The sequence below is a fragment of the Melanostigma gelatinosum genome (genome assembly GCF_949748355.1).
Source record: "Melanostigma gelatinosum genome assembly, contig: SUPER_10_unloc_1, whole genome shotgun sequence".
Lineage (NCBI taxonomy): Eukaryota > Metazoa > Chordata > Actinopteri > Perciformes > Zoarcidae > Melanostigma > Melanostigma gelatinosum.
This window is the reverse complement of record NW_027635324.1, coordinates 190,475-262,563: the sequence shown is the minus strand read 5'-3', so window position 1 is coordinate 262,563 and position 72,089 is coordinate 190,475. Positions and strand designations below refer to the sequence as shown.

General features: G+C 46.0%; 4 protein-coding genes across 4 annotated transcripts; all 4 read left to right on the top strand.

Moving 5' to 3' along the window:
- Nucleotides 1-17,659: 17,659 nt before the first annotated feature.
- Nucleotides 17,660-24,428, top strand: LOC306783936 (septin-7-like; the record flags this gene model as incomplete). Its single annotated transcript, XM_079297328.1, has 2 exons — nt 17,660-17,761; nt 23,790-24,428. Coding segments are annotated over 2 exons (741 nt in total), but the record flags the coding sequence as incomplete, so codon positions are not given.
- A 594-nt stretch (nt 24,429-25,022) lies between these two features.
- LOC306783935 (septin-7-like) lies at nt 25,023-41,875 on the top strand (the record flags this gene model as incomplete). The annotated part of the gene is made up of 2 exons (XM_079297327.1): nt 25,023-25,290; nt 41,391-41,875. Coding segments are annotated over 2 exons (753 nt in total), but the record flags the coding sequence as incomplete, so codon positions are not given.
- Nucleotides 41,876-42,469: 594 nt separating this feature from the next.
- On the top strand, nt 42,470-43,210 carry LOC306783934 (septin-7-like; the record flags this gene model as incomplete). The annotated part of the gene is made up of 1 exon (XM_079297326.1): nt 42,470-43,210. A coding segment is annotated over one exon (741 nt), but the record flags the coding sequence as incomplete, so codon positions are not given.
- Nucleotides 43,211-49,701: 6,491 nt separating this feature from the next.
- LOC306783933 (septin-7-like) lies at nt 49,702-66,355 on the top strand (the record flags this gene model as incomplete). The annotated part of the gene is made up of 2 exons (XM_079297325.1): nt 49,702-49,969; nt 65,871-66,355. Coding segments are annotated over 2 exons (753 nt in total), but the record flags the coding sequence as incomplete, so codon positions are not given.
- Nucleotides 66,356-72,089: the final 5,734 nt, after the last annotated feature.

Genomic DNA, 72,089 nt, shown 5'->3' with positions numbered 1-72,089 from the left:
ATGAATCTTAATCCGGTTGTTTCAGGTGAGTCCTCGTAATAGGCTGCTAATTTCAGTCTCCGAAACGTTAATGTTAAGGCTCAGACCATGCAGTCTGCTCGGAGAGCAGGGGTCAGACCATACAGTCTGCTATTAATTTTTATTTAAGACAAAACAGTCTAAATTTTTAAGCGTGTGTGTACGCAGGTGTGCTTGTGGAACATCGGGGGTTACGTCGGTGGGAGAATGGACGGACAAATTTGGTTAAGGCCAGGACACCGGGGGGTGGTGGTTGCCTTGCTGGCAACTCAGAGTCGGTTTATGGACAGTGCACTTCTCTCGGACGTTGTCATGACGTTCGGGAGGCAAAAACCCTCACCTAACTTAGCCCGTGCCTTTACCGTACTCGCTGCGTGGAATGTTGTCAGTGAGGTGGCTATCGCCCTCCGACCCAGCCTCCATTTTTTTATCCAGTCCCTGTACTGTTGCCCTAAACTCAACCTCACTGGGGGAGACGGCAATTAGACACAGTTTTACAAGTTACAATGAAACGGTCACGAAATTCGCGTGACCGACAATTAAGCCATGTGCCTGAAGAAGGAGTGATTTCTCCGAAACGTTAATGTCATCCCGCTGATCGCCAAAGCAGACACCCTCACCCCAGAGGAATGCCAACAGTTCAAGAAACAGGTCATGCGAGAAATCCAAGAGCATAAAATCAAGATCTACGAGTTCCCAGAGACCGATGACGAAGAAGAGAACCGGCTGGTGAAGAAGATAAAGGACAAGTTGCCGCTGGCTGTAGTAGGAAGCAACACCATCATCGAGGTGAACAGCAAAAGAGTCAGAGGGAGACAATACCCCTGGGGGGTTGCAGAAGTTGAAAACAGTGACCACTGTGACTTCACCATCCTGAGAGATATGCTCATCAGAACACACATGCAGGACCTGAAGGACGTGACGAACAACGTCCACTACGAAAACTACCGCAGCAGGAAGCTGGCTGCGGTCACCTACAACGGAGTGGACAACAACAGGGTTAAAGGTCAACTGTCCACCAAGAGTCCTTCTTGTACCAAGAGTCAATCTGTACCAAGAGTACAGATGTTGTCCTTCCGGACAACATCTGTAACCTCATCTTGATTCATGTCAAGCACCAGCTTCCAAAATCGTGCATTCACGCTGTCTGGAACTGGCTGAGCATTCGAACAAAGGGCCTGCACTCTAGTTTTCCCTGGCTTTAAACCTTTGACTTTCTTGTGTAGATGACATCTCTGCATGTGCCTCCATAGTGATCTCCTCTTCAGGTAGGCGTCACAGTTTATACAGTGCATGTAATCACTGGCGTTTACAGGTCCACTTGATTGTTGACGGGGTATCACCATTCCCTTTCCTTCTTTAATAACCTGATTATTATGGAAACGGTTCCCTCTATTTCTCAATACACTGAACTGTATTCTTCGTTCTTTAGAACCCTTTGGGAATGTTATTGCTCTTGCCACTTCAGGTTTGTCCTTGTGTTTTGATTCTAAATGGCGTGCCATTTTGTTGAAAGGCTTAGAGCAAAACACACAGTAAAACTTTTTGTTGTACAGTCTGCCTCCATTGTCTTTCTTCTTCAAGGTCATGACCGTCACGTCGCAACCATTAGATGAGGATTTGTCGGTGTCAGGTTCAGCCAGGGAAGTAAAACGTGTCTTATGTGTTTTCTTGCGTGGTTGGTCATCTCCTTCCTGAGAGTTGGTTGAAGTTCTCTGTACCTTTCTCTTCTTTGCCGTGTGCTGTTTGACCTCTTCTTCTGAACAGTCACTTTCTGTTTCTTCATCATATTGAGGAACATACTCATCCTCATCACTGTACTCAGAACTTGATAGAGGTTCTCTTTCGTGTCTGTTGAGCTTAAAAAAAGAAAGAGAAAAAGAAAGGATTAGACTTGGATATTCTTCATTGTAAAATCACAAGCATTTAACAATGCCGTGGAACAGCACGCATATTAACGTAGATTGTTGTGTTGTTTCGGGTAGTTTTAAACATCTATGACCGGGGTATTCAATTAAAGTTCAACAAGGTCCATTCAGAGAGAATTTCCTCATTAAATCTCCAGAACATCATAATAATGTCTAACTTGCACTCTGATTTAGTTCCATATACTGTATATTGAAGTAGCCAACAGTTGTATTAAAGTCTGTATGTAGAAAACAACTGATTATCAAATATAGAAAGATCAATTGAATAATACATAAACAATATTTATTGTCAGATTTAAAATTGAGATTAAGATTAAATTACATAACCGAAAGCTTTTGAAAAATGTGCATCTTAAAACAAAGAAATGAAGTACCCTGCAGCTTTAAATTAATTAAATTCAGGTGTGAAGTGATGTCACCCAAGAAAACCAAGATATCCATATTATTCTCATCTTCTAATAAGATGAATTAGCGAGCAGGACTTTATCTGTGGTTATTAATCCACTTGTTTCAGCTCTATTCCTCTCTGTTAACGTCATTGTTGGTCAGTGAATTCATGCGTTAGGATTCTGATCATACTGGGCTCTTAGGTTTATTTTCCTGTGCCTTTATTTGAGATGCGAGACGTTAGCTCAAAAGAGTTGTGCTTTGTCTCGTAGTGGCACTTCACATTACCGCTTTCAATAATCATCACAGCCTCTGAACATATTACCCTGATTCCTGTAAACTGACAGATGTCATGGCCCTTTTCATGTTAGAATGTGAAGTTTTGCAAATAAACTTACAACTCCACTGTCGGTTCTCATGAGCTCTGGAACACTTGTGTCCTCATCGACATCAGCTGGAGTGGGGTCAAGAATATCGGTATTGTCACTGGACCGCTGGTGTTCTTCCTGAAAAACAAATCATTTTTTTGTAATGTTTAGACAGGCTCCCAACCTACCAGTCTGCCTACCTATCAGTCTACCCACCTACCTACCTACCAGTCTACACTGTTTTACATCAATAAAATAATACACAACCAAACAACAAATACTACAACTTATATTTCATCAGACATTATGAATAAGTGGCTGCAGTGCAAACTATTTAATATCTCCCTGTGGGAAACACTGTCGTAATAATGGAAGTCTAATATGTGTGATTAACTAGCTGTAGTCTGTAAGAAATGAATTACTCTAGCATTGTTTTGATTTCTGTTCGACATTCACAGTCGAGCAGGTTAACTGTCAATTAAGAACCCAAAGAAGATGACATATCCTACCTCGTTGGTCTGTTCAGGGTTAAAGCCATCTGTCACATCAGCGCCTGCAAATATATTAGAGGATAGAAATGTTAATATGGTTTACGATGAACTAATAACTTCAACATCATCTTTGATGGGTCAAAATGTGTTTCATTTGCGTCTAGACTATTTTTAAATAGTTATATGATTTAAACCCTGAGAGTATGATCAGTTTGGGATTGAAACCAATAGACTCCCTGAAGTATTCAGTATAATATTCTCCACGATTACAAAAGACTTTCTACAAACCTCAACATAAAACCATCTCATGGTCTCTCCCCTCTCTCACCTGTGCATTCAGAGCTGCCACCAGTGGATGAAAAACATGCTCCATCCTCCTGAAAGCACAAGGGACACATTCAGTCATGTTACAGTACTCTGTATTTCAAGCTGCAGTGGTAGAATTTGGTGGAATTAAAATTGTTGCCTGAGCTGCTATTATTACATTTTGACTGAAATTAAAAGTAATTTGTTCTGGTCTTATAGGCTGCATTATAGTAAGGTGATCTACTTATTTCTGAAAGTACGAGGCTAAATATTCTACTTCAATACCCATGGTTATTTGAATTACAATATCTGCTTACATGTGAAGAAATACTTTTTTTAAAGTTAACCTTGACTCAATATGTCAAATATGTCACTTTGTTGAGCATAATATTCACGTTCTGTGGGAAAAGATAATGATGATAAAATATAAATTCTAAAAAATATCTAAATATCATTTTGTGACTGTAAAAAAGCCCCACGATGTGTAAATTATCCATTTGTAGTTAACTGTAATTAGTTGTCCAGCCTTCCGTTAACGGTAGGCTGGTCTCAGATCGCATACCTGCAAACTCATGAGTGAAAAAGGTGACAAGCCCGAAACAGTGAACAGTGTGATGAGAGGACATGTGAGCCCTTGTTGCTGTAGTTCATCTCCTTGGAGCAGAGGCTACATTTAGCATACCCTGCCTTATCAATGTGTTAAAACACTGTGACAGCAGGAAGCTGCACTCATGTCTGTTCAGACCTCCACCTTTATCCAGACCCAGCTCCACTCACAGCTCTGTTAGCTGCACATGCTAGCTGCACATGTTAGCTTAGTGTTAGCTAACATTAGCTGTCCATCTCGGTTAACTTCCAGCACATTGCAACAGCTCTTTTTATATGGCAGTACATGTACCAACATTCGGAGCTCGGACAATAATTAAAAACTTACCATTTCCATCCAGGTTCCACAGCTAGCCCGTCAAGTTACATGTGTGTGGAGCCGCTCGACAGTCTGAGGCAGTGAGTCACCTCTCCACGGGCGCATGCACTGATGGGGGAGGGGCCACGCCATGGTCCCCATGATGATGGTAAACGTCAGGTTTTGTGTAATGTCAGCAATGAAACTTAAGGTACTTTACACAGAACATGACATTGACTGTCCCCACCGTAACCTCACCCATCCCCCACTCCTTCGGTCACGATCAGCATGAGGGAGCTCTGAGGCTCGGCCTGCAGCCTTTGTTAATAACTTAGACAGGTAATAGTAATTACTAAAATGGAAGGATTACATAAAATACCTGCTTAAGTTGAGACTTTATTACTCAACTAGAATTTTGTATAAAGTATGTAAAAAAAATTTTTTTTTATTAAAAAAGGACATTGAAATGAAACAAGCATTTCTAATGAAGTTAAGTAATAGAAGCATTTTTGAACGATTAAAAAATTATACAAACATTGATATTCATAAAATAGAAACTACAACTATTTACAAGCCATTGTATTCAACATAAGTATTTATATGTGTATTTAACTAACATATTATGAATTTACGATGCAAAATAGTATTCAAAAGTATAGTACTCACACAAGAATACAAAAAATAGATTTCTTAAGAGCTCTCATCATTATTATTTCATAGTGAAGAATAAAGGTAACGAGACTACCAGTGCTAACACTTCTATCCAGTAACAATCAGTCCTCCACTATGACCTCTTTTTCTTCCTGGTGTGACGCTGTTAACTGGAATTGGGGCCTGTCTACAACATATTAAAAAAACAGGGCTCTGACATCTTCAGAAGTAAAAGATGGTCTGATCTCATCAAGAGTACGACAGGGTGTACAGCTTAGGGACATGTACCCCATGCTGAAGTCTGAGTTTGATACAGGCAAAAATCTGTTCTAGATAATCTAGAGGGATTTTTTCCAGGTGGTCCTATTGTAGGCCTTGTCCACAATGTGTGTGCACAATCTGGGGGTTCTAGGACCCATATTTGAGAAATTATGGCCATTCTTGCATATGCCAAAATATAAGTGAATAAGGCCCCAATTAAGCCCTTTGTGGCTGTTTTTGGGGACCTTAATTTGCAGCTATGAGGCCCAGATTATAGGTGTGTAATGGTGACGAGCCCCTCTTTCAGGCAGAAAAGGATTTAAAACCCTACCCCTTTTTAAAGTATAAAACGTTTGAGAAAAGACTGGTAAAATCTGGATTTTGACCACTTTTTAATATTGATCAATTTTAAAACACTTGTCAATGGCCTTCTTTGATGAAATTCACATATGATGGACAAAACAGGACCCTCTTCAAGGTTCAATTGGATTCAAGTCGTTAGCATGCTGCTACCGGAAGTTAGCTTTCCCAAGGTTCTACAGATATCTCGCTTTAGATCCTGCATCACCTTATCATAGGCGACTGATTTATGCAAAAATCAGGCAGTTCCAACCTTTCACTACGATTTAATGGCCCGTTTCTCACTTGCCAAAACAGGCCGAAAGATGAGGTCATATGCCTCAATTTTGACCTTTGGGGCTGTTTTTGGGGACCTTAACTTGCAGCTACGAGGCCCAGATTATAGGTGTGTAATGGTGACGAGCCCCTCTTTGAAGGAGAAAATGAATCAAATCTCTACTTTAAATTAAAGTGGACATTTTGAGAGAAAAGACTGTTGAAGGCCATGTCGGAACATAAGTGTCATCTGGGTAGAGATATCCATAGTTCACTATGGGAAAAGTGTTTGGAATGTGCCATTGAGTTTCATACGATTTAACGATGGGGCAAAGATGGAATGACTGTGAAAATTTCACGGTCCTAGCCCATTGTTTTATGGGGTAATTAGGCCAAATAACTTTAAAATGAAGAAAAATGCCATATATTACTACGGGAAAAGTGTACCGAACTTCCTATTGATTTTCATACCACGTGGTTTGTGGCCAAGGGCCAACTGACCGTGAAAATTTCAGCGTGCTAGCCCATTGCTTTCTAGGGGTATTAACTGAACGTCTATTTAAGCCAAATAAATGCTAAATGCCATGAATCACTATGGGAAAACTGTACAGAATTTCCCGTTGATATTCAGACCATTTCATCTTGGGGCAGAGGGTGACTTAATGTGAAAATTTCAGCCTCCTAGCCCATTGTTTTCTAGGTGTCTAGGCAGAATTGAGTCAAAAGGCCGTAATTTCTACGTGTACGGAGTTTACCATAGCAGAAAGTGTACCATCGCAGAAAGTGTATGGAATTTCCCATTGATTTTCATACCACATGGTCTTTCGCCAAAGGTCGACTGACTGTTAAACTGTCAGGGTCCTAGCCCATTGCTTTCTATGGGAATTTTGGCCGAGTTCGGTGAGAAATCCATAATTCACTATGGGAAAAGTGTTTGGAATTTCCCCTTGATTTTCATACCACATGGTCATTGGCCAAAGGTCGACTGACCGTTCAATTTTCAGGGTCCTAGCCCATTGCTTTCTATGGGAATTTGGGCCGAGCTCGTGAGAAATCCATAATTCACTATAGGAAAAGTGTTTGGAATTTCCCCTTGATTTTCATACCACATGGTCATCGGCCAAAGGTCGACTGACCGTTCAATTTTAAGGGTCCTAGCCCATTGCTTTCTATGGGAATTTGGGCCGAGTTCGGTGACAAATCCATGGTTCACCCATCTCATCCAGTTCACCCAGTTCACCCATCTCACCCAGTTCACCCATCTCACCCAGTTCACCCAGTTCATAATATCCCATCAAATTCAACCATGTTGTGAGAAGTTATGACTAGTTGAAGGATGGGCCGTTTGGGTAATCACTTTCCATTCATTTTATCGTTCAAAATGCCCCATTCAAATATAGGCCAACTGCCCCTCTTCCCGCGCAGGCATGCTAAGTGCTAGGGAGTCCCATCCAACTTGAATGTGCCTCATTGGGGCCTGTCTACAACATATTAAAAAAGCAGGGCTCTGACATCTTCAGAAGTAAAAGTTGGTCTAATCTCACCAAGAGTACGACAGGGTGTACAGTTTAAGGACGTGTACCCCATGCTGAAGTCTGAGTTTTATACAGGCAAAAATCTTTTCTAGATAATCTAGAGGGATTTTATTCAGGTGATCCTATTGTAGGCCTAGTCCACAATGTGTGTCCACAATATGTGGGTTCTGGGATCCATATTTGAGAAGTTATGGCCATTCTTGTGTTGTGAAAAAATGTGTAGCTGTCTTTCACACTTAGAGCAGGTTTAAGAATGAAACAGAAAGCTCTCAGAGGCGTATAGTTGTATCAAAGCAATATATTTATTTATCAACAGAGTTATTCAGCCCAACACAATTAAACATGCATGGGCAATCTAATGGATTCACTTCACAGAGCTCCACCATCAGAACACGCTTGAACACATCAGCATGAACCTTAATATAGGGGTCCGCCCCTTGATACACATTAGTCAAAGTCAAAGATGCAAACGTAGCACGTTTATTACGTGTATTACGCTTGGTTGGAAGCCGTGAATGTCCATTCACCTTTGGCCCCTCCCAATAGGCGTTGGTTTCCGTCAGTGTGAGTGAGTTGTTGAATGCGAGAGGTCCTAGAGAAAGAGTGTGTGGAGAAAGCCGGGCTCAGCTGGGCGTAGTCCCTCGCTTGAATCTGAGTGTCTTATCTATTTAAAGATGGCTGCCTGTTCCTTGTGACGCAGTTAACCTCAGTAACCTTCCTCCTGCTTCTCTCAGGCCCTGTGTATGCTGTGAGCACTGTATAAGTGGTTAATAGAGCTGCATAAGCTAATGGTTATTAAAACTACAAATATGCTAGTGATTAATTAAACTGTATATATAAGCTAGCTGCTGATTAAGCTGTATATAAGCTAGCTGTTAATTAAACTGTATATAAGCTAGTTGCTACTTAAAGCTGCATATAAACTAGCTGCTGATTAAGCTGTATATGAGCTAATTGCTGATTAAAGCTGTATATGAGCTAATTTTATCAACAAATCCCTCTCTTGATGTCTGAAGGACGTCACTTTCTTTACCTTTCTGCCCTGTTCACACGCTGGTGTCTTCCTCTGCCTCTCCTGACCCTACCAGGCTGTTCTGCTCTTCCCATACTGGGTAAGCTCCATAAGGAGGGGGTGGTAATGGTTCCTTGGAGAGGGCAGTGGTGATAAGACGGCCAACCAAAGAACGAATACAGGGTATTATACAACATCCACATGAGACCAATATTGCAATGAACACACCCACTGACACTGCTATTGACAAGATCAGGTGCTTCCATTTTCCAAACATGTTTTCCATCCAATCTCCAAATGGATTGTTCACACCTGATGCTTCCTGCATTTCGTTTGACAGTGCCCTCAGACTATTCAGTGCTTTTGTGACTGAACCGTCCGGCGCAGTATTGTTGGGGATGACAGTGCAACACAGGTCTCCAAACATTGAGCAAACACCTCCTTTTTCAGCAAGCAACATGTCCAAAGCCATTCTGTTTTGTACAGTAATCAAAGAAGTAGGGGCCAGCTGCTCAGCCAGATCCTCTATTGCATCCCTAGTATGATTAGCCAAACGAAGAACATTGTAATGCACATAATTGATACGATCAACATTTTTATTCACAGTTATCCATGGAATAATACTTGCGACACTCTCAAAACCTGCTGCAATTTGGTCTACCAATTTGTATTCATTAGGCACTCGTCTGGGCACTCCGATAGCATCTATGTAGGTTGGACCTCTGTCCAGGCTGAACTCAGCTCCAGCTGCTCTTTTAGCTAAGATATGTCTGCGTCTGCGTTGGGTCAGGCTTTGTACTTTGTTTTGCTCCTGTAGTATTTTGTCTCCCACTAAGGTAAGTGGCATTGCTAGCCTCACCATAGCACACATTCCCATTGTAGATGTTGGTATGTTAGTGAATAAGCGCAGACCCCCACAGTAGTAAAATAGCCCTCCCCTAGCCCAAGAACCTATCTCTGAGCCTGGTCGTGTCACGTTGCACCAGTCTTCTGGCACACTACCTAAGTTGGTTTGAGCTCTATCGTTGGTGAAATGGTAACAGACATATCTGGATCCTAGTCCTTTGTAAGCTTTGAAATAACCTACTGTAGTTTGGTTGTTAATTGGTGGAAATATGGATGCCAGAGTAGTGCAATTTGGTGGAGTAGCCATTTTAGTCATATTTGTCATGCACGCGTATCCTGTTGGGTCAGATTCAGGATATAGTGGTGCTGGTTCGGTGAACATAGCTGGTCTAGCTGCAGCACAAGCTACACAGCCACTCATTTTGTTTTTTATAGCATTATCAACAATCCAATTTAACCAAACATTGTCGCTTCCTTGTCCTGTAGCTAATTGGATCACCTGTTGGGGAGTCCATTTAGAAAAGTCTTCTGATAAGACAGTTGGTGGGTCCGGTGGTGGCGGTTGTCTGTGCGGAATTATATTTATCTGAATTCCTACTCTCGGGTCTTTGCCGGGGACGTCCACTAATAGGGCGAACCATATTATGTTTTTTCCTGTGCTGCTTTTGGTGACGTTGTTCAGAGACAGAGATAAGGGATTGGCTGTTGCTGAAAAGTCTCGTTGGAAGTCTATTTTGTCCCATAAGGTCCTTCTCGGACTTTCCCCTCGCATTCTCGGCTTCCACCGCCCTGTGTATTTTGTTACCGCCCCCCAGGAATGACAAAACGCTGTGTTCGCGACGTTCACGTAATTCTCACATCTGTTGACTATGGCATTGTCAGCACACAAATACACAGCATGACCTCTCCATGCTTTTGGTCGTCTTCCACAGTTAATCACATCACACAAATCAAAAGTAAAAACGGTTTTGCTCCCCTTGGTATAGTTTAAGGTCAGATATGCACGACACGCTTTTGGTGGTGGCTTGTATGCCGGTTCTGAGGCATCTCTTTTTTGCCTAACCTTCCCTCTCTTGAGGTCGTTTTGAGTTTTGTTCACATCCTCGCCGCTTGTTGTCAGATTGAAGCTTGGATGACTCTCAAACCTAGTCAGATTTTGCATGTTCACATCCTTGCCACTTGCTGTCAGATTGCAGCTTGGATGACTCTCAAACCTAGTCAGATTTTGCATGTTCACATCCTTGCCACTTGCTGTCAGATTGCAGCTTGGATGACTCTCAAACCCTGTCAGATTTTGCACTGCCTCTGGCAGACAGCCATAGTTTCCGCTAGTTGGTTTGTTCACTGTTTTGTCCCCCATTTTCAATCCCCAAGTCAAGAATATCACAAATGCCACACCCAAACCCATTAGAATCCACCCAGTTCTTTTACCTATACCCATGTCTTTCCAGGTGACTGGGGGATGAATCCCCAGTGGCTGGATGTCCGTTCTCCCAAACAGATAAACCGGCATTTTGTGTCAGATTACCTCGGACCTCTGCTAAGGGTCTGGAACGCTCAGATGCTGGGGCACAATGTGTCAGGTGGTGCCAAGGTGCTCCTGATTTACCTATGACCTGGACCGAGTGTGAAGTAACCTCCTTCACTTCGTACGGCCCTGTCCACCTGGGGTCAGTCCACTTTCTCTTGTGAACTTTGACCCTGACCCAGTCACCCACTCGGATGAGATTTTTTACTTCCTCCTGGTCAGCTGGACTGGTCCGCTGGACCTGTTTGGAGAGAGCCTCCGTGAGAGTGATTAAAGCAGTCATATATGCCTTCATTTCAACTTGCTGCACATCTAAGGCTGGTATATGACTACCGTCTCTTGGAGGACCAGGCATTTGCCTCCCTGTCATTAACTCATGTGGTGAAAGATGCGTCTCATTTCCTTTTGCACTCCTCATTGCCATTAGAGCTAATGGTAAAGCTTCAACCCATGTCAGCTTTGATGCCGCACATGTCTTTGCTATTTTTGATTTTAGCGTCTGATTTGCCCTCTCTACCAGTCCTTGTGACTGTGGATGATACACTGATCCATATCTATGTCTGATTCCTAGTCTGGCTTCCACTTCCTGCAAATGCTTATTACTGAAATGTGAACCATTATCGGACCTTATGCATCTAGGAACACCATAGCGAGGTATTAGTTCTGTTTGCAGCCACTTTATTACTGTCTGTGCGTCTTCTTTTTTAGTTGGGATTGCCTCCACCCACTTTGAGAATCTGTCAACCATTACCAAGATGTACCTTTTTCCTTGTACTCTGTTATCATGTCCCATGTCAGTAAAGTCTATGCTGATGTCTTGGAAGCAGGCTGATGGTACAGGATAAGAGCCCATAGGTGTTTTGTACGGTTTCTTCACATTGTGATCCCCACAGGTGGTGCATTCGTCGCAGAAGAGGGACACCATACTTTCCATGCGTGGGTGCCACCACAGTGCTTCCACCCTTTGTAATGTTCCTTTCTTTCCTTCGTGCGTTGGTCCATGTGCCTCTGGTATCAGTGAGACATACAATTCTGCTGGTGCTACCACTCTGCCATCATGGGATCTCCAAAGTCCACTTTCTCCTTTTGTTGCTCCTTTCCTTTGCCATTCAGACCATTCGTATGGTCCAGCCTTCTTCTGTATCTCAATCAGTGTTTCTTCAGTGATTTCGGGTTCTTGTATGGCCATTTTCAGAATCATCTGTTTTGGTCTGTATCCTCCTACTTCTTTAGCAGCTTCATCTGCCCTGTCGTTTCCCACACTTATTCTGGTCCTTGCCTTGCCATCATGTCCTTTGCATTTCATGATTGCCACTCTTTTTGGTAGCTTCATAGCTTCCACCAGTGCCATGATTTCCTTCTTGTGTTTGATGGGTGCGTCCATTGATGTTGTGTATCCTCTTCTTCGCCACATGGGCCCATCAACGTGAGCTGCTCCATGTGCGTAAGCAGAATCTGTGAAGATGTTTACTGATTTTCCTTCTGCTATTTTCAAGGCTTGTATGAGCGCTTCGACTTCTGCCAGTTGTGCTGATGCTGGTTGAGGTAGGATACCTGATGCTACTATTGTGTGTTCCATGTCTTCGAATTGTCTCACCACAGCATAGGATGCTGTGTTTCCTTCATCTCCTTTGTAGCAACATCCGTCCGTGTATAACCACATTTCTGCTCCTGAGATTGGTGTATTTCCTAAGTCTGGCCTTAGTTTGTTTTCAATGATTGCTCTTGCTTCGCAGCTGTGTGGTTGATCTCCTTGTCCTTGTTGTAGTGATGACGCCATATTGATTCCTCCTGTTTCATAGACAATATGTGGTCTTGTGCATTCTTTTTGAATTTTCGATTTTCTTGCAGCTCCGAACGTGAATTCTTTGCTGAGGAGGAATGCAGCCACACCATGATGTGTGTGGATTTTCAGAGAGTGGCACATGACAATGTGGGATGTTTTCTCGATCGCCTTTGCAATTGCCGCCATGTGTCTTGTACAGGTGGATTGGCCAACTTCAACTGGGTCCAGTTTTGATGAGTGATACATGAGTACCTCTCTTCCTCCCCCTTTTTTCTGATACAAAACTGCATTTACCATCCCTCCTTTTTGTTCAGAAACATCTAGGTGGAAAGGGAGTGGCCAACGCTCCTGTCCACTGTTCCTGTTGCAGTTCTTGAAGAGGCCACAGAAAAGCCAACATGCATGACAAATGTTTTTTTTAATTTTTTTTTATCATGAAGCACCAGCAGAGGGAGCCAATGCTTCTCCCAAGTTTTCTGGTGTCTGTTTGAACTCAGAGCGATGTCATTTACACTGGCGCATGTCTTAAAACCTGCTTTTCTCTGGAACATATGTGTGTGAAATGATGATCTATTTTATTATTAACACTTAGGGTGAAGAAGACGAAAACAGTATAGTCATAAGTTATTTTAAAGTGTCTGTGTGAATAGACAAAAGCTCGTCCATTATACTAAGTTGGCAATTTTCAGCCCTAATCTGATGGTTAGCAAGCGTTACTGTTCAGGGGTCACTGATCTTTTTTCTGTTGTACGAAAGAATGACGGAGTGCTTCTTTCGGCGTTTTTGACCTTCATACAGTGACCTCACAACTCCGCAATATAAGCTTTACAAGTATAACGCATATTATTTAACAGTGTATGAATATATGTTATTTACAAATCTCCCTATATACCCCTGCTAGGTGTGAAATGCTATGTTTTAATTACTCAGCAATGGCTGTAACTAATATTTTTTATAAGGCAGACAGTGTCAACCTAGCCCCCACCTTTTTAAATGTCTTCCGCTCTCTGTCCTTGTTCAAATCAAGGCCGCAGCTGTGTTTTTATCAGGAAGGCACACCCTCCCTAATATTCTCACCGTTTGTCTGACTAAATGAATGGATGCTTTGTTTCAGCTTTAAACCTTGTACATTCCTAATTTTTAGCGTCTGTCTGGCTGAATATAGTGGCTGCTGTGTTTCCGCATTAGACTTTGCTAACAGTCCCTGGGGAACCCAATTTTCCAATAAATTTAACTACGCCAGTAAAACTGACACTTATATTAACCCTCAGCTGTCTCTCAGCCTATTCTAGTGATTTATGTGTGTGTGTGAATGCAACGCTTGTGTATAATGTGTGTTTTTCCTGCTCTGGACTCCAAACTTTGAAACCACACACGAACATTCAGCCACAAATCAAGATCTCAACTGCCTGTCCCTCACAGGAACGCACAAACTTTTTACAGCTGTCAGCACACCTTCTGTCATATACAATCACTTCAAACAATCACTCGCATTTAAACAAAATTGCAACACACTGCCATTTTTGAAATGCGCACAGATCACAAATACGGTAAAGGAATATCTTTTAGAAATACAGTCAAACAAATAAACAAAAGTTAAAACGTACTCCTCAGCGGCTCAGCTGTCAGCTCGCTCATGTATGCGCCAAATAGTTCCACTCATTCAAACAAACTTGAATCAATAAACTACCGTCTCAGATTTGTGTAGAAATCACAACACGGTCTCAGAATGAAGTGAAGAGTTTTACAAACGCTGTTAAATGATGAAGAAAAGTGAAAACGTACAGCTCAGCAAATAGTCACCCGCATTCATACTAAATAATCAAAACACACGCTTCCGTCTCTTTAAGCATAAGTCAGTCACAAGCGCAGCCCTCGGATGAGCTGAACAGCTCTTTTTCTCAAACTAAGCAAACAGACACCTCTTGGCCACCGCACAAATGACAACTGCTTCTCAGCAAACAAACACAGTCAAAGGATAAACACAAATTAAAACCAAATCTGAAATGCGCACAATTCGCAATTATGGTCTAGAATGAAATTAATATCGTTACAAATGCAGTGAAACAATGAACACAAATTAGAACATACACGGCTGTCTCTTTAAATATAAATCAGTCAGAAGCGCAGCCCTCGGATGAGCTGAACAGCTCTTTTTTTTTTAGACACACTTTTATCAGCAGCGCATTTTAACAGCAATTTGTCTTTTTCCTCAAACTCAGCAAACAGACTGTGTACCGCTGACCTCTTGACCACGATACAAATGAAAAACTGCTTTTTAGCAAACAATCAGTCAAATTATAACCAATTTCACACATATCAAAGAGCTCTGCTCTTTAATACATCACAACGGCCGCTGTTTATTTGTCAAAAACAATGTTACAGTCGGGTATTGAACCCAAACCTACCGCGTGGAAGACCGTTATATTAACCACTACACCATCAGGGTAGCACGTCAACAACACAATTTAACTGCTTTTTTATCCTAGGTCATCTCTGGACCTGTACACGTTCATTAATCTCTTCCGTTATTAACAACACACCGATATAATTAAATTCTGTGCTCTCGTCCAGAAACTTCGTCAAGGAAACTCTAAGCAGAGTAACATTATTTTTCACTGGACGCCACTCACGAGTTAATGTCCGAAGACTCGATGCTCTTAATACGGGAATTCCGCAGTCAGTTTTCTCAATACAGTTTATCAATGACATCAATGACATATACATATATCCCCGTCATGTTATGCAATTTCTTCGTAGCCCAAAACATCCCATAAGTACGTTAGAAATTACGCCTTTTGTGACATGAATTTGAGTGCTCAGCGCGAAGCACGTGTCAGCGAACCAATGCGTCGCACGGCTCACAACACCTCACATCTACACTATCACAAGTGCGCAATTTCTCGCCTTTATTTGACGTTTTCTGCTGGGCTCATTCACACGTATACACAGACCCCCCAAATGGCTGTATAACAACTCTGTTGCTGTGTGTTTAATCTTTACAATTACTCTATAATTAAGCAAATACTTACAGTTCGGACAGTCTGAGCAAAATTTGGAATATGTCTATGAATACAATGTTGCAGAATTCAGTTAAATAGGCTTCTGCTCACCTGTGAGATGTACCGGTACGACTCAGACTCCCCGAAGCTGCAAGCTCGCTCCGATGGCAATTATCGGTTCCCAGCCTCGAAGGGAGAGATGCGCCGTTATCTGGAATCAAAAGGAGAGGCCTGTTAACATTCCAACCTGAAGCTCTGTATCGTATTGGATCACGTCGGGGTCACCACTTTGTTGTGAAAAAATGTGTCTTTCACACTTAGAGCAGGTTTAAGAATGAAACAGAAAGCTCTCAGAGGCGTATAGTTGTATCAAAGCAATAGATTTATTTATCAACAGAGTTATTCAGCCCAACACAATTAAACATGCATGGGCAATCTAATGGATTCACTTCGCAGAGCTCCACCATCAGAACACGCTTGAACACATCAGCATGAACCTTAATATAGGGGTCCGCCCCTTGATACACATTAGTCAAAGTCAAAGATGCAAACGTAGCACGTTTATTACGTGTATTACGCTTGGTTGGAAGCCGTGAATGTCCATTCACCTTTGGCCCCTCCCAATAGGCGTTGGTTTCCGTCAGTGTGAGTGAGGTGTTGAATGCGAGAGGTCCTAGAGAAAGAGTGTGTGGAGAAAGCCGGGCTCAGCTGGGCGTAGTCCCTCGCTTGAATCTGAGTGTCTTATCTATTTAAAGATGGCTGCCTGTTCCTTGTGACGCAGTTAACCTCAGTAACCTTCCTCCTGCTTCTCTCAGGCCCTGTGTATGCTGTGAGCACTGTATAAGTGGTTAATAGAGCTGCATAAGCTAATGGTTATTAAAACTACAAATATGCTAGTGATTAATTAAACTGTATATATAAGCTAGCTGCTGATTAAGCTGTATATAAGCTAGCTGTTAATTAAACTGTATATAAGCTAGTTGCTACTTAAAGCTGCATATAAACTAGCTGCTGATTAAGCTGTATATGAGCTAATTGCTGATTAAAGCTGTATATGAGCTAATTTTATCAACAGTGAACAGCAAAAGAGTCAGAGGGAGACAATACCCCTGGGGGGTTGCAGAAGTTGAAAACAGTGACCACTGTGACTTCACCATCCTGAGAGATATGCTCATCAGAACACACATGCAGGACCTGAAGGACGTGACGAACAACGTCCACTACGAAAACTACCGCAGCAGGAAGCTGGCTGCGGTCACCTACAACGGAGTGGACAACAACAGGGTTAAAGGTCAACTGTCCACCAAGAGTCCTCTGGCCCAGATGGAGGAGGAAAGGCGAGAGCATGTGACTAAGATGAAGAAGATGGAGATGGAGATGGAGCAGGTGTTCGAGATGAAAGTCAAGGAAAAAGTGCAGAAGCTCAAAGACTCTGAAGCAGAGCTTCAGCGGCGTCACGAGCAGATGAAGAAGAACCTGGAGGCGCAGCACAGAGAGCTGGAGGAGAAGAGACGCGTGTTCGAGGACGAGAGAGCGAACTGGGAGGCCCAGCAGCGCCTGGAGCAGCAGAGAATGGAGGCCTCCAGGACTCTGGCACGATTGGCTTAGTTTGGAGGGCAGGGCCAAGACCATTTAGTCTGCGTGGAGTGCAGGACAAGCTCGGTCTGCTCTGAGCGCAGGGCTCAGACCATGCAGTCTGCTCGGAGAGCAGGGGTCAGACCATACAGTCTGCTATTAATTTTTATTTAAGACAAAACAGTCTAAATTTTTAAGCGTGTGTGTACGCAGGTGTGCTTGTGGAACATCGGGGGTTACGTCGGTGGGAGAATGGACGGACAAATTTGGTTAAGGCCAGGACACCGGGGGGTGGTGGTTGCCTTGCTGGCAACTCAGAGTCGGTTTATGGACAGTGCACTTCTCTCGGACGTTGTCATGACGTTCGGGAGGCAAAAACCCTCACCTAACTTAGCCCGTGCCTTTAAGCCATGTGCCTGAAGAAGGAGTGATTTCTCCGAAACGTTAATGTCATCCCGCTGATCGCCAAAGCAGACACCCTCACCCCAGAGGAATGCCAACAGTTCAAGAAACAGGTCATGCGAGAAATCCAAGAGCATAAAACGAAAGTTACGAACGTAACTACGGTTCTATGAATCCTGGATGACCGCCAGAGGCAGTGCTTAACACTGAATGTATTCCGTCGCGCGCATGCGCAGGTCGAATATTTATATCAACAAAGTCACGTGTGACCTCGGATGACCACCGTCATCTATAAGTTCCGGTGTCATCCTGAGCTCAGTCCTATGGAATCTTCTCGCGAGTTCACGGGATTCCGAGTGACCAAGAACTCTGGCGGTCATCCAGGATTCATAGAACCGTAGTTACGTTCGTAACTTTCGTTCTATTTCATCCTTACTGACCGCCAGAGGCAGTGCTTAACACTGGATGACTTATACCAAAAGAGTCACGAGGAAGCACAGTAACTACCCCTTATAGCTCCGGCAGAGAAAATTGGCCAAGAACCCTCCCCAGTGGGTGAGGGTCGGCAACGTTAACTCTGTAGTGTTTGGTGAATGTGCTCGGTGATGCCCATGAGGCCACCGCACATGTATCCCCCACAGGCACACCACTCAGGCTTGCCCTCGGTGTGGAGACACTCTTGGTAGTGACCCTTCACCCCGGATGGCCGAGCGCAGCCGCTCGCCTTGTATGTATCGGCAATGGCCTCCACTATCCAGTGGGACAGGTGCTGTTTTTCCTTTTTTTCTTAAAAAAGGAGCACAGCCCTTCTTAGGCTCACCATAACTGACTATGCAGGCGGTGGCTTCCATATAAGCTCTGAGGGCCCACACTGGGCACAGCAGCCTTGACCTCTCCTCTCCCGATGGGGGAAGGGGGGGTCAACTTTGCCAGCTGGATAGGCCGGTTTATATGTGAACGTATCCACCCCCTTGGGAGAAACACTGCCTTAGGCCAGAAAGTGACACCCAAGCCATCTGAGTTCCACCTCAGACATGATTCTTCCACTGATAGGGCATGCAGCTCGCCCCCACATTGAGCTGAATTGACAGCAAGGAGAAAACCGTCTTGCTGATAGCCATCTAGGCTCCGCCTGTGCCAGGGGTTCAAAAGGACAAGCATAAGCTGTCCAGTACCAAGGGTAGGTCCCATGCATGGGAGACCGGCCCTTATCCAGGAGAGACTGTAGAAACTCAGTACAGCAGGCACGGGGCGCTGTACTGGGACCTTGTTCCGAGCCGCACACTAGTCGGAGAACAGCTTCCACCTGTTTCTTGTACTGCAGGCAGGTAGACCGCGCACTGGCATTCAGAATAGTCCGTCAGACTGGTTCTATGCAGCCACTCAGCATCCGGTCGGGCCCCCCCGTGACCCCTAATTGAAGGCGGCAGGGATTGGAATGCCAAATCCGACCCTCTAGTTGCGACAGGAGATCCCTCCTGTCGGGGAAGAACTCTGACAAGCTTATAGCAAAAGCAGAGGGACTGGTGGAAAGGCATAAAGAAGATCCTCTGGCCACGTGTGAGCCAGGGCATCTTGACCCTCCGTCAGGGAGACCCAGTGGGGGCAGTGGGTCGACACGTCTGGATGCAGCCGCCACTCTCCTGGTGGAGGCTTGTAACAGAACAGGAAAACCACAACCTTGTTCCATTCCCCTGGTGGGTACATTGCCCACAGGCTGGTCAGGCGAGGGGCCTCCCAAGTCAGAAGGCCACGGTGATCCCCGTAGCAACTTCTGCAGATCTGGTGCCCCATCGATAGTTCATGGGAAATCACAGCAGAGGTGCTGTCCACCGGACAAGCACATGCTTTCCCTTCAACATGGAAGGAAGTGCTCGAGCGCTAGCTCTAGAACCTGGACCTGCGGTCTTTCAGCAGACAACTGCCCCCAGGCTGTCCCGTTCTGTCACCCTGCACCCGCCTTGAGAGGCAGGTACCTGTTGTGACAATCTCCTGGTGGAATGGAACCGAGCCCCTGGGGCTCGGTTCCTGGGACACTGTTCGCCAGATATGCACTCCCTCCATGGGGATAGTGAATAGATGAATAGACACTGTTTCGATAATATTATTGCCCTGTATTGCCCTGTGCCACTTGGCATCCAAGTGAAGGCTGTTCAGCCATCCGCACTGGGGCGACAGACAGGCCCTCATAGGGCCACCCTAATGAAGGTTATGCTCTGAGAAGGGCTCAGGTAGCTCCTCTCCATGTTCACCTTGAGGCCTACCGGGCCACGTGAGAGAAGGCGAGCAGTGTCCTGTGGCGCCTGAAGCCGGGACGGCACCTAGGTCAGCCAGTCGTCTAAGTACGGCAGTATGTTCACGCCCTGCGATTGCAGGGGGAAAGGACAGCAGTAACACACTGTGGACACCCATGGGGAGATGGGAGAGTCCGAATGGAAGCACCCAGGACTGAAAGTTGTGGTGACGCACCATGGGAACAGGCGTCGATAGACGTGAAGCACTCTCCCTTGGAAATCCGCTGATGGGAGAAAGAACCCTGACAGCCGGCCTGGAGACATCTCCTGGCACCCCTGCCGGGGGGGACGGGGACGTAAGTAGGGTTGTATAGGTAGCGGTCCGGCCTCTCAGCAGGACGCCGAGGCCTGTTGCGCTACTAGGGTAAGCTGGAGGCTGAGAAACGGCCTTGTGGGCCAAAAATGGGACCCCTAGGTCTGGGGGTGCAGGCATGTCCCTGCAAAGACCAGAGAACTGCTGCCAGGTCTGGCTAGCTCTAACAGTCCGCTGAAGCGCCTGTACAGCAGCTGACTCGAACAGCTCACCAGGTTCCACTGGGACAGTATGGAGGGTCCTCCTACATGTCTCAGATAGGGGTGACTGCGCCAGCCAAACCTGGCGGCGAGTCTGAACCAGGGTGGACATCATACATCCACGTTCCCTCGATATGAGCGCAAACGCCTGCAATGAAGCATCACTGAGCAGAAGCGTCGAAGTAGCCCGCTGCAGAGAATCTGCGAGGGAAAGCATGAGGTGGGAGAGGGAGTTGTCGATACGGTGCACAGTGCTGCTGTGTCCTAAGCCCTGGATAGCAGGTCATCTTTGACCCGACATTGGGTCGAGGGCACCTGGCATCGGGCCTCAGAGTCTCCTCAGGGGAAACTGATGGACGCCATAGTCGTCTAACTGGCTGGCATACGTGCAAGGCCAGATTTGCCACCTCCTGCATGGTCTGATGTAAGGTGGGAGAGAGCCCTGGTGTCTCCACCATGCACGCAACTCCCTCAGATATTCCTCGGAGGGAGGAAGAAAAGGTGGTGAGGGCGGGAAGGTGCCTGAAGAAGGCACTCACAGGTGGATGTTCCAGCTGCTGTGTATGCCCGGCGTGCAAGCGCCATACAAATGACCAGGGTAGGTTGGTCTGGATTCAGCTTCCCTGACAGGGGGAGGTAGCCCTCCCGCATCAGGTGTTCCACTTCGGCCAGCCTAGCAGACCTTACTGCTCAAGGCGTGATGCCGCAGGTCCTGCCTGGGTTCTCCCTGCCAGGGCAAGAGGTCAGGGCCGTCCTCCGGCTGAAGAGGAGCTATACAGGTCCTACAGCCGGGAGAGTTTAACATGGCCGCGATTCTGGTGGAACCCTTGTCCCACTAGTTTATGCGGAATTCCAAATCAGTCCGAGCGGGAGCGCTCTGCTGAATGTTAAGAGAACAGGCAGGGGGCAGTCAGTGGCGAGTGATCCTTCGGACACTCCTCCCTTAGCCAGCCGCTGCGGATATTGGTGACCCACCAGTTAGCCTGAGCGAGAGCACTCTGCAACTGTGGAAACAGGTCAGGCAAAGTCCTTATAGTGAGAGGGGCGAGGGCACTCTCTAAGCCCACTCTCTTCACTAAGATAGTTGCTGCAGATATTAGTGTCCCCCCAGTTAGCTTGAGCGAGAGCACTCTGTTACCGTAAAAAACGGACAAAACAGAACACAGTCCGTACAGTGAGAGGGGAGCGAGGCCACTCTTCACTAAGATAGTTGCTGCCGATATTGGTGTCCCACCAGTTAGCTTGAGCGAGAGCACTCTGCCACTGTGGAAACAGGTCAGGCAAAGTCCTTATAGTGAGAGGGGCGAGGACACTCTTCACTAAACTAATTGCTGCAGATATTGGTGTCCCACCAGTTAGCTTGAGCGAGAGCACTCTGCCACTGTGGAAACAGGCCAGGCAAGTCCTTATAGTGAGAGGGCAGCGAGGACACTCTTCACTAAGCTAGTTGCTGCAGATATTGGTGTCCCACCAGTTAGCTTGAGCGAGAGCACTCTGCTACTGTGAAAAACTGACAAAAAGAACACAGTCCTTACAGTGAGAGGGGAGCGAGGACACTCTTCACTAAGACAGCTGCTGCATATATTGGTGTCCCACCAGTTAGCTTGAGCGAGAGCACTCTGCACTGTGGAACAGGTCAGGAAAACAGTCCTCATAGTGAGAGGGGAGCGAGGACACTCTTCACTCGGATAGTTGCTGCAGATATTGGTGCCCCACCAGTTAGCTTGAGCGAGAGCACTCTGCTACTGTGAAAACGGACAAAAAAAACCACAGTCCTTACAGTGCGAGGACACTCTCCACTTGGACAGGTGCTGTAACTCTTGGTGTGCTACCAGTTAGCCTGAGCGAGGGCACTCTGCTAACTGATATCCGCTACCGATATGTCCATAATGTTTACAACAATCAATGGACCCACCGAGTATTAGCTTAGTCTAGTTAGCCGGAGCGAACTCGACAGCCGTAATGCGTAAAAACCATCAATGGGCACAACCTCGACGTTGATTTAGTCTAACTAGCATTCACCGAGTTAGCCTGAGCGAGCACATTCCGCTAACTGTGATCGTTGTAATGCTACAAAGTTGATGGCCAATACAAAGTTGATGGACGCAGTCCCAGCATCAGCTTTTGTTTAGCTAGTTTCCCACTGAGTTAACCTGAGCGAGGACGCTCTGTTAACTGTGACAGCTGTAAGGATACAAAGTTGATGGCTACAGCCCCAGTATCAGCTTTGTTTAGCTAGTTTTCCACTGAGGTAACCTGAGCGGGGACGCTCTGTTAACTGTGACAGCTGTAAGGATACAAAGTTGATGGCTACAGCCCCAGTATCAGCTCTGTTTAGCTAGTTTCCCACTGAGTTAACCTGAGCGAGGACGCTCTGTTAACTGTGACAGCTCTGTTAACTGTGACAGCCGTAAGGATACAAAGTTGATGGACGCAGTCCCAGTATCAGCTTTTGTTTAGCTAGTTTCCCACTGAGTTAACCTGAGCGAGGACGCTCTGTTAACTGTGACAGCTGTAAGGATACAAAGTTGATGGCTACAGCCCCAGTATCAGCTTTGTTTAGCTAGTTTTCCACTGAGTTAACCTGAGCGAGGACGCTCTGTTAACTGTGACAGCCGTAAGGTTTACAAAGTTGATGGACGCAGTCCCAGCTAGCATCCAAGTTAGCCTGAGTGAAGACACTGCTAACTGCGAATTACGTCAGATGTAAAGATTAAATCTCCATGTACACAACGCCAATGCGGACTAGTGTCTCACAACGTTTGCCTGAGCAGGAACACTCTGCTAACTGTGATAGCCGTAACACTGTGAAGGGCGGGCCGACAGCGTAATTCTACGCTCTCGTTAGCGCGCCACTCGATTACTAGAGCGGAAGCGCTCTGCCAACCGTGGAACAAACAACTGTTATAGAAAACAATGTTAATCGATCTTACCGATTGCTGTCATCACGACTTAGCTGCCCTTATCAGACTGGTGACGACCGATGATAGGAGCGTCCACCAGTCCGGGGCTTGATGTCCGCACGGCGAACACACCGTTCCCTCCGAAGAGGGACAGCTCGTCGCAGCCTTTGGAGGGCGAGAGAACCGCAACTCCGACCGGTAGTCACAAGGCTACAGCGACGAGCTCTAATATGTCTTGATCGTAGACACATCCTTGTTTAAGCTACCATGGTAGCTAACCTGTGACGCGAGAAGAAAAAAAGGACTGAGCTCAGGATGACACCGGAACTTATAGATGACGGTGGTCATCCGAGGTCACACGTGACTTTGTTGATATAAATATTCGACCTGCGCATGCGCGCGACGGAATACATTCAGTGTTAAGCACTGCCTCTGGCGGTCAGTAAGGATGAAATAGAATCAAGATCTACGAGTTCCCAGAGGCCGATGACGAAGAAGAGAACCGGCTGGTGAAGAAGATAAAGGACAAGTTGCCGCTGGCTGTAGTAGGAAGCAACACCATCATCGAGGTGAACAGCAAAAGAGTCAGAGGGAGACAATACCCCTGGGGGGTTGCAGAAGTTGAAAACAGTGACCACTGTGACTTCACCATCCTGAGAGATATGCTCATCAGAACACACATGCAGGACCTGAAGGACGTGACGAACAACGTCCACTACGAAAACTACCGCAGCAGGAAGCTGGCTGCGGTCACCTACAACGGAGTGGACAACAACAGGGTTAAAGGTCAACTGTCCACCAAGAGTCCTCTGGCCCAGATGGAGGAGGAAAGGCGAGAGCATGTGACTAAGATGAAGAAGATGGAGATGGAGATGGAGCAGGTGTTCGAGATGAAAGTCAAGGAAAAAGTGCAGAAGCTCAAAGACTCTGAAGCAGAGCTTCAGCGGCGTCACGAGCAGATGAAGAAGAACCTGGAGGCGCAGCACAGAGAGCTGGAGGAGAAGAGACGCGTGTTCGAGGACGAGAGAGCGAACTGGGAGGCCCAGCAGCGCCTGGAGCAGCAGAGAATGGAGGCCTCCAGGACTCTGGCACGATTGGCTTAGTTTGGAGGGCAGGGCCAAGACCATTTAGTCTGCGTGGAGTGCAGGACAAGCTCGGTCTGCTCTGAGCGCAGGGCTCAGACCATGCAGTCTGCTCGGAGAGCAGGGGTCAGACCATACAGTCTGCTATTAATTTTTATTTAAGACAAAACAGTCTAAATTTTTAAGCGTGTGTGTACGCAGGTGTGCTTGTGGAACATCGGGGGTTACGTCGGTGGGAGAATGGACGGACAAATTTGGTTAAGGCCAGGACACCGGGGGGTGGTGGTTGCCTTGCTGGCAACTCAGAGTCGGTTTATGGACAGTGCACTTCTCTCGGACGTTGTCATGACGTTCGGGAGGCAAAAACCCTCACCTAACTTAGCCCGTGCCTTTACCGTACTCGCTGCGTGGAATGTTGTCAGTGAGGTGGCTATCGCCCTCCGACCCGGCCTCCATTTTTTTATCCAGTCCCTGTACTGTTGCCCTAAACTCAACCTCACTGGGGGAGACGGCAATTAGACACAGTTTTACAAGTTACAATGAAACGGTCACGAAATTCGCGTGACCGACAATTAAGCCATGTGCCTGAAGAAGGAGTGATTTCTCCGAAACGTTAATGTCATCCCGCTGATCGCCAAAGCAGACACCCTCACCCCAGAGGAATGCCAACAGTTCAAGAAACAGGTCATGCGAGAAATCCAAGAGCATAAAATCAAGATCTACGAGTTCCCAGAGACCGATGACGAAGAAGAGAACCGGCTGGTGAAGAAGATAAAGGACAAGTTGCCGCTGGCTGTAGTAGGAAGCAACACCATCATCGAGGTGAACAGCAAAAGAGTCAGAGGGAGACAATACCCCTGGGGGGTTGCAGAAGTTGAAAACAGTGACCACTGTGACTTCACCATCCTGAGAGATATGCTCATCAGAACACACATGCAGGACCTGAAGGACGTGACGAACAACGTCCACTACGAAAACTACCGCAGCAGGAAGCTGGCTGCGGTCACCTACAACGGAGTGGACAACAACAGGGTTAAAGGTCAACTGTCCACCAAGAGTCCTTCTTGTACCAAGAGTCAATCTGTACCAAGAGTACAGATGTTGTCCTTCCGGACAACATCTGTAACCTCATCTTGATTCATGTCAAGCACCAGCTTCCAAAATCGTGCATTCACGCTGTCTGGAACTGGCTGAGCATTCGAACAAAGGGCCTGCACTCTAGTTTTCCCTGGCTTTAAACCTTTGACTTTCTTGTGTAGATGACATCTCTGCATGTGCCTCCATAGTGATCTCCTCTTCAGGTAGGCGTCACAGTTTATACAGTGCATGTAATCACTGGCGTTTACAGGTCCACTTGATTGTTGATGGGGTATCACCATTCCCTTTCCTTCTTTAATAACCTGATTATTATGGAAACGGTTCCCTCTATTTCTCAATACACTGAACTGTATTCTTCGTTCTTTAGAACCCTTTGGGAATGTTATTGCTCTTGCCACTTCAGGTTTGTCCTTGTGTTTTGATTCTAAATGGCGTGCCATTTTGTTGAAAGGCTTAGAGCAAAACACACAGTAAAACTTTTTGTTGTACAGTCTGCCTCCATTGTCTTTCTTCTTCAAGGTCATGACCGCCACGTCGCAACCATTAGATGAGGATTTGTCGGTGTCAGGTTCAGCCAGGGAAGTAAAACGTGTCTTATGTGTTTTCTTGCGTGGTTGGTCATCTCCTTCCTGAGAGTTGGTTGAAGTTCTCTGTACCTTTCTCTTCTTTGCCGTGTGCTGTTTGACCTCTTCTTCTGAACAGTCACTTTCTGTTTCTTCATCATATTGAGGAACATACTCATCCTCATCACTGTACTCAGAACTTGATAGAGGTTCTCTTTCGTGTCTGTTGAGCTTAAAAAAAGAAAGAGAAAAAGAAAGGATTAGACTTGGATATTCTTCATTGTAAAATCACAAGCATTTAACAATGCCGTGGAACAGCACGCATATTAACGTAGATTGTTGTGTTGTTTCGGGTAGTTTTAAACATCTATGACCGGGGTATTCAATTAAAGTTCAACAAGGTCCATTCAGAGAGAATTTCCTCATTAAATCTCCAGAACATCATAATAATGTCTAACTTGCACTCTGATTTAGTTCCATATACTGTATATTGAAGTAGCCAACAGTTGTATTAAAGTCTGTATGTAGAAAACAACTGATTATCAAATATAGAAAGATCAATTGAATAATACATAAACAATATTTATTGTCAGATTTAAAATTGAGATTAAGATTAAATTACATAACCGAAAGCTTTTGAAAAATGTGCATCTTAAAACAAAGAAATGAAGTACCCTGCAGCTTTAAATTAATTAAATTCAGGTGTGAAGTGATGTCACCCAAGAAAACCAAGATATCCATATTATTCTCATCTTCTAATAAGATGAATTAGCGAGCAGGACTTTATCTGTGGTTATTAATCCACTTGTTTCAGCTCTATTCCTCTCTGTTAACGTCATTGTTGGTCAGTGAATTCATGCGTTAGGATTCTGATCATACTGGGCTCTTAGGTTTATTTTCCTGTGCCTTTATTTGAGATGCGAGACGTTAGCTCAAAAGAGTTGTGCTTTGTCTCGTAGTGGCACTTCACATTACCGCTTTCAATAATCATCACAGCCTCTGAACATATTACCCTGATTCCTGTAAACTGACAGATGTCATGGCCCTTTTCATGTTAGAATGTGAAGTTTTGCAAATAAACTTACAACTCCACTGTCGGTTCTCATGAGCTCTGGAACACTTGTGTCCTCATCGACATCAGCTGGAGTGGGGTCAAGAATATCGGTATTGTCACTGGACCGCTGGTGTTCTTCCTGAAAAACAAATCATTTTTTTGTAATGTTTAGACAGGCTCCCAACCTACCAGTCTGCCTACCTATCAGTCTACCCACCTACCTACCTACCAGTCTACACTGTTTTACATCAATAAAATAATACACAACCAAACAACAAATACTACAACTTATATTTCATCAGACATTATGAATAAGTGGCTGCAGTGCAAACTATTTAATTTCTCCCTGTGGGAAACACTGTCGTAATAATGGAAGTCTAATATGTGTGATTAACTAGCTGTAGTCTGTAAGAAATGAATTACTCTAGCATTGTTTTGATTTCTGTTCGACATTCACAGTCGAGCAGGTTAACTGTCAATTAAGAACCCAAAGAAGATGACATATCCTACCTCGTTGGTCTGTTCAGGGTTAAAGCCATCTGTCACATCAGCGCCTGCAAATATATTAGAGGATAGAAATGTTAATATGGTTTACGATGAACTAATAACTTCAACATCATCTTTGATGGGTCAAAATGTGTTTCATTTGCGTCTAGACTATTTTTAAATAGTTATATGATTTAAACCCTGAGAGTATGATCAGTTTGGGATTGAAACCAATAGACTCCCTGAAGTATTCAGTATAATATTCTCCACGATTACAAAAGACTTTCTACAAACCTCAACATAAAACCATCTCATGGTCTCTCCCCTCTCTCACCTGTGCATTCAGAGCTGCCACCAGTGGATGAAAAACATGCTCCATCCTCCTGAAAGCACAAGGGACACATTCAGTCATGTTACAGTACTCTGTATTTCAAGCTGCAGTGGTAGAATTTGGTGGAATTAAAATTGTTGCCTGAGCTGCTATTATTACATTTTGACTGAAATTAAAAGTAATTTGTTCTGGTCTTATAGGCTGCATTATAGTAAGGTGATCTACTTATTTCTGAAAGTACGAGGCTAAATATTCTACTTCAATACCCATGGTTATTTGAATTACAATATCTGCTTACATGTGAAGAAATACTTTTTTTAAAGTTAACCTTGACTCAATATGTCAAATATGTCACTTTGTTGAGCATAATATTCACGTTCTGTGGGAAAAGATAATGATGATAAAATATAAATTCTAAAAAATATCTAAATATCATTTTGTGACTGTAAAAAAGCCCCACGATGTGTAAATTATCCATTTGTAGTTAACTGTAATTAGTTGTCCAGCCTTCCGTTAACGGTAGGCTGGTCTCAGATCGCATACCTGCAAACTCATGAGTGAAAAAGGTGACAAGCCCGAAACAGTGAACAGTGTGATGAGAGGACATGTGAGCCCTTGTTGCTGTAGTTCATCTCCTTGGAGCAGAGGCTACATTTAGCATACCCTGCCTTATCAATGTGTTAAAACACTGTGACAGCAGGAAGCTGCACTCATGTCTGTTCAGACCTCCACCTTTATCCAGACCCAGCTCCACTCACAGCTCTGTTAGCTGCACATGCTAGCTGCACATGTTAGCTTAGTGTTAGCTAACATTAGCTGTCCATCTCGGTTAACTTCCAGCACATTGCAACAGCTCTTTTTATATGGCAGTACATGTACCAACATTCGGAGCTCGGACAATAATTAAAAACTTACCATTTCCATCCAGGTTCCACAGCTAGCCCGTCAAGTTACATGTGTGTGGAGCCGCTCGACAGTTTGAGGCAGTGAGTCACCTCTCCACGGGCGCATGCACTGATGGGGGAGGGGCCACGCCATGGTCCCCATGATGATGGTAAACGTCAGGTTTTGTGTAATGTCAGCAATGAAACTTAAGGTACTTTACACAGAACATGACATTGACTGTCCCCACCGTAACCTCACCCATCCCCCACTCCTTCGGTCACGATCAGCATGAGGGAGCTCTGAGGCTCGGCCTGCAGCCTTTGTTAATAACTTAGACAGGTAATAGTAATTACTAAAATGGAAGGATTACATAAAATACCTGCTTAAGTTGAGACTTTATTACTCAACTAGAATTTTGTATAAAGTATGTAAAAAACATTTTTTTTTATTAAAAAAGGACATTGAAATGAAACAAGCATTTCTAATGAAGTTAAGTAATAGAAGCATTTTTGAACGATTAAAAAATTATACAAACATTGATATTCATAAAATAGAAACTACAACTATTTACAAGCCATTGTATTCAACATAAGTATTTATATGTGTATTTAACTAACATATTATGAATTTACGATGCAAAATAGTATTCAAAAGTATAGTACTCACACAAGAATACAAAAAATAGATTTCTTAAGAGCTCTCATCATTATTATTTCATAGTGAAGAATAAAGGTAACGAGACTACCAGTGCTAACACTTCTATCCAGTAACAATCAGTCCTCCACTATGACCTCTTTTTCTTCCTGGTGTGACGCTGTTAACTGGAATTGGGGCCTGTCTACAACATATTAAAAAAACAGGGCTCTGACATCTTCAGAAGTAAAAGATGGTCTGATCTCATCAAGAGTACGACAGGGTGTACAGCTTAGGGACATGTACCCCATGCTGAATTCTGAGTTTGATACAGGCAAAAATCTGTTCTAGATAATCTAGAGGGATTTTTTCCAGGTGGTCCTATTGTAGGCCTTGTCCACAATGTGTGTGCACAATCTGGGGGTTCTAGGACCCATATTTGAGAAATTATGGCCATTCTTGCATATGCCAAAATATAAGTGAATAAGGCCCCAATTAAGCCCAATTAAGCCCTTTGTGGCTGTTTTTGGGGACCTTAATTTGCAGCTATGAGGCCCAGATTATAGGTGTGTAATGGTGACGAGCCCCTCTTTCAGGCAGAAAAGGATTTAAAACCCTACCCCTTTTTAAAGTATAAAACGTTTGAGAAAAGACTGGTAAAATCTGGATTTTGACCACTTTTTAATATTGATCAATTTTAAAACACTTGTCAATGGCCTTCTTTGATGAAATTCACATATGATGGACAAAACAGGACCCTCTTCAAGGTTCAATTGGATTCAAGTCGTTAGCATGCTGCTACCGGAAGTTAGCTTTCCCAAGGTTCTACAGATATCTCGCTTTAGATCCTGCATCACCTTATCATAGGCGACTGATTTATGCAAAAATCAGGCAGTTCCAACCTTTCACTACGATTTAATGGCCCGTTTCTCACTTGCCAAAACAGGCCGAAAGATGAGGTCATATGCCTCAATTTTGACCTTTGGGGCTGTTTTTGGGGACCTTAACTTGCAGCTACGAGGCCCAGATTATAGGTGTGTAATGGTGACGAGCCCCTCTTTGAAGGAGAAAATGAATCAAATCTCTACTTTAAATTAAAGTGGACATTTTGAGAGAAAAGACTGTTGAAGGCCATGTCGGAACATAAGTGTCATCTGGGTAGAGATATCCATAGTTCACTATGGGAAAAGTGTTTGGAATGTGCCATTGAGTTTCATACCATTTAACGATGGGGCAAAGATGGAATGACTGTGAACATTTCACGGTCCTAGCCCATTGTTTTATGGGGTAATTAGGCCAAATAACTTTAAAATGAAGAAAAATGCCATATATTACTACGGGAAAAGTGTACCGAACTTCCTATTGATTTTCATACCACGTGGTTTGTGGCCAAGGGCCGACTGACCGTGAAAATTTCAGCGTGCTAGCCCATTGCTTTCTAGGGGTATTAACTGAACGTCTATTTAAGCCAAATAAATGCTAAATGCCATGAATCACTATGGGAAAACTGTACAGAATTTCCCGTTGATATTCAGACCATTTCATCTTGGGGCAGAGGGTGACTTAATGTGAAAATTTCAGCCTCCTAGCCCATTGTTTTCTAGGTGTCTAGGCAGAATTGAGTCAAAAGGCCGTAATTTCTACGTGTACGGAGTTTACCATAGCAGAAAGTGTACCATCGCAGAAAGTGTATGGAATTTCCCATTGATTTTCATACCACATGGTCTTTCGCCAAAGGTCGACTGACTGTTAAACTGTCAGGGTCCTAGCCCATTGCTTTCTATGGGAATTTTGGCCGAGTTCGGTGAGAAATCCATAATTCACTATGGGAAAAGTGTTTGGAATTTCCCCTTGATTTTCATACCACATGGTCATTGGCCAAAGGTCGACTGACCGTTCAATTTTCAGGGTCCTAGCCCATTGCTTTCTATGGGAATTTGGGCCGAGCTCGTGAGAAATCCATAATTCACTATAGGAAAAGTGTTTGGAATTTCCCCTTGATTTTCATACCACATGGTCATCGGCCAAAGGTCGACTGACCGTTCAATTTTAAGGGTCCTAGCCCATTGCTTTCTATGGGAATTTGGGCCGAGTTCGGTGACAAATCCATGGTTCATCCATCTCATCCAGTTCACCCAGTTCACCCATCTCACCCAGTTCACCCATCTCACCCAGTTCACCCAGTTCATAATATCCCATCAAATTCAACCATGTTGTGAGAAGTTATGACTAGTTGAAGGATGGGCCGTTTGGGTAATCACTTTCCATTCATTTTATCGTTCAAAATGCCCCATTCAAATATAGGCCAACTGCCCCTCTTCCCGCGCAGGCATGCTAAGTGCTAGGGAGTCCCATCCAACTTGAATGTGCCTCATTGGGGCCTGTCTACAACATATTAAAAATGCAGGGCTCTGACATCTTCAGAAGTAAAAGTTGGTCTAATCTCACCAAGAGTACGACAGGGTGTACAGTTTAAGGACGTGTACCCCATGCTGAAGTCTGAGTTCTATTTCATCCTTACTGACCGCCAGAGGCAGTGCTTAACACTGAATGTATTCCGTCTCGCGCATGCGCAGGTCGAATATTTATATCAACAAAGTCACGTGTGACCTCGGATGACCACCGTCATCTATAAGTTCCGGTGTCATCCTGAGCTCAGTCCTTTTTTTCTTCTCGCGTCGCAGGTTAGCTACCATGGTAGCTTAAACAAGGATGTGTCTACGATCAAGACATATTAGAGCTCGTCGCTGTAGCCTTGTGACTACCGGTCGGAGTTGCGGTTCTCTCGCCCTCCAAAGGCTGCGACGAGCTGTCCCTCTTCGGAGGGAACGGTGTGTTCGCTGTTCGGACATCGAGCCCCGGACTGGTGGACGCCCCTATCATCGGTCGTCACCAGTCTGATAAGGGTCAGCTAAGTCGTGATGACAGCAATCGGTGAGATCGATTAACATTGTTTTCTATAACAGTTGTTTGTTCCACGGTTGGCAGAGCGCTTCCGCTCTAGTAATCGAGTGGCGCGCTAACGAGAGCGTAGAATTACGCTGTCGGCCCGCCCTTCACAGTGTTACGGCTATCACAGTTAGCAGAGTGTTCCTGCTAGGCAAACTTTGTGAGACACTAGTCCGCATTGGCGTTGTGTACATGGAGATTTAATCTTTACATCTGACGTAATTCGCAGTTAGCAGTGTCTTCACTCAGGCTAACTTGGATGCTAGCTGGGACTGCGTCCATCAACTTTGTAAACCTTACGGCTGTCACAGTTAACAGAGCGTCCTCGCTCAGGTTAACTCAGTGGAAAACTAGCTAAACAAAGCTGATACTGGGGCTGTAGCCATCAACTTTGTATCCTTTCAGCTGTCACAGTTAACAGAGCGTCCTCGCTCAGGTTAACTCAGTGGGAAACTAGCTAAACAAAGCTGATACTGGGACTGCGTCCATCAACTTTGTATCCTTACGGCTGTCACAGTTAACAGAGCGTCCTCGCTCAGGTTAACTCAGTGGAAAACTAGCTAAACAAAGCTGATACTGGGGCTGTAGCCATCAACTTTGTATCCTTACAGCTGTCACAGTTAACAGAGCGTCCTCGCTCAGGTTAACTCAGTGGGAAACTAGCTAAACAAAAGCTGATACTGGGACTGCGTCCATCAACTTTGTATCCTTACGGCTGTCACAGTTAACAGAGCTGTCACAGTTAACAGAGCGTCCTCGCTCAGGTTAACTCAGTGGGAAACTAGCTAAACAAAAGCTGATGCTGGGACTGCGTCCATCAACTTTGTATTGGCCATCAACTTTGTAGCATTACAACGATCACAGTTAGCGGAATGTGCTCGCTCAGGCTAACTCGGTGAATGCTAGTTATACTAAATCAACATTGAGGTTGTGCCCATTGATGGGTTTTACGCATTACGGCTGTCGAGTTCGCTCCGGCTAACTAGACTAAGCTAATACTCGGTGTGTCCATTGATTGTTGTAAACATTATGGACATATCGGTGGCGGATATCAGTTAGCAGAGTGCCCTCGCTCAGGCTAACTGGTAGCACACCAAGAGTTACAGCACCTGTCCAAGTGGAGAGTGTCCTCGCACTGTAAGGACTGTGGTTTTTTTTGTCCGTTTTCACAGTAGCAGAGTGCTCTCACTCAAGCTAACTGGTGGGGCACCAATATCTGCAGCAACTATCCGAGTGAAGAGTGTCCTCGCTCCCCTCTCACTATGAGGACTGTTTTCCTGACCTGTTCCGCAGTGGCAGAGTGCTCTCGCTCAAGCTAACTGGTGGGACACCAATATCTGCAGCAGCTGTCTTAGTGAAGAGTGTCCTCGCTCCCCTCTCACTGTAAGGACTGTGTTCTTTTTGTCAGTTTTTCACAGTAGCAGAGTGCTCTCGCTCAAGCTAACTGGTGGGACACCAATATCTGCAGCAACTAGCTTAGTGAAGAGTGTCCTCGCTCCCCTCTCACTATAAGGACTTTGCCTGACCTGTTTCCACAGTGGCAGAGTGCTCTCGCTCAAGCTAACTGGTGGGACACCAATATCGGCAGCAACTATCTTAGTGAAGAGTGGCCTCGCTCCCCTCTCACTGTACGGACTGTGTTCTGTTTTGTCCGTTTTTTACGGTAACAGAGTGCTCTCGCTCAAGCTAACTGGGGGGACACTAATATCTGCAGCAACTATCTTAGTGAAGAGAGTGGGCTTAGAGAGTGTCCTCGCCCCTCTCACTATAAGGACTTTGCCTGACCTGTTTCCACAGTTGCAGAGTGCTCTCGCTCAGGCTAACTGGTGGGTCACCAATATCCGCAGCGGCTGGCTAAGGGAAGAGTGTCCGAAGGATCACTCGCCACTGACTGCCCCCTGCCTGTTCTCTTAACATTCAGCAGAGCGCTCCCGCTCGGACTGATTTGGAATTCCGCATAAACTAGTGGGACAAGGGTTCCACCAGAATCGCGGCCATGTTAAACTCTCCCGGCTGTAGGACCTGTATAGCTCCTCTTCAGCCGGAGGACGGCCCTGACCTCTTGCCCTAGCAGGGAGAACCCAGGCAGGACCTGCGGCATCACGCCTTGAGCAGTAAGGTCTGCTAGGCTGGCCGAAGTGGAACACCTGATGCGGGAGGGCTACCTCCCCCTGTCAGGGCAGCTGAATCCAGACCAACCTACCCTGGTCATTTGTATGGCGCTTGCACGCCGGGCATACACAGCAGCTGGAACATCCACCTGTGAGTGCCTTCTTCAGGCACCTTCCCGCCCTCACCACCTTTTCTGTTCCTCCCTCCGAGGAATATCTGAGGGAGTTGCGTGCATGGTGGAGACACCAGGGCTCTCTCCCGCCTTACATCAGACCATGCAGGAGGTGGCAAATCTGGCCTTGCACGTATGCCAGCCAGTTAGACGACTAGGGCGTCCATCAGTTTCCCCTGAGGAGACTCTGAGGCCAGGTGCCTTCGACCCAATGTCGGGGCAAAGATGACCTGCTATCCAGGGCTTAGGACACAGCAGCGCTGTGCACCGTATCGACAACTCCCTCTCCCACCTCATGCTTTCCCTCGCAGATTCTCTGCAGCGGGCTACTTCGACGCTTCTGCTCAGTGATGCTTCATTGCAGGCGTTTGCGCTCATATCGAGGGAACGTGGATGTATGATGTCCACCCTGGTTCAGACTCGCCGCCAGGTTTGGCTGGCGCAGTCACCCCTATCTGAGACATGTAGGAGGACCCTCCATACTGTCCCAGTGGAGCCTGGTGAGCTGTTCGAGTCAGCTGCTGTACAGGCGCTTCAGCGGACTGTTAGAGCTAGCCAGACCTGGCAGCAGTTCTCTGGTCTTTGCAGGGACATGCCTGCACCCCCAGACCTAGGGGTCCCATTTTTGGCCCACAAGGCCGTTTCTCAGCCTCCAGCTTACCCTAGTAGCGCAACAGGCCTCGGCGTCCTGCTGAGAGGCCGGACCGCTACCTATACAACCCTACTTACGTCCCCGTCCCCCCCGGCAGGGGTGCCAGGAGATGTCTCCAGGCCGGCTGTCAGGGTTCTTTCTCCCATCAGCGGATTTCCAAGGGAGAGTGGTTCACGTCTATCGACGCCTGTTCCCATGGTGCATCACCACAACTTTCAGTCCTGGGTGCTTCCATTCGGACTCTCCCATCTCCCCATGGGTGTCCACAGTGTGTTACTGCTGTCCTTTCCCCCTGCAATCGCAGGGCGTGAACATACTGCCGTACTTAGACGACTGGCTGACCTAGGCGCCGTCCCGGCTTCAGGCACCACAGGACACTGCTCGCCTTCTCTCACGTGGCCCGGTAGGCCTCAAGGTGAACATGGAGAGGAGCTACCTGAGCCCTTCTCAGAGCATAACCTTCATTAGGGTGGCCCTATGAGGGCCTGTCTGTCGCCCCAGTGCGGATGGCTGAACAGCCTTCACTTGGATGCCAAGTGGCACAGGGCAATACAGGGCAATAATATTATCGAAACAGTGTCTATTCATCTATTCACTATCCCCATGGAGGGAGTGCATATCTGGCGAACAGTGTCCCAGGAACCGAGCCCCAGGGGCTCGGTTCCATTCCACCAGGAGATTGTCACAACAGTTACCTGCCTCTCAAGGCGGGTGCAGGGTGACAGAACGGGACAGCCTGGGGGCAGTTGTCTGCTGAAAGACCGCAGGTCCAGGTTCTAGAGCTAGCGCTCGAGCACTTCCTTCCATGTTTGAAGGGAAAGCATGTGCTTGTCCGGTGGACAGCACCTCTGCTGTGATTTCCCATGAACTATCGATGGGGCACCTGATCTGCAGAAGTTGCTACGGGGATCACCGTGGCCTTCTGACTTGGGAGGCCCCTCGCCTGACCAGCCTGTGGGCAATGTGCCCACCAGGAGAATGGAACAAGGTTGTGGTTTTCCTGTTCCGTTACAAGCCTCCACCGGGAGAGTGGCGGCTGCATCCAGACGTGTCGACCCACTGCCCCCACTGGGTCTCCCTGACGGAGAGGACCAGCCCTCTGGGTCAAGATGCCCTGGCTCACACGTGGCCAGAGGATCTTCTTTATGCCTTTCCACCAGTCCCTCTGCTTTTGCTATAAGCTTGTCAGAGTTCTTCCCCGACAGGAGGGATCTCCTGTCGCAACTAGAGGGTCGGATTTGGCATTCCAATCCCTGCCGCCTTCAATTAGGGGTCACGGGAGGGCCCGACCGGATGCTGAGTGGCTGCATAGAACCAGTCTGACGGACTATTCTGAATGCCAGTGCGCGGTCTACCTGCCTGCAGTACAAGAAACAGGTGGAAGCTGTTCTCCGACTAGTGTGCGGCTCAGAACAAGGTCCCAGTACAGCGCCCCGTGCCTGCTGTACTGAGTTTCTACAGTCTCTCCTGGATAAGGGCCGGTCTCCCCTGCATGGGACCTACCCTTGGTACTGGACAGCTTATGCTTGTCCTTTTGAACCCCTGGCACAGGCGGAGCCTAGATGGCTATCAGCAAGACGGTTTTCTCCTTGCTGTCAATTCAGCTCAATGTGGGGGCGAGCTGCATGCCCTATCAGTGGAAGAATCATGTCTGAGGTGGAACTCAGATGGCTTGGGTGTCACTTTCTGGCCTAAGGCAGTGTTTCTCCCAAGGGGGTGGATACGTTCACATATAAACCGGCCTATCCAGCTGGCAAAGTTGACCCCCCCCTCCCCCATCGGGAGAGGAGAGGTCAAGGCTGCTGTGCCCAGTGTGGGCCCTCAGAGCTTATATGGAAGCCACCGCCTGCATAGTCAGTTATGGTGAGCCTAAGAAGGGCTGTGCTCCTTTTTAAGACAAAAAGGAAAAACGGCACCTGTCCCACTGGATAGTGGAGGCCATTGCCGATACATACAAGGCGAGCGGCTGCGCTCGGCCATCCGGGGTGAAGGGTCACTACCAAGAGTGTCTCCACACCGAGGGCAAGCCTGAGTGGTGAGCACATTCACCAAACACTACAGAGTTAACGTTGCCGACCCTCACCCACTGGGGAGGGTTCTTGGCCAATTTTCTCTGCCGGAGCTATAAGGGGTAGTTACTGTGCTTCCTCGTGACTCTTTTGGTATAAGTCATCCAGTGTTAAGCACTGCCTCTGGCGGTCAGTAAGGATGAAATAGAACGAAAGTTACGAACGTAACTACGGTTCTATGAATCCTGGATGACCGCCAGAGTTCTTGGTCACTCGGAATCCCGTGAACTCGCGAGAAGATTCCATAGGACTGAGCTCAGGATGACACCGGAACTTATAGATGACGGTGGTCATCCGAGGTCACACGTGACTTTGTTGATATAAATATTCGACCTGCGCATGCGCGAGACGGAATACATTCAGTGTTAAGCACTGCCTCTGGCGGTCATCCAGGATTCATAGAACCGTAGTTACGTTCGTAACTTTCGTTTTATACAGGCAAAAATCTTTTCTAGATAATCTAGAGGGATTTTATTCAGGTGATCCTATTGTAGGCCTAGTCCACAATGTGTGTCCACAATATGTGGGTTCTGGGATCCATATTTGAGAAGTTATGGCCATTCTTGTGTTGTGAAAAAATGTGTAGCTGTCTTTCACACTTAGAGCAGGTTTAAGAATGAAACAGAAAGCTCTCAGAGGCGTATAGTTGTATCAAAGCAATAGATTTATTTATCAACAGAGTTATTCAGCCCAACACAATTAAACATGCATGGGCAATCTAATGGATTCACTTCGCAGAGCTCCACCATCAGAACACGCTTGAACACATCAGCATGAACCTTAATATAGGGGTCCGCCCCTTGATACACATTAGTCAAAGTCAAAGATGCAAACGTAGCACGTTTATTACGTGTATTACGCTTGGTTGGAAGCCGTGAATGTCCATTCACCTTTGGCCCCTCCCAATAGGCGTTGGTTTCCGTCAGTGTGAGTGAGGTGTTGAATGCGAGAGGTCCTAGAGAAAGAGTGTGTGGAGAAAGCCGGGCTCAGCTGGGCGTAGTCCCTCGCTTGAATCTGAGTGTCTTATCTATTTAAAGATGGCTGCCTGTTCCTTGTGACGCAGTTAACCTCAGTAACCTTCCTCCTGCTTCTCTCAGGCCCTGTGTATGCTGTGAGCACTGTATAAGTGGTTAATAGAGCTGCATAAGCTAATGGTTATTAAAACTACAAATATGCTAGTGATTAATTAAACTGTATATATAAGCTAGCTGCTGATTAAGCTGTATATAAGCTAGCTGTTAATTAAACTGTATATAAGCTAGTTGCTACTTAAAGCTGCATATAAACTAGCTGCTGATTAAGCTGTATATGAGCTAATTGCTGATTAAAGCTGTATATGAGCTAATTTTATCAACAAATCCCTCTCTTGACGTCTGAAGGACGTCACTTTCTTTACCTTTCTGCCCTGTTCACACGCTGGTGTCTTCCTCTGCCTCTCCTGACCCTACCAGGCTGTTCTGCTCTTCCCATACTGGGTAAGCTCCATAAGGAGGGGGTGGTAATGGTTCCTTGGAGAGGGCAGTGGTGATAAGACGGCCAACCAAAGAACGAATACAGGGTATTATACAACATCCACATGAGACCAATATTGCAATGAACACACCCACTGACACTGCTATTGACAAGATCAGGTGCTTCCATTTTCCAAACATGTTTTCCATCCAATCTCCAAATGGATTGTTCACACCTGATGCTTCCTGCATTTCGTTTGACAGTGCCCTCAGACTATTCAGTGCTTTTGTGACTGAACCGTCCGGCGCAGTATTGTTGGGGATGACAGTGCAACACAGGTCTCCAAACATTGAGCAAACACCTCCTTTTTCAGCAAGCAACATGTCCAAAGCCATTCTGTTTTGTACAGTAATCAAAGAAGTAGGGGCCAGCTGCTCAGCCAGACCCTCTATTGCATCCCTAGTATGATTAGCCAAACGAAGAACATTGTAATGCACATAATTGATACGATCAACATTTTTATTCACAGTTATCCATGGAATAATACTTGCGACACTCTCAAAACCTGCTGCAATTTGGTCTACCAATTTGTATTCATTAGGCACTCCTCTGGGCCTCCAAGAGGTAAAACAGTCTAAATTTTTAAGCGTGTGTGTACGCAGGTGTGCTTGTGGAACATCGGGGGTTACGTCGGTGGGAGAATGGACGGACAAATTTGGTTAAGGCCAGGACACCGGGGGGTGGTGGTTGCCTTGCTGGCAACTCAGAGTCGGTTTATGGACAGTGCACTTCTCTCGGACGTTGTCATGACGTTCGGGAGGCAAAAACCCTCACCTACCAGTTAGCCTGAGCGAGGGCACTCTGCTAACTGATATCCGCTACCGATATGTCCATAATGTTTACAACAATCAATGGACCCACCGAGTATTAGCTTAGTCTAGTTAGCCGGAGCGAACTCGACAGCCGTAATGCGTAAAAACCATCAATGGGCACAACCTCGACGTTGATTTAGTCTAACTAGCATTCACCGAGTTAGCCTGAGCGAGCACATTCCGCTAACTGTGATCGTTGTAATGCTACAAAGTTGATGGCCAATACAAAGTTGATGGACGCAGTCCCAGCATCAGCTTTTGTTTAGCTAGTTTCCCACTGAGTTAACCTGAGCGAGGACGCTCTGTTAACTGTGACAGCTGTAAGGATACAAAGTTGATGGCTACAGCCCCAGTATCAGCTTTGTTTAGCTAGTTTTCCACTGAGGTAACCTGAGCGGGGACGCTCTGTTAACTGTGACAGCTGTAAGGATACAAAGTTGATGGCTACAGCCCCAGTATCAGCTCTGTTTAGCTAGTTTCCCACTGAGTTAACCTGAGCGAGGACGCTCTGTTAACTGTGACAGCTCTGTTAACTGTGACAGCCGTAAGGATACAAAGTTGATGGACGCAGTCCCAGTATCAGCTTTTGTTTAGCTAGTTTCCCACTGAGTTAACCTGAGCGAGGACGCTCTGTTAACTGTGACAGCTGTAAGGATACAAAGTTGATGGCTACAGCCCCAGTATCAGCTTTGTTTAGCTAGTTTTCCACTGAGTTAACCTGAGCGAGGACGCTCTGTTAACTGTGACAGCCGTAAGGTTTACAAAGTTGATGGACGCAGTCCCAGCTAGCATCCAAGTTAGCCTGAGTGAAGACACTGCTAACTGCGAATTACGTCAGATGTAAAGATTAAATCTCCATGTACACAACGCCAATGCGGACTAGTGTCTCACAACGTTTGCCTGAGCAGGAACACTCTGCTAACTGTGATAGCCGTAACACTGTGAAGGGCGGGCCGACAGCGTAATTCTACGCTCTCGTTAGCGCGCCACTCGATTACTAGAGCGGAAGCGCTCTGCCAACCGTGGAACAAACAACTGTTATAGAAAACAATGTTAATCGATCTTACCGATTGCTGTCATCACGACTTAGCTGCCCTTATCAGACTGGTGACGACCGATGATAGGAGCGTCCACCAGTCCGGGGCTTGATGTCCGCACGGCGAACACACCGTTCCCTCCGAAGAGGGACAGCTCGTCGCAGCCTTTGGAGGGCGAGAGAACCGCAACTCCGACCGGTAGTCACAAGGCTACAGCGACGAGCTCTAATATGTCTTGATCGTAGACACATCCTTGTTTAAGCTACCATGGTAGCTAACCTGTGACGCGAGAAGAAAAAAAGGACTGAGCTCAGGATGACACCGGAACTTATAGATGACGGTGGTCATCCGAGGTCACACGTGACTTTGTTGATATAAATATTCGACCTGCGCATGCGCGCGACGGAATACATTCAGTGTTAAGCACTGCCTCTGGCGGTCAGTAAGGATGAAATAGAATCAAGATCTACGAGTTCCCAGAGGCCGATGACGAAGAAGAGAACCGGCTGGTGAAGAAGATAAAGGACAAGTTGCCGCTGGCTGTAGTAGGAAGCAACACCATCATCGAGGTGAACAGCAAAAGAGTCAGAGGGAGACAATACCCCTGGGGGGTTGCAGAAGTTGAAAACAGTGACCACTGTGACTTCACCATCCTGAGAGATATGCTCATCAGAACACACATGCAGGACCTGAAGGACGTGACGAACAACGTCCACTACGAAAACTACCGCAGCAGGAAGCTGGCTGCGGTCACCTACAACGGAGTGGACAACAACAGGGTTAAAGGTCAACTGTCCACCAAGAGTCCTCTGGCCCAGATGGAGGAGGAAAGGCGAGAGCATGTGACTAAGATGAAGAAGATGGAGATGGAGATGGAGCAGGTGTTCGAGATGAAAGTCAAGGAAAAAGTGCAGAAGCTCAAAGACTCTGAAGCAGAGCTTCAGCGGCGTCACGAGCAGATGAAGAAGAACCTGGAGGCGCAGCACAGAGAGCTGGAGGAGAAGAGACGCGTGTTCGAGGACGAGAGAGCGAACTGGGAGGCCCAGCAGCGCCTGGAGCAGCAGAGAATGGAGGCCTCCAGGACTCTGGCACGATTGGCTTAGTTTGGAGGGCAGGGCCAAGACCATTTAGTCTGCGTGGAGTGCAGGACAAGCTCGGTCTGCTCTGAGCGCAGGGCTCAGACCATGCAGTCTGCTCGGAGAGCAGGGGTCAGACCATACAGTCTGCTATTAATTTTTATTTAAGACAAAACAGTCTAAATTTTTAAGCGTGTGTGTACGCAGGTGTGCTTGTGGAACATCGGGGGTTACGTCGGTGGGAGAATGGACGGACAAATTTGGTTAAGGCCAGGACACCGGGGGGTGGTGGTTGCCTTGCTGGCAACTCAGAGTCGGTTTATGGACAGTGCACTTCTCTCGGACGTTGTCATGACGTTCGGGAGGCAAAAACCCTCACCTAACTTAGCCCGTGCCTTTACCGTACTCGCTGCGTGGAATGTTGTCAGTGAGGTGGCTATCGCCCTCCGACCCAGCCTCCATTTTTTTATCCAGTCCCTGTACTGTTGCCCTAAACTCAACCTCACTGGGGGAGACGGCAATTAGACACAGTTTTACAAGTTACAATGAAACGGTCACGAAATTCGCGTGACCGTCAATTAAGCCATGTGCCTGAAGAAGGAGTGATTTCTCCGAAACGTTAATGTCATCCCGCTGATCGCCAAAGCAGACACCCTCACCCCAGAGGAATGCCAACAGTTCAAGAAACAGGTCATGCGAGAAATCCAAGAGCATAAAATCAAGATCTACGAGTTCCCAGAGACCGATGACGAAGAAGAGAACCGGCTGGTGAAGAAGATAAAGGACAAGTTGCCGCTGGCTGTAGTAGGAAGCAACACCATCATCGAGGTGAACAGCAAAAGAGTCAGAGGGAGACAATACCCCTGGGGGGTTGCAGAAGTTGAAAACAGTGACCACTGTGACTTCACCATCCTGAGAGATATGCTCATCAGAACACACATGCAGGACCTGAAGGACGTGACGAACAACGTCCACTACGAAAACTACCGCAGCAGGAAGCTGGCTGCGGTCACCTACAACGGAGTGGACAACAACAGGGTTAAAGGTCAACTGTCCACCAAGAGTCCTCTGGCCCAGATGGAGGAGGAAAGGCGAGAGCATGTGACTAAGATGAAGAAGATGGAGATGGAGATGGAGCAGGTGTTCGAGATGAAAGTCAAGGAAAAAGTGCAGAAGCTCAAAGACTCTGAAGCAGAGCTTCAGCGGCGTCACGAGCAGATGAAGAAGAACCTGGAGGCGCAGCACAGAGAGCTGGAGGAGAAGAGACGCGTGTTCGAGGACGAGAGAGCGAACTGGGAGGCCCAGCAGCGCCTGGAGCAGCAGAGAATGGAGGCCTCCAGGACTCTGGCACGATTGGCTTAGTTTGGAGGGCAGACCATTGGTAGGATGTAAAAAGTTATGAATGCTCAAATACAACAAGTGTTTCTGTGAGGTGGAGACCTGTCAGCATTCATTTGTCAGGATCCAGGATTCCCCTGTCTGTTGTGGTGTGCCATGTGCTCTGTTTGTCCTCTGCCTTCAGACACCTCCCAGGGCCGCACCCTTAATCGTGCACGGCTGAGGACACTCAAGCTGATCACCTCCTGCAGCCTGACACACCAGACTCAGGGCCCCTTAATGAGTAGCCTGCCACTATATAAACTCTGGTCCTGCAGTCTGGGAGTGTCAGGTCGTACCGTCTTCAACCCACTGAAACCCTGTGGATTACCCTCCACGGCTCTGCCCTCCTTGTGTTTGTGGATGCGCTCCGCCGCTCTGCTCTCGTTGTGGTCTACGGATTACACTCTGTCGACTCCAGTATCGAGCCACGGGACTTCACGCCGTCAACTCACCAGCCCTCCAGTGTCGAGCCACGGGACTCACACCATCGATCTGTCAACTCTCCAGTGTCGAGCCACGGGACATCACACTGTCGATCTGCCACTCGGGTGTCGGACCACGGGCTCCACACCTGCACCCACCTGTCTATAAATAAAACCTGTTTAACATTCACTTCTGTCTCCTGTGGTCTTGCGTTTGGGTCCTATCTGTGAACTCCCGTGACATCATTAATGACGTCTGGGCCCCGTTCCACGTACGTGTCTAACTTAGTTAGCCGGATACTTTTCAGGATAAGATGATGTAGATCAGGCTTTTCGGTTCCACGAAGCAAGTTCGGCAAAATCACCATGGCAACGCATCCAAAAGCTTGAACCTGCTCCAGCGCAGGCTCAGTGAAGGTAGCTGGATAAGCTGGTCACTCCCCCGGAAAACATGGCAGCTCCCGTCACATACGGACTTGCGCATATACTGGGGGTTATACGGGAGTTCCGGAAATGCATGTAAAGTGAGACACACGGTGATCCTTAAAACCAGCGGAGCAAACTAAGAAGCCTCTGTTGCATTAATGTGCAGCTCCCTTCCTCAGAGATCCACTGATGAAGGAGGATATTAGTTAGATGAGCGTTTTATAGGGAGAGACTTCTTCCACATCGCCAAGATCCGTCATCACATCATGATGACTTCCTATACGAGCGCTATCCATTCTGCCCACAAGGAATCATTTATTTACAGAGCTTCTGGAGCAGACATTGAACACCACACGCCCAGCCGAGCACTGACTGTCTCAGACTGGATACAGCCTTGTGCTGTTCTGCGAGTGCTACATTTTAGTACAGTGTCTGCGATGCGGAGAACATGGGGAAAGCCGCTGCATGCCGTGCTGTTCGTAAAGTTCATTTGGCGCTGAATAAACTTATGGATGTGTTCATTACATTATGGCACATATTGTGCTGACTCAGCATTCTGAATTGTGTGTGTGCTTAGTGTGTACTTGCTCTCATGTCCTCTTGATGGCTGGTTGCATACATGAGGTTAAAGCACTCATAATGATATGACTGTGTTATTAGTACACAGCACATCATTACTGTAGAACATGATGAAGGTGGACTCATGATAAGAATAGAGAGAATCACACACTATTTCTTTTCACTGCTGCAATTGATTGAATGTCTGATTATGAATAATACACATACTGATCCTCTTTGAGTGTTTTTAAAGTATTTTTGGCCCAATTCTTGGCGTTGCCTTCAATTGTCTTTAAAACGTTGGGATTTGGGATTGCCGGTTTGATGGCTGTGGTCAGATGTTTTGTCATTTGTTCTATGGTCAAAGGTGGTTTTTCATTTGTGACATTTAGGAAATGATGTAAAGTCTTTATCACCTTGAACAGTATGCGGCACTTCAAAGCAAAGTCCGGGTCATCCGACCTGGGTCCGCTGTCATCCCGTTGTTCGTGGCTGCGGGAGCGTTGCTGCGTCGTTCTGCGTCCGCCGTCGTGTGGTCCTGCTCTGTGCGTGTTGTTGTGGCCCTCCCCGGTCCGTGGTCGACGGGTGCTGTGGTCTCGAGCACTTCTACGACCCTGCTCTTCCTCCCTGGTCCTCCGGGGCGGGTCACGTCTTTGTCCTGTATCGCGTTGGAATGCGCTCCTCACGATAGGAGCGCGCGCTCCGCGAGCTCGCTCCAGCGGCCAGCGGCGCGAGCCGGGAACATGGTCTCTCCGGTTGTAATAGTCTCTCTCTGTTCTTCTTACCGGGCTGGTCCGGTGGTGGTTGGAGTGGTCACGGTGTCGGGATGGCTCCATATGCCGTGGGGGTGGACCATCTCTGTCCGTGGCGCGCTGTGTCCAGGTGCGCTCCGCGCGTCCGTCGCGTCTGGACCGAGACCCACTTCCGTGTGCCCGTCGAGGAGAACCATGCCGTCTAACAGGGCCGCCTTCATCAGGTCTGCGCCCAGTTCTCGTGACCGAGGCGTACGACCGGCGGTAACGTGGTGACGGAGCGCGGTGTCTATGGGTTGAATCTGTGCGTCGCGCTCCGCTCCAGCTGCCCTGTCCACTATGCTCGTATCCGGTAATGTTTCCATCGGAATACTCATTGAGCCTACGGTTGTCCGAGTGGACCCTACCTCTTCGTGGGGAGGCAGGTCTGCCGTGGTGTTCTGGGCTGTGGTAGCGTGTTCTGCGGCCTCTGCTGCGTTCATCTCCATATTGGTCCGTGTTTCGTTCACGTCTGTGTGTGTCTCTGCTAGCCATGATGGCCTCCGACGGGAAACTTCACGAGGAAAAAGTTGCAGAAGCCTTGCGTTTTACCTTTTATTCTCGTTGGTTGAAGTTAAACACAAATAAACAAATAAAAATATATAATAAAGCGACGTTTCGGTTAATATTTAACCTTCATCAGGCTGAAAATAAGCATTGTAATCAAGAGTGAATTACAATGGACTGGGTTATGCTAAGTACGTTCGTACTGCAGCGTGCTCTGAAGACAGGGTGGGGCATAACAGTGCTTAGAGGTCAAATGTCAAACAGACCTGAGCAGGCGTGTCCCTCTAGTCATGTGACCCCCCTAAAACTTACACTCGACTCCAAACTGCTTATTGTGGTTACAGTGTACATTGTTACATACAAACATGTGGGTTTCCAACTAATAATAACGAGTTGTCTGCCAAATACAATAAAGACTTCTGTGTAATAACAGAGAACAACATTTGCATTCATATTAATTTGTACATTAGTATCAATTGTTTTTACAGAATGAACACTGTACATGCAGGTAAATGATATGATGACATGAGTTGAGGACTGAAAGTACATGTCATGATGACCAGGTAAGTATTTTTCACAATAAACCACAATTTTATTGCATTCATGTGATTCCAGGTTGTGTGTTAGGTTTGTATTTCAACAGGTTGAGATTAGTATACAAACCATGGTTAGGTCTTAAAAGCATGTTCCCCCCTGGTTATGTTTAGGGCTGGCAACAACTGATCATTAAAGTCCCCCACCTGGTTATGGTTAGGGTTAGGGTTAGGGTTGTGTGTTAGGTTTGTATTTCAACAGGTTGAGATTAGTATACAAACCATGGTTAGGTCTTAAAAGCATGTCCTCTCCTGGTTATGGTTAGGGCTGGGGACTACTGCTCCTTAAAGTCCCCCACCTGGTTATGGTTATGGTTAGGGTTAGGGTTGTGTGTTAGGTTAGTATTTCAACAGGTTGAGATTAGTATACAAACCATGATTAGGTCTTAAAAGCATGTCCCCTCCTGGTTATGTTTAGGGCTGGGGACTACTAATCATTAAAGTCCCCCACTTGATTATGGTTAGTGCTCTGAAAACCGGAGGGTCCCATGAGGAACCAAAAGGACCCAGGTCAGGCAGGAAGGCACTGGCTGGGTAGGGAAATCGATTGTTTTGGCTAGCCCACTGCCGTATAGCAATGGGTTTGCCGATACACTGTCACATAACCCGCCCAACCCAGGAACCCTCAGCCCTCATTGAGGCCCCCCGGTGCTCTGGTGCCTAATCTGGCGATCCAGACTCTCTCCTTGTTTCTCCTTTGTGACACATTCCATCCTGTGTTGTATTCTATCACAGTGGTCCTGAGTGAGTCCCAGCCATGTGCTATAAAGTGTTTCACCAGGTGTGTGTCTGTCTTTTTCTTACTAATGATATTGTATCTGTGTTGGGTAAACCTGGTGGAGACTGAGTTACCCGTTTCTCCCACATATTGCAACTTGCATGTTGTACAGTAAATTAAATAAACACAATTTGTGGTTTTCAGATTCCCCCTTGTCTTAATTTGAAAAATTTCTTGTGTATTTTGGTTCTGTATCCACTGTTTGTGTTTAAGGAAGGTCTCTGATTTATTAATTATAGGGACCGAGGCAGATCCTAATTTGGCCCTCACGAGGAGATCTTTTAAATTTTTATTTCTCCTGTATGCAGGAAGAATACTATGATTTTGTAGAATATTTGTCCCTGTGGTGATTCTCTGGAAGTTTTTCTTACATTTATTGGCTAGCTCCCTGGTGGATGGTGAAAACCTGGTGATCAGCGGAATATTACTAGTGACCATGATTGGTTTAGTTTCCAGAAATGTCCTGTAGCAGTTTCTACAGAAGGTCCTGGAGTACCCCCTGGTGGACAAAGCCGTGAACAAGATTTTGACTGCTTTGTGGAAGTCTTCAGACCTGGTGCAAATCCTGTGGAATCTCAGTAGTTGTGACTTTATGAGTCCTGCATATGTATGCTTGGGGTGGAAACTGGTCTTGAAAAGTAGAGCATGTGTGTCTGTTTCTTTAAAGAAGACCTTAACGTCCAGTGTGTTTTTTTCTTTGAATTTTTCTCCTTTGTACGTGGTTGTGTCCAAAAAATCAACTGTTGTGATGCTATGTGTGGATTTAATTTTTATAGATTCTCTGTGATTATGTAGAGTATTGAGAAATGTGTCAAATTCTTCTCTGGAATGTTGCCATATTCCCCAGATGTCGTCTAGAAACCTGTAGTAATGCAGTGGTCTCAGTGTGCAGGCTTTCAGGGCTGATTCTTCCCACTCTGCCATGAAGATGTTTGCGTATGCTGGAGCGAATTTCTTACCCATAGCTGTTCCCTTGATCTGCAGAAAGATATCTTGGTTGAAAACAAAGTCGTTTCTCATCAGATTAATTTCTAGGAGTTGCAATAGCTCCTTGTCTGGTCTGTGCTTGCTGGGATTTTTTTGGAAGATATTTTTTATGGCTTGCATGCCCTCCTTCATATCTATATTTGTGTACAAGCTGTCGATATCAATGGTAAATAGAATAGCCTCTTCCGGAATAGTTCGTTCTTTCACCAGGTTTACAAAGTGATATGTATCTTTGATGTAGCTTGGATGTATAATTGAGAGTGGATTGAGAAAATAGTCCAAGTATTCTGCTGTATAATATGTCTCACTATTGCAGTCTGAAACTATAGGTCTCCCCGGAGGAATGATGTATGGTATGCTCCACTTTGCAGTATCCTTGTGGATTTTTGGCAGCATATAAAATATTCTGGCTCTGGGTTCCTTGTCCCCCATCAGATAATACTGTTGTTTTTTATTTATGAAACCCTTAACATTGAGAGAATTTAGGATTTTGTTCACCATCGGTATTGTTATCAAATAGATAGGTTTGTCTAATTTGACATAATATTTCGGATCCTTCAGTTGTCTGTACCCCTCCCATAAGTACTGTTCTCTGTCCATAATTACAATTGAGCTGCCTTTATCCGCTGGTTTAATGACTAATCTTTTGTTTTTTGTTAATTCCAATAGGGCCAGATATTCTTGAGGGGTCAAATTTGGAGGTGTCTGGTGATTAGTGAAGTACTCTTGGAAGTACTTTGTGTCCGCCCTGATAATTTTAACTATCTCTTGGGGGATTACTGATTGTGGGGGAGACCAGTTAGATTTACGAATGAATCTTAATCCGGTTGTTTCAGGTGAGTCCTCGTAATAGGCTGCTAATTTCAGTCTCCGAAACGTTAATGTTAAGGCTCAGACCATGCAGTCTGCTCGGAGAGCAGGGGTCAGACCATACAGTCTGCTATTAATTTTTATTTAAGACAAAACAGTCTAAATTTTTAAGCGTGTGTGTACGCAGGTGTGCTTGTGGAACATCGGGGGTTACGTCGGTGGGAGAATGGACGGACAAATTTGGTTAAGGCCAGGACACCGGGGGGTGGTGGTTGCCTTGCTGGCAACTCAGAGTCGGTTTATGGACAGTGCACTTCTCTCGGACGTTGTCATGACGTTCGGGAGGCAAAAACCCTCACCTAACTTAGCCCGTGCCTTTACCGTACTCGCTGCGTGGAATGTTGTCAGTGAGGTGGCTATCGCCCTCCGACCCAGCCTCCATTTTTTTATCCAGTCCCTGTACTGTTGCCCTAAACTCAACCTCACTGGGGGAGACGGCAATTAGACACAGTTTTACAAGTTACAATGAAACGGTCACGAAATTCGCGTGACCGACAATTAAGCCATGTGCCTGAAGAAGGAGTGATTTCTCCGAAACGTTAATGTCATCCCGCTGATCGCCAAAGCAGACACCCTCACCCCAGAGGAATGCCAACAGTTCAAGAAACAGGTCATGCGAGAAATCCAAGAGCATAAAATCAAGATCTACGAGTTCCCAGAGACCGATGACGAAGAAGAGAACCGGCTGGTGAAGAAGATAAAGGACAAGTTGCCGCTGGCTGTAGTAGGAAGCAACACCATCATCGAGGTGAACAGCAAAAGAGTCAGAGGGAGACAATACCCCTGGGGGGTTGCAGAAGTTGAAAACAGTGACCACTGTGACTTCACCATCCTGAGAGATATGCTCATCAGAACACACATGCAGGACCTGAAGGACGTGACGAACAACGTCCACTACGAAAACTACCGCAGCAGGAAGCTGGCTGCGGTCACCTACAACGGAGTGGACAACAACAGGGTTAAAGGTCAACTGTCCACCAAGAGTCCTTCTTGTACCAAGAGTCAATCTGTACCAAGAGTACAGATGTTGTCCTTCCGGACAACATCTGTAACCTCATCTTGATTCATGTCAAGCACCAGCTTCCAAAATCGTGCATTCACGCTGTCTGGAACTGGCTGAGCATTCGAACAAAGGGCCTGCACTCTAGTTTTCCCTGGCTTTAAACCTTTGACTTTCTTGTGTAGATGACATCTCTGCATGTGCCTCCATAGTGATCTCCTCTTCAGGTAGGCGTCACAGTTTATACAGTGCATGTAATCACTGGCGTTTACAGGTCCACTTGATTGTTGACGGGGTATCACCATTCCCTTTCCTTCTTTAATAACCTGATTATTATGGAAACGGTTCCCTCTATTTCTCAATACACTGAACTGTATTCTTCGTTCTTTAGAACCCTTTGGGAATGTTATTGCTCTTGCCACTTCAGGTTTGTCCTTGTGTTTTGATTCTAAATGGCGTGCCATTTTGTTGAAAGGCTTAGAGCAAAACACACAGTAAAACTTTTTGTTGTACAGTCTGCCTCCATTGTCTTTCTTCTTCAAGGTCATGACCGTCACGTCGCAACCATTAGATGAGGATTTGTCGGTGTCAGGTTCAGCCAGGGAAGTAAAACGTGTCTTATGTGTTTTCTTGCGTGGTTGGTCATCTCCTTCCTGAGAGTTGGTTGAAGTTCTCTGTACCTTTCTCTTCTTTGCCGTGTGCTGTTTGACCTCTTCTTCTGAACAGTCACTTTCTGTTTCTTCATCATATTGAGGAACATACTCATCCTCATCACTGTACTCAGAACTTGATAGAGGTTCTCTTTCGTGTCTGTTGAGCTTAAAAAAAGAAAGAGAAAAAGAAAGGATTAGACTTGGATATTCTTCATTGTAAAATCACAAGCATTTAACAATGCCGTGGAACAGCACGCATATTAACGTAGATTGTTGTGTTGTTTCGGGTAGTTTTAAACATCTATGACCGGGGTATTCAATTAAAGTTCAACAAGGTCCATTCAGAGAGAATTTCCTCATTAAATCTCCAGAACATCATAATAATGTCTAACTTGCACTCTGATTTAGTTCCATATACTGTATATTGAAGTAGCCAACAGTTGTATTAAAGTCTGTATGTAGAAAACAACTGATTATCAAATATAGAAAGATCAATTGAATAATACATAAACAATATTTATTGTCAGATTTAAAATTGAGATTAAGATTAAATTACATAACCGAAAGCTTTTGAAAAATGTGCATCTTAAAACAAAGAAATGAAGTACCCTGCAGCTTTAAATTAATTAAATTCAGGTGTGAAGTGATGTCACCCAAGAAAACCAAGATATCCATATTATTCTCATCTTCTAATAAGATGAATTAGCGAGCAGGACTTTATCTGTGGTTATTAATCCACTTGTTTCAGCTCTATTCCTCTCTGTTAACGTCATTGTTGGTCAGTGAATTCATGCGTTAGGATTCTGATCATACTGGGCTCTTAGGTTTATTTTCCTGTGCCTTTATTTGAGATGCGAGACGTTAGCTCAAAAGAGTTGTGCTTTGTCTCGTAGTGGCACTTCACATTACCGCTTTCAATAATCATCACAGCCTCTGAACATATTACCCTGATTCCTGTAAACTGACAGATGTCATGGCCCTTTTCATGTTAGAATGTGAAGTTTTGCAAATAAACTTACAACTCCACTGTCGGTTCTCATGAGCTCTGGAACACTTGTGTCCTCATCGACATCAGCTGGAGTGGGGTCAAGAATATCGGTATTGTCACTGGACCGCTGGTGTTCTTCCTGAAAAACAAATCATTTTTTTGTAATGTTTAGACAGGCTCCCAACCTACCAGTCTGCCTACCTATCAGTCTACCCACCTACCTACCTACCAGTCTACACTGTTTTACATCAATAAAATAATACACAACCAAACAACAAATACTACAACTTATATTTCATCAGACATTATGAATAAGTGGCTGCAGTGCAAACTATTTAATATCTCCCTGTGGGAAACACTGTCGTAATAATGGAAGTCTAATATGTGTGATTAACTAGCTGTAGTCTGTAAGAAATGAATTACTCTAGCATTGTTTTGATTTCTGTTCGACATTCACAGTCGAGCAGGTTAACTGTCAATTAAGAACCCAAAGAAGATGACATATCCTACCTCGTTGGTCTGTTCAGGGTTAAAGCCATCTGTCACATCAGCGCCTGCAAATATATTAGAGGATAGAAATGTTAATATGGTTTACGATGAACTAATAACTTCAACATCATCTTTGATGGGTCAAAATGTGTTTCATTTGCGTCTAGACTATTTTTAAATAGTTATATGATTTAAACCCTGAGAGTATGATCAGTTTGGGATTGAAACCAATAGACTCCCTGAAGTATTCAGTATAATATTCTCCACGATTACAAAAGACTTTCTACAAACCTCAACATAAAACCATATCATGGTCTCTCCCCTCTCTCACCTGTGCATTCAGAGCTGCCACCAGTGGATGAAAAACATGCTCCATCCTCCTGAAAGCACAAGGGACACATTCAGTCATGTTACAGTACTCTGTATTTCAAGCTGCAGTGGTAGAATTTGGTGGAATTAAAATTGTTGCCTGAGCTGCTATTATTACATTTTGACTGAAATTAAAAGTAATTTGTTCTGGTCTTATAGGCTGCATTATAGTAAGGTGATCTACTTATTTCTGAAAGTACGAGGCTAAATATTCTACTTCAATACCCATGGTTATTTGAATTACAATATCTGCTTACATGTGAAGAAATACTTTTTTTAAAGTTAACCTTGACTCAATATGTCAAATATGTCACTTTGTTGAGCATAATATTCACGTTCTGTGGGAAAAGATAATGATGATAAAATATAAATTCTAAAAAATATCTAAATATCATTTTGTGACTGTAAAAAAGCCCCACGATGTGTAAATTATCCATTTGTAGTTAACTGTAATTAGTTGTCCAGCCTTCCGTTAACGGTAGGCTGGTCTCAGATCGCATACCTGCAAACTCATGAGTGAAAAAGGTGACAAGCCCGAAACAGTGAACAGTGTGATGAGAGGACATGTGAGCCCTTGTTGCTGTAGTTCATCTCCTTGGAGCAGAGGCTACATTTAGCATACCCTGCCTTATCAATGTGTTAAAACACTGTGACAGCAGGAAGCTGCACTCATGTCTGTTCAGACCTCCACCTTTATCCAGACCCAGCTCCACTCACAGCTCTGTTAGCTGCACATGCTAGCTGCACATGTTAGCTTAGTGTTAGCTAACATTAGCTGTCCATCTCGGTTAACTTCCAGCACATTGCAACAGCTCTTTTTATATGGCAGTACATGTACCAACATTCGGAGCTCGGACAATAATTAAAAACTTACCATTTCCATCCAGGTTCCACAGCTAGCCCGTCAAGTTACATGTGTGTGGAGCCGCTCGACAGTCTGAGGCAGTGAGTCACCTCTCCACGGGCGCATGCACTGATGGGGGAGGGGCCACGCCATGGTCCCCATGATGATGGTAAACGTCAGGTTTTGTGTAATGTCAGCAATGAAACTTAAGGTACTTTACACAGAACATGACATTGACTGTCCCCACCGTAACCTCACCCATCCCCCACTCCTTCGGTCACGATCAGCATGAGGGAGCTCTGAGGCTCGGCCTGCAGCCTTTGTTAATAACTTAGACAGGTAATAGTAATTACTAAAATGGAAGGATTACATAAAATACCTGCTTAAGTTGAGACTTTATTACTCAACTAGAATTTTGTATAAAGTATGTAAAAAAAAATTTTTTTTATTAAAAAAGGACATTGAAATGAAACAAGCATTTCTAATGAAGTTAAGTAATAGAAGCATTTTTGAACGATTAAAAAATTATACAAACATTGATATTCATAAAATAGAAACTACAACTATTTACAAGCCATTGTATTCAACATAAGTATTTATATGTGTATTTAACTAACATATTATGAATTTACGATGCAAAATAGTATTCAAAAGTATAGTACTCACACAAGAATACAAAAAATAGATTTCTTAAGAGCTCTCATCATTATTATTTCATAGTGAAGAATAAAGGTAACGAGACTACCAGTGCTAACACTTCTATCCAGTAACAATCAGTCCTCCACTATGACCTCTTTTTCTTCCTGGTGTGACGCTGTTAACTGGAATTGGGGCCTGTCTACAACATATTAAAAAAACAGGGCTCTGACATCTTCAGAAGTAAAAGATGGTCTGATCTCATCAAGAGTACGACAGGGTGTACAGCTTAGGGACATGTACCCCATGCTGAAGTCTGAGTTTGATACAGGCAAAAATCTGTTCTAGATAATCTAGAGGGATTTTTTCCAGGTGGTCCTATTGTAGGCCTTGTCCACAATGTGTGTGCACAATCTGGGGGTTCTAGGACCCATATTTGAGAAATTATGGCCATTCTTGCATATGCCAAAATATAAGTGAATAAGGCCCCAATTAAGCCCAATTAAGCCCTTTGTGGCTGTTTTTGGGGACCTTAATTTGCAGCTATGAGGCCCAGATTATAGGTGTGTAATGGTGACGAGCCCCTCTTTCAGGCAGAAAAGGATTTAAAACCCTACCCCTTTTTAAAGTATAAAACGTTTGAGAAAAGACTGGTAAAATCTGGATTTTGACCACTTTTTAATATTGATCAATTTTAAAACACTTGTCAATGGCCTTCTTTGATGAAATTCACATATGATGGACAAAACAGGACCCTCTTCAAGGTTCAATTGGATTCAAGTCGTTAGCATGCTGCTACCGGAAGTTAGCTTTCCCAAGGTTCTACAGATATCTCGCTTTAGATCCTGCATCACCTTATCATAGGCGACTGATTTATGCAAAAATCAGGCAGTTCCAACCTTTCACTACGATTTAATGGCCCGTTTCTCACTTGCCAAAACAGGCCGAAAGATGAGGTCATATGCCTCAATTTTGACCTTTGGGGCTGTTTTTGGGGACCTTAACTTGCAGCTACGAGGCCCAGATTATAGGTGTGTAATGGTGACGAGCCCCTCTTTGAAGGAGAAAATGAATCAAATCTCTACTTTAAATTAAAGTGGACATTTTGAGAGAAAAGACTGTTGAAGGCCATGTCGGAACATAAGTGTCATCTGGGTAGAGATATCCATAGTTCACTATGGGAAAAGTGTTTGGAATGTGCCATTGAGTTTCATACGATTTAACGATGGGGCAAAGATGGAATGACTGTGAAAATTTCACGGTCCTAGCCCATTGTTTTATGGGGTAATTAGGCCAAATAACTTTAAAATGAAGAAAAATGCCATATATTACTACGGGAAAAGTGTACCGAACTTCCTATTGATTTTCATACCACGTGGTTTGTGGCCAAGGGCCAACTGACCGTGAAAATTTCAGCGTGCTAGCCCATTGCTTTCTAGGGGTATTAACTGAACGTCTATTTAAGCCAAATAAATGCTAAATGCCATGAATCAATATGGGAAAACTGTACAGAATTTCCCGTTGATATTCAGACCATTTCATCTTGGGGCAGAGGGTGACTTAATGTGAAAATTTCAGCCTCCTAGCCCATTGTTTTCTAGGTGTCTAGGCAGAATTGAGTCAAAAGGCCGTAATTTCTACGTGTACGGAGTTTACCATAGCAGAAAGTGTACCATCGCAGAAAGTGTATGGAATTTCCCATTGATTTTCATACCACATGGTCTTTCGCCAAAGGTCGACTGACTGTTAAACTGTCAGGGTCCTAGCCCATTGCTTTCTATGGGAATTTTGGCCGAGTTCGGTGAGAAATCCATAATTCACTATGGGAAAAGTGTTTGGAATTTCCCCTTGATTTTCATACCACATGGTCATTGGCCAAAGGTCGACTGACCGTTCAATTTTCAGGGTCCTAGCCCATTGCTTTCTATGGGAATTTGGGCCGAGCTCGTGAGAAATCCATAATTCACTATAGGAAAAGTGTTTGGAATTTCCCCTTGATTTTCATACCACATGGTCATCGGCCAAAGGTCGACTGACCGTTCAATTTTAAGGGTCCTAGCCCATTGCTTTCTATGGGAATTTGGGCCGAGTTCGGTGACAAATCCATGGTTCACCCATCTCATCCAGTTCACCCAGTTCACCCATCTCACCCAGTTCACCCATCTCACCCAGTTCACCCAGTTCATAATATCCCATCAAATTCAACCATGTTGTGAGAAGTTATGACTAGTTGAAGGATGGGCCGTTTGGGTAATCACTTTCCATTCATTTTATCGTTCAAAATGCCCCATTCAAATATAGGCCAACTGCCCCTCTTCCCGCGCAGGCATGCTAAGTGCTAGGGAGTCCCATCCAACTTGAATGTGCCTCATTGGGGCCTGTCTACAACATATTAAAAAAGCAGGGCTCTGACATCTTCAGAAGTAAAAGTTGGTCTAATCTCACCAAGAGTACGACAGGGTGTACAGTTTAAGGACGTGTACCCCATGCTGAAGTCTGAGTTTTATACAGGCAAAAATCTTTTCTAGATAATCTAGAGGGATTTTATTCAGGTGATCCTATTGTAGGCCTAGTCCACAATGTGTGTCCACAATATGTGGGTTCTGGGATCCATATTTGAGAAGTTATGGCCATTCTTGTGTTGTGAAAAAATGTGTAGCTGTCTTTCACACTTAGAGCAGGTTTAAGAATGAAACAGAAAGCTCTCAGAGGCGTATAGTTGTATCAAAGCAATATATTTATTTATCAACAGAGTTATTCAGCCCAACACAATTAAACATGCATGGGCAATCTAATGGATTCACTTCACAGAGCTCCACCATCAGAACACGCTTGAACACATCAGCATGAACCTTAATATAGGGGTCCGCCCCTTGATACACATTAGTCAAAGTCAAAGATGCAAACGTAGCACGTTTATTACGTGTATTACGCTTGGTTGGAAGCCGTGAATGTCCATTCACCTTTGGCCCCTCCCAATAGGCGTTGGTTTCCGTCAGTGTGAGTGAGTTGTTGAATGCGAGAGGTCCTAGAGAAAGAGTGTGTGGAGAAAGCCGGGCTCAGCTGGGCGTAGTCCCTCGCTTGAATCTGAGTGTCTTATCTATTTAAAGATGGCTGCCTGTTCTTTGTGACGCAGTTAACCTCAGTAACCTTCCTCCTGCTTCTCTCAGGCCCTGTGTATGCTGTGAGCACTGTATAAGTGGTTAATAGAGCTGCATAAGCTAATGGTTATTAAAACTACAAATATGCTAGTGATTAATTAAACTGTATATATAAGCTAGCTGCTGATTAAGCTGTATATAAGCTAGCTGTTAATTAAACTGTATATAAGCTAGTTGCTACTTAAAGCTGCATATAAACTAGCTGCTGATTAAGCTGTATATGAGCTAATTGCTGATTAAAGCTGTATATGAGCTAATTTTATCAACAAATCCCTCTCTTGATGTCTGAAGGACGTCACTTTCTTTACCTTTCTGCCCTGTTCACACGCTGGTGTCTTCCTCTGCCTCTCCTGACCCTACCAGGCTGTTCTGCTCTTCCCATACTGGGTAAGCTCCATAAGGAGGGGGTGGTAATGGTTCCTTGGAGAGGGCAGTGGTGATAAGACGGCCAACCAAAGAACGAATACAGGGTATTATACAACATCCACATGAGACCAATATTGCAATGAACACACCCACTGACACTGCTATTGACAAGATCAGGTGCTTCCATTTTCCAAACATGTTTTCCATCCAATCTCCAAATGGATTGTTCACACCTGATGCTTCCTGCATTTCGTTTGACAGTGCCCTCAGACTATTCAGTGCTTTTGTGACTGAACCGTCCGGCGCAGTATTGTTGGGGATGACAGTGCAACACAGGTCTCCAAACATTGAGCAAACACCTCCTTTTTCAGCAAGCAACATGTCCAAAGCCATTCTGTTTTGTACAGTAATCAAAGAAGTAGGGGCCAGCTGCTCAGCCAGATCCTCTATTGCATCCCTAGTATGATTAGCCAAACGAAGAACATTGTAATGCACATAATTGATACGATCAACATTTTTATTCACAGTTATCCATGGAATAATACTTGCGACACTCTCAAAACCTGCTGCAATTTGGTCTACCAATTTGTATTCATTAGGCACTCGTCTGGGCACTCCGATAGCATCTATGTAGGTTGGACCTCTGTCCAGGCTGAACTCAGCTCCAGCTGCTCTTTTAGCTAAGATATGTCTGCGTCTGCGTTGGGTCAGGCTTTGTACTTTGTTTTGCTCCTGTAGTATTTTGTCTCCCACTAAGGTAAGTGGCATTGCTAGCCTCACCATAGCACACATTCCCATTGTAGATGTTGGTATGTTAGTGAATAAGCGCAGACCCCCACAGTAGTAAAATAGCCCTCCCCTAGCCCAAGAACCTATCTCTGAGCCTGGTCGTGTCACGTTGCACCAGTCTTCTGGCACACTACCTAAGTTGGTTTGAGCTCTATCGTTGGTGAAATGGTAACAGACATATCTGGATCCTAGTCCTTTGTAAGCTTTGAAATAACCTACTGTAGTTTGGTTGTTAATTGGTGGAAATATGGATGCCAGAGTAGTGCAATTTGGTGGAGTAGCCATTTTAGTCATATTTGTCATGCACGCGTATCCTGTTGGGTCAGATTCAGGATATAGTGGTGCTGGTTCGGTGAACATAGCTGGTCTAGCTGCAGCACAAGCTACACAGCCACTCATTTTGTTTTTTATAGCATTATCAACAATCCAATTTAACCAAACATTGTCGCTTCCTTGTCCTGTAGCTAATTGGATCACCTGTTGGGGAGTCCATTTAGAAAAGTCTTCTGATAAGACAGTTGGTGGGTCCGGTGGTGGCGGTTGTCTGTGCGGAATTATATTTATCTGAATTCCTACTCTCGGGTCTTTGCCGGGGACGTCCACTAATAGGGCGAACCATATTATGTTTTTTCCTGTGCTGCTTTTGGTGACGTTGTTCAGAGACAGAGATAAGGGATTGGCTGTTGCTGAAAAGTCTCGTTGGAAGTCTATTTTGTCCCATAAGGTCCTTCTCGGACTTTCCCCTCGCATTCTCGGCTTCCACCGCCCTGTGTATTTTGTTACCGCCCCCCAGGAATGACAAAACGCTGTGTTCGCGACGTTCACGTAATTCTCACATCTGTTGACTATGGCATTGTCAGCACACAAATACACAGCATGACCTCTCCATGCTTTTGGTCGTCTTCCACAGTTAATCACATCACACAAATCAAAAGTAAAAACGGTTTTGCTCCCCTTGGTATAGTTTAAGGTCAGATATGCACGACACGCTTTTGGTGGTGGCTTGTATGCCGGTTCTGAGGCATCTCTTTTTTGCCTAACCTTCCCTCTCTTGAGGTCGTTTTGAGTTTTGTTCACATCCTCGCCGCTTGTTGTCAGATTGAAGCTTGGATGACTCTCAAACCTAGTCAGATTTTGCATGTTCACATCCTTGCCACTTGCTGTCAGATTGCAGCTTGGATGACTCTCAAACCTAGTCAGATTTTGCATGTTCACATCCTTGCCACTTGCTGTCAGATTGCAGCTTGGATGACTCTCAAACCCTGTCAGATTTTGCACTGCCTCTGGCAGACAGCCATAGTTTCCGCTAGTTGGTTTGTTCACTGTTTTGTCCCCCATTTTCAATCCCCAAGTCAAGAATATCACAAATGCCACACCCAAACCCATTAGAATCCACCCAGTTCTTTTACCTATACCCATGTCTTTCCAGGTGACTGGGGGATGAATCCCCAGTGGCTGGATGTCCGTTCTCCCAAACAGATAAACCGGCATTTTGTGTCAGATTACCTCGGACCTCTGCTAAGGGTCTGGAACGCTCAGATGCTGGGGCACAATGTGTCAGGTGGTGCCAAGGTGCTCCTGATTTACCTATGACCTGGACCGAGTGTGAAGTAACCTCCTTCACTTCGTACGGCCCTGTCCACCTGGGGTCAGTCCACTTTCTCTTGTGAACTTTGACCCTGACCCAGTCACCCACTCGGATGAGATTTTTTACTTCCTCCTGGTCAGCTGGACTGGTCCGCTGGACCTGTTTGGAGAGAGCCTCCGTGAGAGTGATTAAAGCAGTCATATATGCCTTCATTTCAACTTGCTGCACATCTAAGGCTGGTATATGACTACCGTCTCTTGGAGGACCAGGCATTTGCCTCCCTGTCATTAACTCATGTGGTGAAAGATGCGTCTCATTTCCTTTTGCACTCCTCATTGCCATTAGAGCTAATGGTAAAGCTTCAACCCATGTCAGCTTTGATGCCGCACATGTCTTTGCTATTTTTGATTTTAGCGTCTGATTTGCCCTCTCTACCAGTCCTTGTGACTGTGGATGATACACTGATCCATATCTATGTCTGATTCCTAGTCTGGCTTCCACTTCCTGCAAATGCTTATTACTGAAATGTGAACCATTATCGGACCTTATGCATCTAGGAACACCATAGCGAGGTATTAGTTCTGTTTGCAGCCACTTTATTACTGTCTGTGCGTCTTCTTTTTTAGTTGGGATTGCCTCCACCCACTTTGAGAATCTGTCAACCATTACCAAGATGTACCTTTTTCCTTGTACTCTGTTATCATGTCCCATGTCAGTAAAGTCTATGCTGATGTCTTGGAAGCAGGCTGATGGTACAGGATAAGAGCCCATAGGTGTTTTGTACGGTTTCTTCACATTGTGATCCCCACAGGTGGTGCATTCGTCGCAGAAGAGGGACACCATACTTTCCATGCGTGGGTGCCACCACAGTGCTTCCACCCTTTGTAATGTTCCTTTCTTTCCTTCGTGCGTTGGTCCATGTGCCTCTGGTATCAGTGAGACATACAATTCTGCTGGTGCTACCACTCTGCCATCATGGGATCTCCAAAGTCCACTTTCTCCTTTTGTTGCTCCTTTCCTTTGCCATTCAGACCATTCGTATGGTCCAGCCTTCTTCTGTATCTCAATCAGTGTTTCTTCAGTGATTTCGGGTTCTTGTATGGCCATTTTCAGAATCATCTGTTTTGGTCTGTATCCTCCTACTTCTTTAGCAGCTTCATCTGCCCTGTCGTTTCCCACACTTATTCTGGTCCTTGCCTTGCCATCATGTCCTTTGCATTTCATGATTGCCACTCTTTTTGGTAGCTTCATAGCTTCCACCAGTGCCATGATTTCCTTCTTGTGTTTGATGGGTGCGTCCATTGATGTTGTGTATCCTCTTCTTCGCCACATGGGCCCATCAACGTGAGCTGCTCCATGTGCGTAAGCAGAATCTGTGAAGATGTTTACTGATTTTCCTTCTGCTATTTTCAAGGCTTGTATGAGCGCTTCGACTTCTGCCAGTTGTGCTGATGCTGGTTGAGGTAGGATACCTGATGCTACTATTGTGTGTTCCATGTCTTCGAATTGTCTCACCACAGCATAGGATGCTGTGTTTCCTTCATCTCCTTTGTAGCAACATCCGTCCGTGTATAACCACATTTCTGCTCCTGAGATTGGTGTATTTCCTAAGTCTGGCCTTAGTTTGTTTTCAATGATTGCTCTTGCTTCGCAGCTGTGTGGTTGATCTCCTTGTCCTTGTTGTAGTGATGACGCCATATTGATTCCTCCTGTTTCATAGACAATATGTGGTCTTGTGCATTCTTTTTGAATTTTCGATTTTCTTGCAGCTCCGAACGTGAATTCTTTGCTGAGGAGGAATGCAGCCACACCATGATGTGTGTGGATTTTCAGAGAGTGGCACATGACAATGTGGGATGTTTTCTCGATCGCCTTTGCAATTGCCGCCATGTGTCTTGTACAGGTGGATTGGCCAACTTCAACTGGGTCCAGTTTTGATGAGTGATACATGAGTACCTCTCTTCCTCCCCCTTTTTTCTGATACAAAACTGCATTTACCATCCCTCCTTTTTGTTCAGAAACATCTAGGTGGAAAGGGAGTGGCCAACGCTCCTGTCCACTGTTCCTGTTGCAGTTCTTGAAGAGGCCACAGAAAAGCCAACATGCATGACAAATGTTTTTTTTAATTTTTTTTTATCATGAAGCACCAGCAGAGGGAGCCAATGCTTCTCCCAAGTTTTCTGGTGTCTGTTTGAACTCAGAGCGATGTCATTTACACTGGCGCATGTCTTAAAACCTGCTTTTCTCTGGAACATATGTGTGTGAAATGATGATCTATTTTATTATTAACACTTAGGGTGAAGAAGACGAAAACAGTATAGTCATAAGTTATTTTAAAGTGTCTGTGTGAATAGACAAAAGCTCGTCCATTATACTAAGTTGGCAATTTTCAGCCCTAATCTGATGGTTAGCAAGCGTTACTGTTCAGGGGTCACTGATCTTTTTTCTGTTGTACGAAAGAATGACGGAGTGCTTCTTTCGGCGTTTTTGACCTTCATACAGTGACCTCACAACTCCGCAATATAAGCTTTACAAGTATAACGCATATTATTTAACAGTGTATGAATATATGTTATTTACAAATCTCCCTATATACCCCTGCTAGGTGTGAAATGCTATGTTTTAATTACTCAGCAATGGCTGTAACTAATATTTTTTATAAGGCAGACAGTGTCAACCTAGCCCCCACCTTTTTAAATGTCTTCCGCTCTCTGTCCTTGTTCAAATCAAGGCCGCAGCTGTGTTTTTATCAGGAAGGCACACCCTCCCTAATATTCTCACCGTTTGTCTGACTAAATGAATGGATGCTTTGTTTCAGCTTTAAACCTTGTACATTCCTAATTTTTAGCGTCTGTCTGGCTGAATATAGTGGCTGCTGTGTTTCCGCATTAGACTTTGCTAACAGTCCCTGGGGAACCCAATTTTCCAATAAATTTAACTACGCCAGTAAAACTGACACTTATATTAACCCTCAGCTGTCTCTCAGCCTATTCTAGTGATTTATGTGTGTGTGTGAATGCAACGCTTGTGTATAATGTGTGTTTTTCCTGCTCTGGACTCCAAACTTTGAAACCACACACGAACATTCAGCCACAAATCAAGATCTCAACTGCCTGTCCCTCACAGGAACGCACAAACTTTTTACAGCTGTCAGCACACCTTCTGTCATATACAATCACTTCAAACAATCACTCGCATTTAAACAAAATTGCAACACACTGCCATTTTTGAAATGCGCACAGATCACAAATACGGTAAAGGAATATCTTTTAGAAATACAGTCAAACAAATAAACAAAAGTTAAAACGTACTCCTCAGCGGCTCAGCTGTCAGCTCGCTCATGTATGCGCCAAATAGTTCCACTCATTCAAACAAACTTGAATCAATAAACTACCGTCTCAGATTTGTGTAGAAATCACAACACGGTCTCAGAATGAAGTGAAGAGTTTTACAAACGCTGTTAAATGATGAAGAAAAGTGAAAACGTACAGCTCAGCAAATAGTCACCCGCATTCATACTAAATAATCAAAACACACGCTTCCGTCTCTTTAAGCATAAGTCAGTCACAAGCGCAGCCCTCGGATGAGCTGAACAGCTCTTTTTCTCAAACTAAGCAAACAGACACCTCTTGGCCACCGCACAAATGACAACTGCTTCTCAGCAAACAAACACAGTCAAAGGATAAACACAAATTAAAACCAAATCTGAAATGCGCACAATTCGCAATTATGGTCTAGAATGAAATTAATATCGTTACAAATGCAGTGAAACAATGAACACAAATTAGAACATACACGGCTGTCTCTTTAAATATAAATCAGTCAGAAGCGCAGCCCTCGGATGAGCTGAACAGCTCTTTTTTTTTTAGACACACTTTTATCAGCAGCGCATTTTAACAGCAATTTGTCTTTTTCCTCAAACTCAGCAAACAGACTGTGTACCGCTGACCTCTTGACCACGATACAAATGAAAAACTGCTTTTTAGCAAACAATCAGTCAAATTATAACCAATTTCACACATATCAAAGAGCTCTGCTCTTTAATACATCACAACGGCCGCTGTTTATTTGTCAAAAACAATGTTACAGTCGGGTATTGAACCCAAACCTACCGCGTGGAAGACCGTTATATTAACCACTACACCATCAGGGTAGCACGTCAACAACACAATTTAACTGCTTTTTTATCCTAGGTCATCTCTGGACCTGTACACGTTCATTAATCTCTTCCGTTATTAACAACACACCGATATAATTAAATTCTGTGCTCTCGTCCAGAAACTTCGTCAAGGAAACTCTAAGCAGAGTAACATTATTTTTCACTGGACGCCACTCACGAGTTAATGTCCGAAGACTCGATGCTCTTAATACGGGAATTCCGCAGTCAGTTTTCTCAATACAGTTTATCAATGACATCAATGACATATACATATATCCCCGTCATGTTATGCAATTTCTTCGTAGCCCAAAACATCCCATAAGTACGTTAGAAATTACGCCTTTTGTGACATGAATTTGAGTGCTCAGCGCGAAGCACGTGTCAGCGAACCAATGCGTCGCACGGCTCACAACACCTCACATCTACACTATCACAAGTGCGCAATTTCTCGCCTTTATTTGACGTTTTCTGCTGGGCTCATTCACACGTATACACAGACCCCCCAAATGGCTGTATAACAACTCTGTTGCTGTGTGTTTAATCTTTACAATTACTCTATAATTAAGCAAATACTTACAGTTCGGACAGTCTGAGCAAAATTTGGAATATGTCTATGAATACAATGTTGCAGAATTCAGTTAAATAGGCTTCTGCTCACCTGTGAGATGTACCGGTACGACTCAGACTCCCCGAAGCTGCAAGCTCGCTCCGATGGCAATTATCGGTTCCCAGCCTCGAAGGGAGAGATGCGCCGTTATCTGGAATCAAAAGGAGAGGCCTGTTAACATTCCAACCTGAAGCTCTGTATCGTATTGGATCACGTCGGGGTCACCACTTTGTTGTGAAAAAATGTGTCTTTCACACTTAGAGCAGGTTTAAGAATGAAACAGAAAGCTCTCAGAGGCGTATAGTTGTATCAAAGCAATAGATTTATTTATCAACAGAGTTATTCAGCCCAACACAATTAAACATGCATGGGCAATCTAATGGATTCACTTCGCAGAGCTCCACCATCAGAACACGCTTGAACACATCAGCATGAACCTTAATATAGGGGTCCGCCCCTTGATACACATTAGTCAAAGTCAAAGATGCAAACGTAGCACGTTTATTACGTGTATTACGCTTGGTTGGAAGCCGTGAATGTCCATTCACCTTTGGCCCCTCCCAATAGGCGTTGGTTTCCGTCAGTGTGAGTGAGGTGTTGAATGCGAGAGGTCCTAGAGAAAGAGTGTGTGGAGAAAGCCGGGCTCAGCTGGGCGTAGTCCCTCGCTTGAATCTGAGTGTCTTATCTATTTAAAGATGGCTGCCTGTTCCTTGTGACGCAGTTAACCTCAGTAACCTTCCTCCTGCTTCTCTCAGGCCCTGTGTATGCTGTGAGCACTGTATAAGTGGTTAATAGAGCTGCATAAGCTAATGGTTATTAAAACTACAAATATGCTAGTGATTAATTAAACTGTATATAAGCTAGCTGCTGATTAAGCTGTATATAAGCTAGCTGTTAATTAAACTGTATATAAGCTAGTTGCTACTTAAAGCTGCATATAAACTAGCTGCTGATTAAGCTGTATATGAGCTAATTGCTGATTAAAGCTGTATATGAGCTAATTTTATCAACAGTGAACAGCAAAAGAGTCAGAGGGAGACAATACCCCTGGGGGGTTGCAGAAGTTGAAAACAGTGACCACTGTGACTTCACCATCCTGAGAGATATGCTCATCAGAACACACATGCAGGACCTGAAGGACGTGACGAACAACGTCCACTACGAAAACTACCGCAGCAGGAAGCTGGCTGCGGTCACCTACAACGGAGTGGACAACAACAGGGTTAAAGGTCAACTGTCCACCAAGAGTCCTCTGGCCCAGATGGAGGAGGAAAGGCGAGAGCATGTGACTAAGATGAAGAAGATGGAGATGGAGATGGAGCAGGTGTTCGAGATGAAAGTCAAGGAAAAAGTGCAGAAGCTCAAAGACTCTGAAGCAGAGCTTCAGCGGCGTCACGAGCAGATGAAGAAGAACCTGGAGGCGCAGCACAGAGAGCTGGAGGAGAAGAGACGCGTGTTCGAGGACGAGAGAGCGAACTGGGAGGCCCAGCAGCGCCTGGAGCAGCAGAGAATGGAGGCCTCCAGGACTCTGGCACGATTGGCTTAGTTTGGAGGGCAGGGCCAAGACCATTTAGTCTGCGTGGAGTGCAGGACAAGCTCGGTCTGCTCTGAGCGCAGGGCTCAGACCATGCAGTCTGCTCGGAGAGCAGGGGTCAGACCATACAGTCTGCTATTAATTTTTATTTAAGACAAAACAGTCTAAATTTTTAAGCGTGTGTGTACGCAGGTGTGCTTGTGGAACATCGGGGGTTACGTCGGTGGGAGAATGGACGGACAAATTTGGTTAAGGCCAGGACACCGGGGGGTGGTGGTTGCCTTGCTGGCAACTCAGAGTCGGTTTATGGACAGTGCACTTCTCTCGGACGTTGTCATGACGTTCGGGAGGCAAAAACCCTCACCTAACTTAGCCCGTGCCTTTACCGTACTCGCTGCGTGGAATGTTGTCAGTGAGGTGGCTATCGCCCTCCGACCCAGCCTCCATTTTTTTATCCAGTCCCTGTACTGTTGCCCTAAACTCAACCTCACTGGGGGAGACGGCAATTAGACACAGTTTTACAAGTTACAATGAAACGGTCACGAAATTCGCGTGACCGACAATTAAGCCATGTGCCTGAAGAAGGAGTGATTTCTCCGAAACGTTAATGTCATCCCGCTGATCGCCAAAGCAGACACCCTCACCCCAGAGGAATGCCAACAGTTCAAGAAACAGGTCATGCGAGAAATCCAAGAGCATAAAACGAAAGTTACGAACGTAACTACGGTTCTATGAATCCTGGATGACCGCCAGAGGCAGTGCTTAACACTGAATGTATTCCGTCGCGCGCATGCGCAGGTCGAATATTTATATCAACAAAGTCACGTGTGACCTCGGATGACCACCGTCATCTATAAGTTCCGGTGTCATCCTGAGCTCAGTCCTATGGAATCTTCTCGCGAGTTCACGGGATTCCGAGTGACCAAGAACTCTGGCGGTCATCCAGGATTCATAGAACCGTAGTTACGTTCGTAACTTTCGTTCTATTTCATCCTTACTGACCGCCAGAGGCAGTGCTTAACACTGGATGACTTATACCAAAAGAGTCACGAGGAAGCACAGTAACTACCCCTTATAGCTCCGGCAGAGAAAATTGGCCAAGAACCCTCCCCAGTGGGTGAGGGTCGGCAACGTTAACTCTGTAGTGTTTGGTGAATGTGCTCGGTGATGCCCATGAGGCCACCGCACATGTATCCCCCACAGGCACACCACTCAGGCTTGCCCTCGGTGTGGAGACACTCTTGGTAGTGACCCTTCACCCCGGATGGCCGAGCGCAGCCGCTCGCCTTGTATGTATCGGCAATGGCCTCCACTATCCAGTGGGACAGGTGCTGTTTTTCCTTTTTTTCTTAAAAAAGGAGCACAGCCCTTCTTAGGCTCACCATAACTGACTATGCAGGCGGTGGCTTCCATATAAGCTCTGAGGGCCCACACTGGGCACAGCAGCCTTGACCTCTCCTCTCCCGATGGGGGAGGGGGGGGTCAACTTTGCCAGCTGGATAGGCCGGTTTATATGTGAACGTATCCACCCCCTTGGGAGAAACACTGCCTTAGGCCAGAAAGTGACACCCAAGCCATCTGAGTTCCACCTCAGACATGATTCTTCCACTGATAGGGCATGCAGCTCGCCCCCACATTGAGCTGAATTGACAGCAAGGAGAAAACCGTCTTGCTGATAGCCATCTAGGCTCCGCCTGTGCCAGGGGTTCAAAAGGACAAGCATAAGCTGTCCAGTACCAAGGGTAGGTCCCATGCAGGGGAGACCGGCCCTTATCCAGGAGAGACTGTAGAAACTCAGTACAGCAGGCACGGGGCGCTGTACTGGGACCTTGTTCCGAGCCGCACACTAGTCGGAGAACAGCTTCCACCTGTTTCTTGTACTGCAGGCAGGTAGACCGCGCACTGGCATTCAGAATAGTCCGTCAGACTGGTTCTATGCAGCCACTCAGCATCCGGTCGGGCCCCCCCGTGACCCCTAATTGAAGGCGGCAGGGATTGGAATGCCAAATCCGACCCTCTAGTTGCGACAGGAGATCCCTCCTGTCGGGGAAGAACTCTGACAAGCTTATAGCAAAAGCAGAGGGACTGGTGGAAAGGCATAAAGAAGATCCTCTGGCCACGTGTGAGCCAGGGCATCTTGACCCTCCGTCAGGGAGACCCAGTGGGGGCAGTGGGTCGACACGTCTGGATGCAGCCGCCACTCTCCTGGTGGAGGCTTGTAACAGAACAGGAAAACCACAACCTTGTTCCATTCCCCTGGTGGGTACATTGCCCACAGGCTGGTCAGGCGAGGGGCCTCCCAAGTCAGAAGGCCACGGTGATCCCCGTAGCAACTTCTGCAGATCTGGTGCCCCATCGATAGTTCATGGGAAATCACAGCAGAGGTGCTGTCCACCGGACAAGCACATGCTTTCCCTTCAACATGGAAGGAAGTGCTCGAGCGCTAGCTCTAGAACCTGGACCTGCGGTCTTTCAGCAGACAACTGCCCCCAGGCTGTCCCGTTCTGTCACCCTGCACCCGCCTTGAGAGGCAGGTACCTGTTGTGACAATCTCCTGGTGGAATGGAACCGAGCCCCTGGGGCTCGGTTCCTGGGACACTGTTCGCCAGATATGCACTCCCTCCATGGGGATAGTGAATAGATGAATAGACACTGTTTCGATAATATTATTGCCCTGTATTGCCCTGTGCCACTTGGCATCCAAGTGAAGGCTGTTCAGCCATCCGCACTGGGGCGACAGACAGGCCCTCATAGGGCCACCCTAATGAAGGTTATGCTCTGAGAAGGGCTCAGGTAGCTCCTCTCCATGTTCACCTTGAGGCCTACCGGGCCACGTGAGAGAAGGCGAGCAGTGTCCTGTGGCGCCTGAAGCCGGGACGGCACCTAGGTCAGCCAGTCGTCTAAGTACGGCAGTATGTTCACGCCCTGCGATTGCAGGGGGAAAGGACAGCAGTAACACACTGTGGACACCCATGGGGAGATGGGAGAGTCCGAATGGAAGCACCCAGGACTGAAAGTTGTGGTGACGCACCATGGGAACAGGCGTCGATAGACGTGAAGCACTCTCCCTTGGAAATCCGCTGATGGGAGAAAGAACCCTGACAGCCGGCCTGGAGACATCTCCTGGCACCCCTGCCGGGGGGGACGGGGACGTAAGTAGGGTTGTATAGGTAGCGGTCCGGCCTCTCAGCAGGACGCCGAGGCCTGTTGCGCTACTAGGGTAAGCTGGAGGCTGAGAAACGGCCTTGTGGGCCAAAAATGGGACCCCTAGGTCTGGGGGTGCAGGCATGTCCCTGCAAAGACCAGAGAACTGCTGCCAGGTCTGGCTAGCTCTAACAGTCCGCTGAAGCGCCTGTACAGCAGCTGACTCGAACAGCTCACCAGGCTCCACTGGGACAGTATGGAGGGTCCTCCTACATGTCTCAGATAGGGGTGACTGCGCCAGCCAAACCTGGCGGCGAGTCTGAACCAGGGTGGACATCATACATCCACGTTCCCTCGATATGAGCGCAAACGCCTGCAATGAAGCATCACTGAGCAGAAGCGTCGAAGTAGCCCGCTGCAGAGAATCTGCGAGGGAAAGCATGAGGTGGGAGAGGGAGTTGTCGATACGGTGCACAGTGCTGCTGTGTCCTAAGCCCTGGATAGCAGGTCATCTTTGACCCGACATTGGGTCGAGGGCACCTGGCATCGGGCCTCAGAGTCTCCTCAGGGGAAACTGATGGACGCCATAGTCGTCTAACTGGCTGGCATACGTGCAAGGCCAGATTTGCCACCTCCTGCATGGTCTGATGTAAGGTGGGAGAGAGCCCTGGTGTCTCCACCATGCACGCAACTCCCTCAGATATTCCTCGGAGGGAGGAAGAAAAGGTGGTGAGGGCGGGAAGGTGCCTGAAGAAGGCACTCACAGGTGGATGTTCCAGCTGCTGTGTATGCCCGGCGTGCAAGCGCCATACAAATGACCAGGGTAGGTTGGTCTGGATTCAGCTTCCCTGACAGGGGGAGGTAGCCCTCCCGCATCAGGTGTTCCACTTCGGCCAGCCTAGCAGACCTTACTGCTCAAGGCGTGATGCCGCAGGTCCTGCCTGGGTTCTCCCTGCCAGGGCAAGAGGTCAGGGCCGTCCTCCGGCTGAAGAGGAGCTATACAGGTCCTACAGCCGGGAGAGTTTAACATGGCCGCGATTCTGGTGGAACCCTTGTCCCACTAGTTTATGCGGAATTCCAAATCAGTCCGAGCGGGAGCGCTCTGCTGAATGTTAAGAGAACAGGCAGGGGGCAGTCAGTGGCGAGTGATCCTTCGGACACTCCTCCCTTAGCCAGCCGCTGCGGATATTGGTGACCCACCAGTTAGCCTGAGCGAGAGCACTCTGCAACTGTGGAAACAGGTCAGGCAAAGTCCTTATAGTGAGAGGGGCGAGGGCACTCTCTAAGCCCACTCTCTTCACTAAGATAGTTGCTGCAGATATTAGTGTCCCCCCAGTTAGCTTGAGCGAGAGCACTCTGTTACCGTAAAAAACGGACAAAACAGAACACAGTCCGTACAGTGAGAGGGGAGCGAGGCCACTCTTCACTAAGATAGTTGCTGCCGATATTGGTGTCCCACCAGTTAGCTTGAGCGAGAGCACTCTGCCACTGTGGAAACAGGTCAGGCAAAGTCCTTATAGTGAGAGGGGCGAGGACACTCTTCACTAAACTAATTGCTGCAGATATTGGTGTCCCACCAGTTAGCTTGAGCGAGAGCACTCTGCCACTGTGGAAACAGGCCAGGCAAGTCCTTATAGTGAGAGGGCAGCGAGGACACTCTTCACTAAGCTAGTTGCTGCAGATATTGGTGTCCCACCAGTTAGCTTGAGCGAGAGCACTCTGCTACTGTGAAAAACTGACAAAAAGAACACAGTCCTTACAGTGAGAGGGGAGCGAGGACACTCTTCACTAAGACAGCTGCTGCATATATTGGTGTCCCACCAGTTAGCTTGAGCGAGAGCACTCTGCCACTGTGGAACAGGTCAGGAAAACAGTCCTCATAGTGAGAGGGGAGCGAGGACACTCTTCACTCGGATAGTTGCTGCAGATATTGGTGCCCCACCAGTTAGCTTGAGCGAGAGCACTCTGCTACTGTGAAAACGGACAAAAAAAACCACAGTCCTTACAGTGCGAGGACACTCTCCACTTGGACAGGTGCTGTAACTCTTGGTGTGCTACCAGTTAGCCTGAGCGAGGGCACTCTGCTAACTGATATCCGCTACCGATATGTCCATAATGTTTACAACAATCAATGGACCCACCGAGTATTAGCTTAGTCTAGTTAGCCGGAGCGAACTCGACAGCCGTAATGCGTAAAAACCATCAATGGGCACAACCTCGACGTTGATTTAGTCTAACTAGCATTCACCGAGTTAGCCTGAGCGAGCACATTCCGCTAACTGTGATCGTTGTAATGCTACAAAGTTGATGGCCAATACAAAGTTGATGGACGCAGTCCCAGCATCAGCTTTTGTTTAGCTAGTTTCCCACTGAGTTAACCTGAGCGAGGACGCTCTGTTAACTGTGACAGCTGTAAGGATACAAAGTTGATGGCTACAGCCCCAGTATCAGCTTTGTTTAGCTAGTTTTCCACTGAGGTAACCTGAGCGGGGACGCTCTGTTAACTGTGACAGCTGTAAGGATACAAAGTTGATGGCTACAGCCCCAGTATCAGCTCTGTTTAGCTAGTTTCCCACTGAGTTAACCTGAGCGAGGACGCTCT